General features: G+C 46.0%; 1 protein-coding gene across 1 annotated transcript; it reads right to left on the reverse strand.

Annotated features, from left to right (window-relative positions):
- Positions 1-3,482: 3,482 nt before the first annotated feature.
- Positions 3,483-26,834, reverse strand: slc2a12 (solute carrier family 2 member 12). The gene is made up of 5 exons (XM_078213662.1): positions 26,720-26,834; positions 17,137-18,471; positions 16,756-16,878; positions 9,982-10,114; positions 3,483-3,771 (listed from the first exon to the last, which is right to left on the reverse strand). The coding sequence occupies exons 1-5, from the start codon at positions 26,820-26,822 to the stop codon at positions 3,612-3,614; spliced, it is 1,854 nt and encodes a 617-aa protein (XP_078069788.1). The 5' UTR covers positions 26,823-26,834; the 3' UTR covers positions 3,483-3,611.
- Positions 26,835-72,089: the final 45,255 nt, after the last annotated feature.

Genomic DNA, 72,089 nt, shown 5'->3' on the forward strand with positions numbered 1-72,089 from the left:
CAGAGGATGGTGGGCAAGTGGAATCGGCTGTCGTCAGTGGTGGTGGAGGCAAACTCAATAGGGTCTTTTAAGAGACTCCTGGATGAGTACATGGGACTTAATAGGATGGAGAGTTATAGAAATTGCAAAGCAGATTATGGATACGTGTGGGGGTCACAGGGTAGTTGTCATGGGGGACTTTAACTTTCCAAATATTGATTGGAACCTTTGTAGGTCAAATAGTTTGGATGGGGCACTTTTTGTGCAGTGTGTGCAGGAGGGTTTCCTGACACAATATGTGGATAGGCCGACAAGGGGTGAGGCCACATTGGATTTGGTACTGGGAAATGAACCGGGCCAAGTGTTAGATTTGGTTGTGGGAGAGAACTTTGGAGATAGTGACCACAATTCGGTGTCTTTTGTTATTGCAATGGAGAGGGATAGGGCCGGACGGCAGGGCAAGGCTTACAATTGGGGGAGAGGTAATTATGATGCGATTAGGCAAGAATTAGGGGGCATAAGATGGGAACAGAAACTGTCAGGGAAAGGCACTGATGAAAAGTGGAACTTTTTCAAGGAACAAATACTGGGTGTCCTTGATAGGTATGTCCCTGTCAGGCAGGGAGGAAATGGCCGAGTGAGGGAACCGTGGTTCACAAAAGAGGTGGAATGTCTTGTGAAAAGGAAGAGGGAAGCTTATGTAGGGATGAGGAAACAAGGTTCAGATGGCTCGATTGAGGGTTACAAGTTAGCAAGGAATGAGCTGAAAAAGGGGCTGAGGAGAGCTAGGAGGGGACATGAGAAGTCCTTGGCGGGTCGGATCAAGGAAAACCCCAAGGCTTTTTACTCTTATGTGAGGAATAAAAGAATGACCAGGGTGAGGTTAGGGCCGGTCAAGGACAGTGGTGGGAACTTGTGTATGGAATCAGTAGAGATAGGCGAGGTGATGAATGAATACTTTTCTTCAGTGTTCACCAAGGAGAGGGGCCATGTTTTTCAGGAAGAGAAGGTGTTACAGGCTAATAGGCTGGAGGAAATAGATGTTCGGAGGGAGGATGTATTGGCAGTTTTGAATAAACTGAAGGTCGATAAGTCCCCTGGGCCTGATGAAATGTATCCTAGGATTCTTTGGGAGGCGAGGGATGAGATTGCAGAGCCTTTGGCTTTGATCTTTGGGTCCTCGCTGTCCACGGGGATGGTGCCAGAGGACTGGAGAGTGGCAAATGTTGTTCCTCTGTTTAAGAAAGGGAATAGAAATGACCCTGGTAATTATAGACCGGTTAGTCTGACTTCGGTGGTTGGTAAATTGATGGAAAAGGTCCTTAGGGATGAGATTTACAACCATTTAGAAAGATGCGGATTAATCCGGGATAGTCAGCACGGATTTGTGAAGGGCAAATCGTGCCTCACAAATTTGATAGAATTTTTTGAGGAGGTAACTAGGTGTGTTGATGAAGGTAGGGCGGTTGATGTCATATACATGGATTTTAGTAAGGCGTTTGATAAGGTCCCCCATGGTCGGCTTATGATGAAAGTAAGGAGGTGTGGGATAGAGGGAAAGTTGGCCGATTGGATAGGTAACTGGCTATCTGATCGAAGACAGAGGGTGGTGGTGGATGGAAAATTTTCGGACTGGAGGCAGGTTGCTAGCGGAGTGCCGCAGGGATCGGTGCTTGGTCCTTTGCTCTTTGTGATTTTTATTAATGACTTAGAGGAGGGGGCTGAAGGGTGGATCAGTAAATTTGCTGATGACACCAAGATTGGTGGAGTAGTGGATGAGGTGGAGGGCTGTTGTAGGCTGCAAAGAGACATAGATAGGATGCAAAGCTGGGCTGAAAAATGGCAAATGGAGTTTAACCCTGATAAATGTGAGGTGATTCATTTTGGTAGGACTAATTTAAATGTGGATTACAGGGTCAAAGGTAGGGTTCTGAAGACTGTGGAGGAACAGAGAGATCTTGGGGTCCATATCCACAGATCTCTAAAGGTTGCCACTCAAGTGGATAGAGCTGTGAAGAAGGCATATAGTGTGTTAGCTTTTATTAACAGGGGGTTGGAGTTTAAGAGCCGTGGGGTTATGCTGCAACTGTACAGGACCTTGGTGAGACCGCATTTGGAATATTGCGTGCAGTTCTGGTCACCTCACTATAAGAAGGATGTGGAAGCGCTGGAAAGAGTGCAGAGGAGATTTACCAGGATGCTGCCTGGTTTGGAGTGTCGGTCTTATGAGGAAAGGTTGAGGGAGCTGGGGCTGTTCTCTCTGGAGCGGAGGAGATTGAGGGGAGACTTAATAGAGGTTTATAAAATGATGAAGGGGATAGATCGAGTGAACGTTCAAAGACTATTTCCTCGGGTGGATGGAGCTATTACAAGGGGGCATAACTATAGGGTTCATGGTGGGAGATATAGGAAGGATATCAGAGGTAGGTTCTTCACGCAGAGAGTGGTTGGGGTGTGGAATGGACTGCCTGCAGTGATAGTGGAGTCAGACACTTTAGGAACATTTAAGCGGTTATTGGATAGGCACATGGAGCACACCAGGATGGTAGGGAGTGGGATAGCTTGATCTTGGTTTCAGATGAAGGTCGGCACAACATCGTGAGCCGAAGGGCCTGTTCTGAGCTGTAATGTTCTATGTTCTATGTTCTAGGTAGGCCTAGAAGGTAGGGATATGTTCGGCACAACTTGTGGGGCCGAAGGGCCTGTTTTGTGCTGTAGTTTTTCTATGTTTCTATGAAAGTGACTGCCTTTTACATTAAGGCAGCATTTGACCGATAATGGCATTAAAAAGCCCAAGCAAAACTGAAGTCAATGGGAATCAGGGGAAAACCTCCACTGATTGGAGTCATGCTTAGCACAAAAGAAGATGGTTGTGGTTTTTTTCAGGCCAATCATCTCATCACTGCAGGAGAACACCACTAGCTGGAAGTTCCCTTCCAAGCCACTCAGCATCCTGACTTGGAAATATATCACTGTTCCATCACTGTCACTAGTTCAATGTCACAGACAATGCTGTGTCCCTCCCTCACAGCACTGTGGGTGTACCTACACCACATGGACTGCATCACATGGATTGCAACTGTTCAAGAAGGCAATTCACCACCAACTTCTGAAAGGCATTTAGGGATGGGCAATAAATGCTGGCCTAGCCAGTGAAGCCCACATCCCTTGAATGAATTTGTAAAAATACTAGTATTAGTTGTCCACTTCAGGGCCTCAATTAACAGCAGGGTGGGAAGGTCATCCATGGGCCTTCCTTCCAACAGATTTTAGTGAGGTGGAGTTGGGGGTCCTACTCGCCACCCTCAGGCCCGATTAAATTAACACCCTACCACCAAACTCATTATGGGAATCAGGCATGAAATTCCATGGCAGAAACTTTGGCAATATGGATAATTTGGTTTGGAGATTGTTTAGCATGGTGATAGAGGCGCACAGTGCAGAAAGGCCCTTTGGCCCATTGGGTCTGCACCGATGGGTAACACGATACACAGAAACACAGTTACAAACAACCAAGCTACATTGGAAGACTATTGTATCCGAAGAATGAAGATCTAGTTTTAAATTAAAACAGAATTTGTAGAATGTCAGAACAATATCACTTCCAGTCAGTATTTTTTTTGGAATACAAGTTACAAAGTAGAATCACCAAATGAATCTTCCAAGCCATTGGTATGGTATTGGATGTCAGTAGCCCAGATGGAGCGCTCACCATCAATGCGTTTCCGAATCAATGTTGGAATCAGTCCCTTTATCCATTCAGTTGTACAGCAAACTTGAGTTGTATTAGATCTGGAAAAGTTTTAACATTTCAGGCTGGTTAGAATTCAGTTGGCTTTTCAACCACAAATCTTTTTCTTCAATTACATTAATGAACATATGCTGGGCATCAAGATAAGTCAACCAGTTTCCAAAAGATTGCCTTTGTTCAAAGCACAGTTAGAAGTCTCTCAACACCAGGTTAAAGTCCCTTGTAGCAAGGGGCTGTGCACTCTCTATCAGCTCAGCAGAAATTCTGGACATAGAGCTGGTCACCCCAATGGTTTCAGTTGTGTGGCAGAGCAAAACAAAAAAATATTACATTAACTAACATTTTTTGTAAGCAAGCTGGCAGCTTCAACAAGTATGCCAATGAAACACAAATCCATTTTAGCCATACATTCTAACTCCCTGGCCAGCATTAAGTCCTGGATGGTCTGTAGAGTAGGAATTGCTTAGGAGTTGCTCCTGCTCTGTTGCCGTGACTTTGTCCAAACTACACGGTGTATTTACCACTCTTCTGGCAAAGTTGCGGTTCGGTGAAAATTTGGGGCGATAGTAGCCATTAGCACAAAACTGGGAAAAGCAAAACCATCCCAGGACATCTTTGTAATAGAGAGGATCTGGGATTGGAAAGCCAGTTCAGGGTTAACTTCTCACTTCTATTCTTTGTGATTTCCTTGTCCTCACCCTTCAGAGACTTCAACTTTTCGAAAATGCTACCACCTTTATCCCCATGTGCATAAAATCTCATAGAACCATCATTCTTATCCTTCCTAAACTCTTTGGCTTCCTGTGTTCCTCATCTTGATTTTGAAATGTTGACCTTCAGCTTCAATCCCTTGTCTATCCTGAATGATCTCCCCATCTATTCCTGCACATCTGATTCTGAATTATTCCATGTTTCAATGTGCCTTTTGTTGCTGGGAAGGTCTCATTTATTGCCTATATCTAATTGTTCTTGGGCACATTTGGTGATGGGGAACAATTACTGGACAAAAAGGACAGGGGTGATACTTGAGTGGAACTCAGTGCACGAGGGCATACAGTCAGCAGAGTTGAAGCTTTTCAGAGGGATAGGTCAAAAGAGCATTGCAATATAGTCAAATCTGGACAAAGGAATGAATTAGATTTTGAGACATCAATCCTGACAATATTTCCTCTTCTATCCTGAAGGCGTCAAAGTATTTTTTATTTTTGTTTATTCATTCATGGGGCATTGGCATCACTGGCTGGTCACAATTTATTGCCCATCCCTAGTTGCCTTTGGATAGCAGTTGAGAGTCAACCACATTGCTGTGACTCTGGAGCCACATGTAGACCTGGTCAGGTAAGGACAGCAGATTTCCTTCCCAAAAGGACAGCAGATTTCCTTCCCAAAAGGACATTAGTGAACCAGATGGGTTTTTCTAATGGTTTTGAGATCATCAGTAGATTCCTAATTCCAGATTTTTTTTTATTGAATTCAAATTCCACCACTTGCCGTGGCAGGATTCAAACCCAGGTCTCCAGAACATTAGCTGAGTTTCTGGATTAATAATCTAGCAATAATACCACTAGGCCATCTTCTCTCCTCTCTAATGCCGTTCACCCCACCACCACTGCCAGCAAGAATGGAGAATTAGGCGCTCAGCCAAATAACCATTTGCTGCAGCGGGAATTCCAGCTGCAGGGGAGATTGGAGAATCCCGGCCAAGGTTTCATGAACACCCAGGAAGGATCAGGAGGTAGCAATCAAGAATTAAAAAGCTGGTTGAATTTAATTCTCTGTAACCAAAGGAAATTGAGGCCACTTGCATCACACATGTTCCAGCAGAGATCAAGTATCCAAGCACAAAGATCAAATGTGGGATCTCCCTCGGACCTATATAAAAATGCCCGATTTCCCCATTGTGATGATGGGTGTCCGTTATGCTGAAACATATTAGCCATGGAATATCCATTTTAGTGGTTTCAGAGTCCTTCAAACCAATTGATGGGCCCTGTGCTGCCCAATGTAAATCTGCAGACAAATGGTACATGAGGTTCAGTAGGCCCATGAAACGTTGTTCAAATTAATGAGCCAGCTCATAATGCAATAAATAGCCTCTACAACACTCTTTTCACTTAGTGACTATTGCTAATAGGTCTTGAAGTGGAGACTCCAATAAATACAAATCAAAAGTAACCTAGAATTAGGTCTTCCTGCATTTTCTGCCACCATTATATTTCCATTCATGATTAAACTGGGACTTACGCACGTAAAATTTAGATATCAATTTGCTGGTCTTCGAAAATGGGGTTTTAGGTGAGGAAAAAAATGAAACATAGTTTGACCCTGGCTGCAATTTTCCGGGCCCGTTCTCTGTGGACATAAATCCCATTATGGCCGCAAACTCTGACAAGAGGCCAAAAACAGCATTCGGACTGACGGGAACTCGGAACGCCATCTCCCCGGACCCTTCCCGTTAATGTAATCAGGTTCACACTCAGAAAGGGCAAGAACCTGATTTGAATGCATTTGAATGTTGTTAGTGAGGTTAAAGTCAGCTGTTCCGGCCTCACTGAATCTTCTCACCCACCAGCGTGAGGTCACATGAGCGCAAATTACTACTGCTCATTAAAAATATAGCGCCATGGACTCAGAGGATGGAGTTGAGTACTACTCACCACTTAGTGCCAGGGTACATAAAGGCAAAGTAACTGCTGACTACATGTAGGGGTGGGGGGGTTCCTTCAAAGGGGCTTTCGGTTGGAGGGGTGGGGGCTGGGGTTGAGGAGGCCAGGTCAGGGTCAGTCATGTTCGGGGGTTTGGGGAGAACATGGGGCATGCTTTAAGTCATAGATAATACAATGGCTGCTCAGGTGCCTTAAGTGTTAAGGCATGACAGTAATTAGGTTGCGAGTTGACCAAGCCTGAATATTAACGGTGCCTATTAGTGTTGCCTTTCCCTGCCTCAGAGAGCACTTGTGCCCTCTAACATTCCTGAGAGTCTCGCTTCTCCAACTAATTGGCCAACATAATTTAATCCTCAAAGGTCAAGCTGCCTACATTCTCCAAGTTAAAGTCAGAGGTTGAAGGTTGGGTGCAGATCATCAGGAGGTATAGGGTAATGCCTCACAGTAGCGACCACCCCACTGTCCTGGGAGATCCAAGAGACCTCAAGGTTCACATGGGCATCCATGTGCCACAACACATGATGTACCCCACTGCTGCTGCTGTGAACGGAGACGGGGACGATTATGAAGCAGCATGTGCAGTGACCGTGGGCATTGAAGCAATGGTGTGTGATGGATAGCAGATAATTGAGGCAGCACTGCCCACCAGAGACAGGGTAGAGTTGTCAGCCTCTAGCATCATGAGGATTAGGGGTGTTGGGAGGGATTGAGCGTCCATAACATGGATCACCTAATTGACTGCCTCTATATCTCTTTCTCCCAGATTATGGAGGTATGGAGCCAGTGGAACTGGTGGTAATTCTAACCACATCACTGGAGATGGACAGACAACACTGTTTCAAAGCTTGCAGAGGGATTTGGACCAACTAGAAAAATGGGCTGAAAAATGGCAAATGGAATTTAACGCAGACAAGTGTGAGATATTGCACTTTGGAAGGACAAATCAAAGTAGAACGTACAGGGTAAATGGTAGGACTCTGAAGAGTGCAGTTGAACAGAGGGATCTGGGAATACAGGTACAGAATTCCCTAAAAGTGACGTCACAGGTGGATAGAGTCGTAAAGAGTGCCTTTGGTACATTGGCCTTTATAAATCGGAGTATCGAGTATAAAAGTTGGAGTGTTATGGTAAGGTTATATAAGGCATTGGTGAGGCCGAATTTGGAGTATTGTGTACAGTTTTGGTCACCTAGTTACAGGAAGGATGTAAATAAGATTGAAAGAGTGCAGTGAAGGTTCACAAGGATGTTGCCGGGACTTGAGAAGCTGAGTTACAGAGAGAGATTGAATAGGTTGGGACTTTATTCCCTGGAGCGTAGAAGATTGAGGGGAGATTTGATAGAGGTGTATAAGATTTTGATGGGTATAGATAGAGTGAATGCAAGCAGGCTTTTTCCGCTGAGGCTAGGGGAGAAAAAAACCAGAGGGCATGGGTTATGGGTGAAAGGAGAAAAGTTTAAAGGGAATATTAGGGGGGGCTTCTTCACGCAGCGAGTGGTGGGAGTGTGGAATGAGCTGCCGGATAAAGTGGTAAATGCGGGGTCACTTTTAACATTTAAGAAAAACTTGGACGGGTTCATGGATGAGAGGGGTGTGGAGGGATATGGTCCAAGTGCAGGTCAGTGGGACTAGGCATAAAATGGTTCGGCACAGACAAGAAGGGCCAAAAGGCCTGTTTCTGAGCTGTAATTTTCAATGGTTCTATGTCTCCGAGAAGCCCAACTCATGGTGCAGCCTGTGCCAGGAGAACAGAAGGCCGTTGCTCAGGCTAAATACTTAACCACCCATGAGACCAGGAAGGAGACCTTGGGGTTTACAGGACCTGCATGTCCTTCACCGGGCTGTCGGGCACCATGTGCCACTGAAGACCCCATCTGAACAAGGAAACAGTGTGGCACCACAGCCACATCCTCCTAGACCTGGCGTCATGTGGAGGAGAAAGACACTCACTCCCTGTGGCCGTGAAGTCCATGGCAGCCCTAAACTTCTTTGCAACCAGGTCACTCGAAGGCTCGACTAGTGATGTACGTGGCATCTCTCAACCGTCAGCCCACAAGTGCAGCCAGGAGATGATGGATGCTTTGTATGCCCGGGCCTCCGATCTGGACCAGGCCCAGCGAGATGCCAGGGCTGCTGGATTCGCCACATTTGCTGGAATGAGTTAGGTTCAGGGGGCCATTGATGGGACACATGTCGCCCTGAGAGCACCGCCACGTCAGGGAGGGTCCGTCATCATCCGTAAGGGGGTGCATTCCCTGAATGTCCAAATTGTCTGTGACCATCGGCTGAACATCATGCACGTGTGATTTCCAGGAAGCGTACACGATAGCTTCATACTGGGGTACTCGCAAATCCCCGGGGTCTTCAAGGACCACCCCAGGCTGCCGGGACGGCTCATGTGGGAACAAGAGCTACCATTGAGGTTATGGCTGATGATGCCAGTGCGTAGGCCCAGTACCGAGGTGAAGTCTCGTTATAATGATGCTCACAGTGACACCCAGTCAGTAATTGAATAGTGCATAGGACTGCTGAAAATATGTTTCCGTTGCCTCTACCCTTTCAGTGGGGTACTTCAGAATAGCCTCCAGAGGGTGTCCCACATTGTTTTTGTTTCCTGTGCCCTCCAAAACCTGGCACAGCAGTGGAGTGACATATTGGGGGAGAGAAGGAGGAGGAGGAACGTGTCGCTTCCTCTAGGGAGGAGGAGGAGGACTAGGAGGGAGTGGAGGATGAGCTTGAGGAGGATCCTGAGGATGGAGGACAGGCAGCAGCCAGGATGTGCCAGGCCAGGAGGACCAGGGAGGCCTTCAGAGGCTCCAGGTTCACAGATTTGGGCCTGGGTTGGCAGTGTCAGTAAGTCGCTTGTCAATGCTCAGAGTGATGATGACTCACTGTGTAAAGCGGTGATGCTTCTCAAATTCTGCTTATGTCTGACTCCTGTCTGTGCTGACTGCACACTGACTCCTGGGCTCATGCCTGAGTCAGGGTTGGCGGGGGGGGATCATTCCTTAACCCCACTGCTCCAACGGTGGCCCATCTCTCCTCCACGGCATCAAGCAATCTTGTCAGGGCTCCCTGCGAGAGCCGTGGCACTGGTCTTCTCACAGCTTGACTGGGAGTGAGTGCTGAGCAACAATCCAAAAGCAGCTTCCTCTTGTGAACAACGCTTAGCTGAGGCCCGGGTCGGGTGAATCAGACATGCGGCAAGTCAGGCAAGGCATGAATCACGTGGGAGAGCAATAATTTATCGAAGTCGGGGAAGATTGCAATCCGGCACAGATGCGATGCGCACCGATTTTTGCAGCTGAAATTATATTTAGTCATTTTTTGGGAAAATTCAGTGCAGCAACCAGGACAAACGGTGAAGCCTTTTTGATGCTAATTTCCAATGCCCTGAAGTGGCCAGAGCAGCCAAGAGGATGAAATCTGTAGTGACAGAGGGAGCTAGAAAGTATCAAAATACATCTCCCAACTGATAGTACCCAAATCAGAGATTACATTTTATGCCCACTACATAATGCTGGCCATTAAATCTGGCTGGCTGGCACGCTCCACTTACCATGCGAATATATGGAATTCAACTTACCCATGGCTTAGCCTTTCAGATATCTCCTCTAGAGACTGACCTTTTGTCTCAGGCACAACGAAGAAGATAAAAATCAGTCCAACAAAACTCAGCATTGCATATATTAGAAGCACCCACATGAGGCCAATTGATTCTGGAATCAGTAAATAACAATACGTGTAAGCACATTTTCAAAGAGAAAATGACAACAGTTTATGTAATGTTCACACTCCACAAGTTTGCAAAATCAGAATCACCACAAAGACTAGACATAACGTGAATGTAAGGTCATGAGTTCAGTGCACATCCCAGCCAGCTGTATGATCTAATTTTAAAACTGCAGAAAGATTTAGATGGAAAGGGTTGTGCATACATTGAGCAAATATTTCATAAACCTAGACATACAAACATGTGTAGGCCAGGCAGTCATCATAGAATCCCTACAGTGCAGGAAAAGGTCATTCAGCCCATTGAGTCTGTACCGACCACAATCCCAGTCAGGCCCTATATCCGTAACCTCATGTATTTACACTGCCAATCCCTCTGACACTAAGGGACAATTTAGCAGGGCCAATCAACCTAACCGTGCCCACAGAGCTTGTTCCACCATCCAAATAGATTATGGCTGGTACGTATCTCAATTTTAATTACCTGCCAATGTAAGTTTTTACCTGAATACCTGAACCCAACAAAACATCTATTGATAAAAGCAAAATACTGCAGATGCTGGAATCTGAAACAAAAACAGAAAATGTTGCAGAAACTCAGCAGGTCTGACAGCATCTGTGGAGAGAGAATACAGCCAACATTTCGAGGAGCAGACTCGATGGGTCGAGTGGCCTAATTCTGCTCCGACGTCTTATGGTCTGGATGACCCTCCGTCAAATCTGTTAATCTTAGTCTTGAAAATTTTGATCGTTCCAGCATTCACAGAGTTCTGAAAGAGTTCATTTTAATCTTGATGAATGAATGGCACACGCTCACTGAACAGTTGCATTACCTAGACTCAGAATCCCATCAACTGCAACGGAGTTGATCTAGATTTGATCTTTGATTATAACCATGGTTCAATAGCACTTTATTATGGTGAAATTCCTCACAGCGTTTCAAATAATAAATTACTTTTTGAAATGCAGAAACAAACATTCTCCGGGTGAGAAGCCAATGCTCATGTTGCCGAGCCTCCAAAAATATTGTTGCCGAGCCTCCAAACACTATTGTCTTGACTTTTCAGTTCCTATCCATTTGGATTCATCTCCAGTCGGGGCAGGATTCTAACTCACCATAAAGATGCACTCCGAGGTCTTAGGGTCGCAAATACCATGACATGAAAAATTCATAAATAAAGACCCGTACTCATAGCAACTTTGACAATTTCCCAAAGCGTTTTACACCCAATAAAGTACCTTCAGAGTTTGGTCACTTAAGACCATAAGACATAGGAGCGGAAGTAAGGCCATTCGGCCCATCGAGTCCACTCCACCATTCAATCATGGTTGATTTCAACTCCATTTACCCGCTCTCTCCCCATAGCCCTTAATTCCTCGAGAAATCAAGAATTTATCAATTTCTGTCTTGAAGACGCTCAACGTCTTCAATGATGTAGAAGATGCAGCAGCCAATTTGCACACAGGAAGGTGCCATAAAGTGGGGTCTGCAATCTATTATGTTTGAGGTCTAATTATGGACTATAAAGAGACCATGAGGTAAGTAGGTGTAAAACAAACAGGAACAGTTTATTCAATGTTGTGAGACTAGCATAGTCAGTACAAGGCTGTCCTAGCAAGTTCCTTCCCGGGTGGAGCTTGTGCCCCGGGTCACCTGACCAGCTCTCTCACAGCCCAACCACATAGATAACACAGCCTCCACCAGGGAATACTGTCCAAGTATGGGTGAACCTCTGCTGCTCCAAGCTTTGGTAACTTGTCACAACATAGGGATGCAGACAACCTCTGAACTCCTGGTAAAATAATCAATTGCTCATTCCACTTTGGTGGTTGTGAGGATGAGTGAACAGGCCCTCATATAAATCATAGGATCATAGAATCCCTACAGTGCAGAAGCAGGCCATTTGGCCCATCGGGTTTGCACCGACCACAATCCCACCCAGGCCTTATTCCCGTAACCCCACATATTTACCCTGCTAATCCCCTGACATGAGGGTCAATTTAGCATGGCCAATCAACCTAACCCACACATCTTTGGACTGTGGGAGGAAACTGGAGCACCTGGAGGAAACCCACGCAGACACGGGGAGAATGTGCAAACTCCACACAGACAGTGACCCAAGCCGGGAATCGAACCCAGGTCCCTGGCGCTGTGAAGCAGCAGTGCTAACCACTGTGCTACCCCAATCTAAAAAAAGTTACAAATTGCACTGTAACTATCTTAATGTAACATGATGCAGCAGATTGAAGTCTGTAATTCTACACATATTTTTCATTTGTTGGTGTCAGAAAATGAAATTTAAAAGTAATACTTCAGATAACTAAAGGTAAAAACAATTTGCAATGCTTTACAGCTTAGTTAGAATTCCTGGTACATGTACAGTTTCCTCCCAAATAATATCAACAGATACAAAACTCACCTGAACTGACAAGTTCAGGCGGCACGGTGGGATTAGCAGGGACCCGGGTTCAATTCTGGCCTCAGGTCACTGTCGTGTGGAGTTTGCACGTTCTCCCTGTGTCTGCGTGGGTTTCCTTCGGGTGCTCCGGTTTCCTCCCACAATCCAAAGATGTGCGGGTTAGGTTGAGTGGCCATGCTAACTTACCCCTTAGTGTCAGGGGGATTAGCAGGGTAAATATGGGGATGGGCCCTGGGGGGTATTGTTGTTGGTGTGGGCTCAATGGGCCGAATGGCCTCCTTCTGCACTGTTGGGATTCTATGATTCTATGAGTGCAGGTTAGGAAAGTTTGAAAAGGCAGGACAACACACTATTAGGCTTCACTACGATTTAAAGGTACACAGCTAAAAAACAACAGGCAAAAAAATAACTAACAAGCAAGTCGATGTGCAGGCCTTTTGGCTAAGATTAAGTGTCGGATGGAGCCCAAAATGGGGTGCAATGCCTTTTCCTATAAGCTTGGATCTTGTTTGTCTCTCTTGTGGGCACCATGAATTGGATCCAATTTGAATTTGGTTTTTGGGGCAAGAAAGGAGATGGATTTGGGTTCACCTGATCCGCTCTGAGCATTGGCTTTGTAACTTTATGGGAAACATTTTTTTTTAAAAAAGCAAGTCAATGTGAGGCAGAGGGTGGGATTTTACAGCCTCACTCGACCCGAGACTGGAAAATCCCACCCGAGGTCAAAGGACATTTCCATTTGCCCGTTCCAATTCCGTGGTGGGCAGGGCGGTAGAATTCCGGCGAGAGTCTGCATGTAAGTGTTATTTGGATAGTAGGCCTGTCGGCCATTATATGGCATCATCCCCAGTTTTTGGCAGCAGCAAAAAAATAAGAAAAAGTGAAGAGGTAACAGCGTAGAAGTGGCCTTAAGCTGTTGATTTTCTTATCACGGTGAGTTCCACCTCACCACCCCCTCCCTCGATTCCTCCACTGATGCCAAACTATCAGGCTGCTTATCCGACATCCAGCACTGGATGAGCAGAAACTTCCCCCCAATTAAATATTGGGGAGACTGAAGACATTGCCATCAGTCCCTGCTCCAAACATCTGAGTATTGTGGCCCTGATTTTCTCACGGAATTGTTCTGGTCCTTTGCTGGAACTCCAGTTGGAGCTCAGCCGAATCTCCTCTCTTTTAACAAGGTTTCTGAGGCAGCTGCTGGCTAAAAGAAAGTGACTCACAATCCCACGTCTATTCACAACCAATTTGCCTGGGGATCGCTAGCAGGTGCCCGCAGCTCACTGCTCTCATGTAAATGGGTGTTCCTCAGGTCTAGGCATTCAGGTGCAGGGAACTTTGAGGCCAGTGCCTATTCAGATCAACCCCTGGGCCTTCAGTGAAGGAAAGGGTCTGCATCTGACCCATGTTCAACAGATTTCTGATCACAGGAATACCATGCTGAACGTCAGTGATTATTATAAGCTGAATTATTTGGGTTGCATGTTACCAGACAACTTGGGGAATGTGAGCCCAAATTCCACAAATGACTCAGAGTCATAGGCTGGAATCTACCCAAAAACACACAGAGTGTTGCCTCAGGTGAGAAAACCAGTGTGAAACTTGCAGGCTGCCATTCCTCGCCATATTGAACAGCACTCTGTGAAATTTCAAAGGGGAAGTGAGATTCACACAGTCAGCTGGAAGAACAGGGCTGAAGAAAGCCAGGAACACCAGGAATCCCAACTTGGAGGCGCCCTTTTTAAAGGGCGACCCAATCTCTGATTTACATAAAAAGGAACACCACCACCCCCCCCCCCCCCCCCCCAACCCATCTCCGCCACCACTCATCGAAACCCTCCACAGACCATGTGGAACCCCGTCCCCACTGACATCAACATCCCCCACAGACATGGAGAAACCCCTCCCCTCACAGACACAAGGAAACCCCATTCTCCCTCACAGACATAGAGACACCACACACTGGTGGATAACCACCGTGCACCCCACCCCCCCGCCCTCTCCCTACTCCCACCACCCCACCCCCCTCTCAACCCACAGATAAGGGGAACCTCTGCAATGGAGCTCCCATGAGAGCCCCCTGGAAGTGGCCCCAGTGCCAGGGGGCAATGCCCAAGCATAACTCTCACCCCTGGTAGCTATACTTACCTGTGCACCTCCATCGTGGTCACCTCAACTAGTTTTCGTTTTTGCAAACCAGTAGCGATCAGTGCTGGCGGGACATCACGCAGGCTGGGAGGGAAGTTAGGACGAGGGTGCAAGTCGTGGCATCAAGCCCATTAATGTAATGGTAATTTATGCAAACCAGGCTCATGCTCTTCCTGAGTGTGAACCTGATTACATCACTGGTGGGAGGGTGGGGCTATCTCATTCTGAGCTCTCGCCAGATTTAGCGGCCATTATGGTATTTGACCTGGTGGTCAATGGAACCGCTTGATCACAGCCATAGAGTTTCACAGCACAGCAAGAGGCCCTTCACTCCACTGTGTCTGAGCTGGCCATCAAGCATCTATCGATTCTAATCTCATTTTCCAGCACTTGGTCCATAGCCTTGTATGCTGTGGCGTTTTGAGCGCTCGTCTAAATGCTTCTTTAATGTGGTAAGGGTTCCTGCCTCCACCACCCGGTCAGGCAGAGAGTTCCAGATTCCAACCACCCTTCTGCGTGAAAACATTTTCCCTCGAAAACTCCTGCCCCTTACCTTAAGTTTGTGCCCCCCTGGTAATTGGCCCCTCTACTAAGAGGAACAGCTTCTTCTTATTTTGAGAATTTAGTTTGCCATATCATTTTGGCACCATGGAAAAAGTGAATGTAACAGAATAAATGTTTAAGTTTATTTATTAATGTCACAAGTAGGCTTACATTAACATTGCAATGAAGTTACTATGAAAATCCCCCAGTTCCAGACTCTGGCACCTGTTCGGGTACATTGAGGGAGAATTTGGTATGGCCAATGTACCTAACTAGCACGTCTTTTGGACAGTGGGAGGAAACCGGAGCACCCGGAGGAAACCCATGCAGACACGGGGAGAACGTGCAGACTCCATGTGGATAGTGAGCCAAGTTGGGAATCGAACCCAGGTCCCTGGTGTTGTGAGGCAGCAGTGCTAACCGCTGTGCCACCCTTGTTCTCTACAATGCTGGAAATGATACCGTCCAGAGGGTGTGGATGCTCCGAGAGATTGATTCCATGCTTGATCAAACCCCCAGGAATTGTGATTAACACAGAAGAGGACATGTGCCTGCTTTCTGATTGCAGCCATGTGATCTCAGTCGGTGAAGTTCTTTGATGCTACCTACACCTGTGCAATTATTTCAGCTCCAAATGGCCCTTCCCTTTTTGTGTACACCTCCTGCAGCACAACCTCCAACTCTCAAAAACAGCGAAGGGAGGAATGTTGTGCTTGTTCCACGCGGTTCCATTATTTCTCTTTTCAGTTCCTGCCAAAACTTTTCCATGTACAGATTGACTGCAGCACTTTGACAGTTATACCCCTGAGTGGAATTCCTGATCCTCAGACAAGTATGCTCCCTTGGGCAGGTTTTCCTGTGCCTATGGCCTACTAGGGAGGGGATGGGGATGGGGTAGGGAGGGGATGGGGTAGGGAGGGGATGGGGTAGGGTAGGGAGGGGATGGGGTAGGGTAGGGAGGGGATGGGGTAGGGTAGGGAGGGGATGGGGTAGGGTAGGGAGGGGATGGGGTTGGGTAGGGAGGGGATGGGGTTGGGTAGGGAGGGGATGGGGTTGGGTAGGGAGGGGATGGGGTTGGGTAGGGAGGGGATGGGGTTGGGTAGGGAGGGGATGGGGTTGGGTAGGGAGGGGATGGGGTTGGGTAGGGAGGGGATGGGGTTGGGTAGGGAGGGGATGGGGTTGGGTAGGGAGGGGATGGGGTTGGGTAGGGAGGGGATGGGGTTGGGTAGGGAGGGGATGGGGTTGGGTAGGGAGGGGATGGGGTTGGGTAGGGAGGGGATGCGGTTGGGTAGGGAGGGGATGCGGTTGGGTAGGGAGGGGATGCCTTCCATTGGAAAGCTGAACCTCTGCACTGCAAAGGCAAATAAGCCAACAAGTCGGGTCTGAACAACGTCTATTTTTTGTCAGACTTGGAAAATGTGGGTTTGCATATAAAATAATACAAATGAAGTTGTTTCAAACCATGTGCATTGTTATTCTCAATCCAGGCTTCATCCAACATTTCCCAAAAGCCTTACCTGCCACAGACAAAAAAGTTAAAGCAATGACCAGAGTCATGGTCCAGTTCAAGCATCCTATGAAAGCTACGGCTCTGCCTTTGATCCCTATCGGAAAGATTTCACTCAACAGCACCCAAATTACTGCAATCAAAAAACAGAAAATAAAGTTAGAGTTAGCACTTCCAAACTTAAATACTGCTCAGAAACTATCCTTAAACAATGCACATCTAACATTTGCACATCATTTTAAAAGCAAATAATCACCTTGGTGGATATGGAAAAGATCGCGTACAGTGTATATTCTATTACAATATATTTTGATAATTAATTCTGTAATAAGATTATAAAGTTTACCAATGGTCTGATCTGTGCAGGAGCAACTTCTGCATAAGAGCTTACCTGGTCCAAAGCTTATAGAAAAGGCAGCCACGTATACAAGCAGGCAACACAGACACAGCCACTTCAACACAGGAGAGACTTGTTCATTTGTGTGTCCATCTTTCTCAGGGCTTCCCGTAAATGGAGAAGAGGATGCATTTTGCAGCATTGTAATTCCCATACTGCCGTGATCTGTTACTGAGAGGTTTCTAGGTTTTGATGAACTAAAGTCTATACTTGAAGGTAAGGCAGTGGCAGCCGCTGAATTATATCCAGGCGTTGTAGATGTGACATTGTCTTGCCAGTGATTAGTGTAATTATGGTCATTGCAGATGTTTATGGATTCCATTGGAATTTTATGGATCACCAATGCCAATATAATCAATGATACAATTACAATAGTATTTCCCATGTAAAGAAATGTTTTACGTCCTATTTGGTCAATGAAGCTCATCGCTAGGACTGTGCCAAGCACTTTCACCAGCCCCACACTAACTGAAGCTAGTGTCGCTGCTGAATTACTTGCAAAACCAACGGACTTTAAGATAGTGGATGCATAAAATAAAACATTTGTTTGACCGGTAGTTTGCAGGAACAGGGCCAAACCAAATCCTATACAGAGTCGCATTCTCATGTTGTCCTTTGACCTAAACAAATCAAAAAATGTGTAATTGCTTTCAGTGGCCAAGGAAGATTTGATGTTTGTGAGTTCATTGTCAATGTTGGAATATGATCTAATCTTCTTCAGGATGAGGCTTGCCTTTTCGTCATGTCCTTTCTTAACCATATACCGAGGGCTTGGCGGGAGGAAGAAAAGGCCAATGATTTGCACTGCAGCTGGTGGCATAGCAATTATGAACATGTACCGCCATCCATTTGAAGTGCGAGTTAAGGCGTAATTAAAAATATAGGCGAACAGGACGCCAATAACAGTCATGAATTCAATCAGCGCTACCAGCAGGCCTCTTCTGTCTGGTGGTGCAATCTCCGATAGGTAAATGCAGGCTGCAAATACACCTGAAGTTGTAGCAATTCCCACAATGATGCGACCTGCAATGAGCATTGCGTAGGAGGTTGACGCGGACATAATGGCATTTCCCAATATAAAACAGCAAGATGTTACGATGATGCCGATCCGTCTTTCCCATCGATCTATGATGTAACCACCAGCAAGTGAACCTATTATGCCTCCAATTAAGATTGCACTGACGGCTAACTCTTGTTTCTGACAGGTAAGCTGGAAATCGGTGTTCAGCTGCAGAAGAGCTCCAGAAATGTTTGCAAGCTCATAGCCAAAGATAAGTCCACTGCCAGAAGCAATCACAGACGCAGCAACGAGAATCAGGCTAATAGGTCCTAGAAGAACAGTTAAATGATTAGACTTATGGTGATCAAATCATACATGGCAATTAAAATAAATCATGAGGATTCCTCTAAATGGACCTGAACATTCTACATCAAATTCAAACAACCTCGTATTGATTATCGGGGATATTCGTCCTTGTGATTGGAGAATATTTTTACAGATGCCACAGGATGCATCAAGTCCAATTTCACACAGCATTTCCAATAGACATTTAATCACCCATTGAACTAAATTTTTCTCCGCATGCGACGGAAAACCTGAGGTTTCTTTCAATTCTTGGGTTGCCAACAACCACCAGGCTGCAATCTGTGCTTCTTATTTAATTTACATGGTGCTTTGTAAAAAGTGGGACTGTAGTAGTTCAGGGGGAAATGTTGTTGTTATTGAGCTTATGCACCTTGAGTCATCTGTATGCAGCTTGGAAAATTGGACAGTAAGAATTGCACGCACATGTGACTAGTGGTGTTCCGCAGGGCTCTGTGTTGGGACCTCTGCTGTTTGTGATTTATATAAACGATCTGGAAGAAGGTGTAACTGGGGTGATCAGTAAGTTTGCGGATGACACAAAATTGGCAGGACTTGCAGATAGTGAGGAGCATTGTCAGAGGCTACAGAAGGATATAGATAGGCTGGAAATTTGGGCAAAGAAATGGCAGATGGAGTTCAATCCTGATAAATGCGAAGTGATGCATTTTGGTAGAAATAATGTAGGGAGGAGCTATACAATAAATGGCAGAACCATAAAGGGTGTAGATACGCAGAGGGACCTGGGTGTGCAAGTCCACAGATCCTTGAAGGTGACGTCACAGGTGGAGAAGGTGGTGAAGAAGGCATATGGCATGCTTGCCTTTATAGGACGGGGCATGGAGTATAAAAGTTGGGGTCTGATGTTGCAGATGTATAGAACGTTGGTTCGGCCATTTGGAATACTGCGTCCAGTTCTGGTCGCCACACTACCAGAAGGACGTGGAGGCTTTGGAGAGAGTACAGAGGAGGTTTGCCAGGATGTTGCCTGGTATGGAGGGGCTTAGTTATGAGGAGAGATTGGGTAAACTGGGGTTGTTCTCCCTGGAAAGATGGAGGATGAGGGGAGACTTAATAAAGGTGTATAAAATTATGAAAGGCATAGATAGGGTGAACGGTGTGAAGCTTTTCCCCAGGTCGGTGGTGACGTTCACGAGAGGTCATAGGTTCAAGGTGAAGCGGGGGGAGGTTTAACACAGATGTCAGAAGGACGTATTTTACACAGAGGGTGGTGGGGGCCTGGAATGCGCTGCCGGGCAAGGTGGTGGAGGCGGACACACTGGGAATGTTTAAGACTTATCTAGATAGCCACATGAACGAAGTGGGAATGGAGGGATACAAAAGAATGGTCTAGTTTGGACCAGGGAGCGGCACGGACTTGGAGGGCCGAAGGGCCTGTTCCTGTGCTGTATTGTTCTTTGTTCTTTGTTGAAAGACCCCAGCCAATTTTCCATTTATGGGATTTGGTGAAATGCAAACTTACACAGCAATCGGTATGGCAGCTGAGTTTTTTTTTGCCTCTGTGATACTACAGAACCACTTTCAACATGTAGTTCCATAAACAAGCCATGGTTATATTGAATGATGGGGCAGGCTCAAAGGATCTGCTCCAAGATTCTATGTTTCTTTGCAAATGCAACTTGGTGCCAAATCAGCCTCATTTTTACTGGAAGGCAGAACAATTGCATATCCGTAAAAATAAAAGTCGCATTTGCCATCAGAAGATTTATACATGACAGCAACAGCGGCAGTAAACTGTTGACCTATTTGGGTGAACTGAGAGTCCAGTGTGTCTGCAAGTAAAATTAAAATGGTAAGCAAATTGTAAAGACTGACAGCAAGCACAACTTACTTTTTTGCTGGCACGATCAACATTGTGTTTTAGAATTCCCCAGTGAAACGACCTTTCAAGAAAGCTTCAATGCCTCCAAGGATCCTGAACCTTAGTGATTTAGACTACAAGATGTTGCTGTCAATGGAGCACTTACATAATCAACTCTAGGGTGGCACGATGGCACAGTGGTTAGCACTGCTGCCTCACAGTGTCAGGGACCCAGGTTCGATTCCCAGCTTGGGTCACTGTCTGTGTGGAGTTACACATCCTCCCCGTGTCTGTGTGGGTTTCCTCCAGGCACTCCGGTTTTCTCCCACAGTCCAAATATTAGGTGAATTGGCCGTACTAAATTGCCACTTAGTGTCCGAGGGACTAGCTAGGGTAAATGCAGGGGGTTATGGGGATAGGGCCTGGGAGGGATTGTGGTCGGTGCAGACTCGAAGGGCCGAATGGTCTCCTTCTGCACGGTTGGACTCTATGAGTCTCTATCAGGCAAAATAACCAGAAAACAGCTTTTCCAGGGACAAATCCTATCCAGTGATTGAAATAGCAACACCTCCTAAAATAGACAAAGCAAACATCCTAATGCAAACTGATTTTTCTGATCGTAATTTATAAATTTGGAAGTGAATATTTTTGACATTCTGTAGCAGTTGTTGATAGATTTGGTATGATTGGCACAATAATCTTTTCTTTTTAAATTTGTGTGCAACTTAGATCCATGAACAACAAAAATACGCATTTGTATGGCATCCTTAGCTAAGAAAAACATTCCAAGATATTTCAAAAATACGAGAAAGAAAGACCAGCATGAAGCTAGGAAGGGAGAAATTAGAAGAGGTAATGAAATGCATGGCTCAAGAGATGGCTTAAAAGATTTGCAGAAGGAATTCCAATAATTAAGAATGACTTTTTTTTATTCATTCGTGGGATATTGGTGTCACTGGTTGGCCCAACATTTACTGCCCATCCCCAGTTGCCCTTGAGCTGAGTGGCTTGCTAAGTCATACCAGTTGAGAGTCAATCACATTATTGTGACTTTGGAGTCAAATGTAGGCCACACTAGGTAAAGATGGCAGATTTCCTTCCCTAAAGGACATGTCGACAATGGTTTCATGGTCATCAGTAGATTCTTAATTACAGATATTTTTTATTCAATGCAAATCTCACCATCTGTCAGGGCAGGATTCGAGCCCAGAACATTAGTCGAGTTTCGGGATTAATAGTCTAGTGATAATACCACCAGGCCATCGCCTGCCTTGAGTTGAAAGTTCTTCTATCAACAGTAAAGTGGTTGAGGTAGCAGCAGAAACCTGCAATCCTTGGTGGTCATGAGGGAACAGGCAAGGAACAGAGTGGAATCAGTCATGAGGAATGAAGCTAGCAAATACTGTTAGCTTTAGTGGCTTTAGTTTTCTCCGTGTTGAGCCAGATTTGTGACCAAATCTTGATAATGGACAAAAAGACTGAGAGCATGGAAGCAGTTAAAGGGTCAGAAGAAATGAGGGAGATGTGGGGCTAAATATCATTGACACGTATGTGAAAAGAGGGCAACTGTGACTGTATAAGGAACTGGTGAGACCACATCGGGAGTACTGTGAGCAGTTTTGGTCCCCTTTTTTAAAGAAAGATATTGGAGGCAGTTCAGAAACGGTTCACTAGGATGATCCCAGTTATGGAGAGATTTTCTTATGTGGAAAGGTTAAACAGGTTGGGACTCTACTCATTGGAATTTAGAAGAATGAGAGGTGATCTCATTAAAACATATAGGATTCTTAAAGGGCTTGACAGGGTAAATGCTGAGAGGATATTTCCCGTCATGGGAGAGTCGAGGACCAGAGGGCATAGTCTCAGAATAAAGGGGCGCTAATTTAAGAATCAGATGAGGAGGAGTTTCTTCCCACAGAGAGTTGAGAGTCTTTGGAACTCCTTGCCACAGAGAGTTCTGGAGCCAGAGGCCTTGTGTATATTTAAGGGTGAGATAGATTTTTGATCAGTAAGGGGATGAAGGATTATGGGGAAAGGGCAGGAAAGTGGATGAGAGGGATGTCGGATCAGCCATGATCCTATTGAATGGCGGAGCAGGCTCGAGAAGCCGAACGGCCCATCCCTGTTGCTATTTCTTATGGTCTTGTTATGTGCCAGCAAAAAGAAGGTCTTGCTAATTCATTACCTGTATGCCGGGCTGTCCGGTGTCCATGGCCAGACACCGGCAGTCTGCCAGGTGGGCACCGACTGATGTGCACCACACAGCCATGCCCCTGACCACCCAGGGGCTTCAGTGGCCTCCAAACCCCCGGCGTGACCATCGCGTCAGGTTTCCGATGGTGGAGACCAGTAATAATTCTCGCTGTTCTTGTGATGTGTCTGAAGGCCAGTGAATTCCATGCGATGGGGTTTCATAGGATCATAGAATCCCCCACAGTGCAGAAGGAGGCCATTCAGCCCATTGATTCTGCACTGACCACAATCCCACCCAGGCCCTATCCCCATAACCCCATGCATTTACCCTAGCTAGTCCCCCTGACACGAAGGGGCAATTTAGCATGGCCAATCAACCTAACCCGCACATCTTTGGACTGTGGGAGGAAATCAGAGCACCCGGAGGAAACCCACACAGACACGGGGAGAACACAGCCGGTGACCCAAGCCGGAAATCGAACCCGGGTCCCTGACGCTGTGAGGTAGCAATGCTAACCACTGTGCCACCATGCCGTTTGAACGGGCTATGCATATTTAAATGCTACTTTAAATATGTAATAGGTCTCAGAACAAAGGAGCATTGAGTTGTCTTTCCAGGATGATTGTTCAAGCTCAGGGAGGCAAAATATGGTGGCGCCTGACATGGTCAAGCCAGGTTTGATAATTGTTGACAAAGCCAGTAATGCAGCAAGTATCTTTGAGCTTGCACTCCTCTGATCAGAGACTAAAAATGAGGATATCTGGCATGTGGGAGTCTTTTAAGGAACAGTTGTTAGGGCTGCAGGATAGGCATGTGCCTGTAAAAAAGGATAGGAAGGGTAGGATTCTAGAACCGTGGATAACCAGGGAAATTGAGGGATTGGTCAAAAATAAAAGAGAGGCGTACGTTAGGTCCAGGCAGCTAAAAACGGAGGGAGATCTGGAGGAATACAAAGAAAGTAGGAATGAACTCAAACGAGGAATTAGAAGGGCAAAAAGGGGTCACGAAATGTCCTTGGCAGACAGGTTTAAGGAGAATCCCAAGGCATTTTATTCATATGTTAGGGACAAAAGGGTTGTCAGGGAAAAAATCGGACCTCTCAGGGACAAAAGTGGGGAATTATGCTTAGAGCCCAAAGTGGGGAATTATGCTCAGAGCCCAAAGAAGGGGCTGAAGGGTGGATCAGTAAATTTGCTGATGACACCAAGATTGGTGGAGTAGTGGATGAGGTGGAGGGCTGTTGTAGGCTGCAAAGAGATATAGATAGGATGCAGAGCTGGGCTGAAAAATGGCAAATGGAGTTTAACCCTGACAAATGCGAGGTGATTCATTTTGGTAGATCAAATTTGAATGTGGATTACAGGGTCAAAGGTAGGGTTCTGAAGAATGTGGAGGAACAGAGAGATCTTGGGGTTCATATCCATAGATCTCTGAAGGTTGCCACTCAAGTGGATAGAGCCGTGAAGAAGGCCTAAAGTGTGTTGGCGTTCATTAACAGGGGCTTTGAGTTTAAGAGCCGTGGGGTTATGCTGCAACTGTACAGGACCTTGGTGAGACCACATTTGGAATATTATGTGCAGTTCTGGTCACCTCACTACAAGAAGGATGTGGAGACACTGGAAAGAGTGCAAAGGAGATTTACCAGGATGCTGCCTGGTTTGGAGGGTAGGTCTTATGAGGAAAGGTTGAGGGAACTTGGGCTTTTCTCTTTGGAGCGGAGGAGGTTGAGAGGAGACTTGATAGAGGTTTATAAGATGATGAGGGGGATAGATAGAGTGAACGTTCAAAGACTATTTCCTCGGGTGAATGGAGCGGTAACTTGGGGGCATAACTATAGGGTTCATGGTGGGAGATATAGGAAGGATGTCTGAGGTAGGTTTTTTACTCAGAGAGTGGTTGGGGTGTGGAATGGACTGCCTGCAGGGATAGTGGAGTCAGAAACTTTAGGAACATTTAAGAAGCTATTGGATAGGCACATGGAGTACTTCGGGATGATAGGGAGGAAATAGCTTGATCTGGGTTTCAGACAAAGCTCGGCACAACATCGTGGGCCGAAGGGCCTGTTCTGTGCTGTACTGTTCTATGTTCTATGTTCTAAGTAGGGGAGATCCTAAATGAATACTTTGCGTCGGTATTCACAAAGGAGAGGGATGTGTTGACTGGGAGTGTCTCGGAGGGGAGTGTTGACCCGTTAGAGAAAATCTCCATTACAAGGGAGGAAGTGTTAGGTTTTTTAGGGAATATAAAGACTGACAAATCCCCAGGGCCTGATGGAATCTATCCAAGGCTGCTCAGTGAGACGAGAGATGAAATCGCTGGGCCTCTGATGCAAATCTTTGTCTCGTCACTGGACACAGGTGAGGTCCCAGAGGATTGGAGGATAGCTAATGTGGTCCCGTTATTTAAGAAGGGTTGGAAGGATAACCCGGGAAATTATAGGTCGGTGAGCTTGACGTCCGTGGTAGGGAAGCTGTTGAAGAGGATTCTTAGAGATAGGATGTATGCGCATTTAGGAAGGAATAAACTCATTAACGATAGTCAGCATGGTTTTGTGAGAGGGAGGTCATGCCTCACTAACCTGGTGGAGTTTTTTGAAGAAGTGACTAGAATGGTTGACGAGGGAAGGGCCGTGGATGTCGTCTATATGGACTTTAGTAAAGCGTTTGACAAAGTCCCTCATGGTAGGTTGGTGCAAAAGGTTGGATCTCATGGGATAAAGGGGGAGGTGGCTAGATGGGTGGAGAACTGGCTTGGTCACAGAAGACAGAGGGTGGTAGTGGAAGGGTCTTTTTCCGGCTGGATGCCTGTGACTAGTGGTGATCCGCAGGGCTCTGTATTGGGACCTCTGCTGTTTGTGATTTATATAAACGATCTGGAAGAAGGTGTAACTGGGGTGATCAGTAAGTTTGCGGACGACACGAAAATGGCTGGACTTGCAGATTGTGAGGAACATTGTCAGAGGCTACAGAAGGATATAGATAGGCTGGAAATTTGGACAAAGAAATGGCAGATGGAGTTCAATCCAAATAAATGTGAAGTGATGCATTTTGGTAGAACTAACGTAGGGGGAGCTATACGATAAATGGCAGAACCGTAAAGGGTGTAGATACGCAGAGGGACCTGGGTGTGCAAGTCCACAGATCCTTGAAGGTGACGTCACAGGTGGAGAAGGTAGTGAATAAGGCATATGGCATGCTTGCCTTTATAGGACGGGGCATAGAGTATAAAAGTTGGGGTCTGATGTTGCAGTTGTATAGAACGTTGGTTCGGCCGCATTTGGAATACTGCGCCCAGTTCTGGTTGCCACGCTACCAGAAGGACGTGGAGGCTTTAGAGAGAGTGCAGAGGAGGTTTAGCAGGATGTTGCCTGGTATGGAAGGGCTTAGTTATGAGGAGAGATTGGGTAAACTGGGGTTGTTCTCACTGGAAAGATGGAGGATCTGGGGTGACCTAATAGAGGTGTATAAAATTATGAAAGGCATAGATAGGGTGAACGGTGTGAAGCTTTTTCCCAGGTCGGTTGTGACATTCACGAGGGGTCATAGGTTCAAGGTGAGGTGGAGGGAGGTTTAACACGGATATCAGAAGGATGTATTTTACACAGAGGGTGGTGGGGGCCTGGAATGCGCTGCCGGGCAAGGTGGTGGAGGCGGACACACTGGGAACGTTTAAGACTTATCTCGATAGCCACATGAATGGAGTGGGAATGGAGGGATACAAAAGAATGGTCTAGTTTGGACCAGGGAGCGGCGCGGGCTTGGAGGGCCGAAAGGCCTGTTCCTGTGTTGTATTGTTCTTTGTTGTTTGTTTGATATACCAAAAGGGACAACACGACTGGAGAATAGGTAACAGCTTTGCAAGGGGACAAGAACGCCAAGGTCAGAGGTGAGAAAGCGATTAGATTGGTCCATAGTCATACCGTGTTCTGGTTGATCAAAGCTGAAAGCAGGGATTTTGTGAAGGAGTTGGACAAAGAGTTTCTTTCATGAGCAGATGGTGGGACCAGTAGATTGGAGCACGGTAGGAGATGTGAGAGATAAGGAAGAACAGAGGTCAGAGGTTGCCTTGACAGTGATCAAGATCTCAGGTTTATTGTAGAGGAGTTGGGAGAGCAGTGAAGTGAGAAAAGAAGGAGCTAGCAGATTGAAGTGAGTAACTCTGTAGCTTTGAGGAGTGCACCAGCATGTAACGCTTCTACCTTTTTCAACAGTCGGCTGGTTCAGGATAGAATATGAAAAATCATTTTGAACCTCAGTTGACTTGGATTCATTTTCTTGTTCAAGTTCTGTCTCCGTATTCATTGTTGCGTCTTGCTATAGAAAAGAATAGAGTAAAATGTAATCTTTTCTTGTCTGCATGGAGCTAACTTCTTGACTCAGGCACGGCATAAAAATATGAAATAAACTTTTCTATTCAGCCATAAATTAAAATTCCATCTTACGTTAAAATAAACTCAGATATTTCAGTAAAAATGCATATTGTATAAAGACAATGAATGGTACTCATTTTGATTTCAAAGAAGTGCCCTAGAGGAGATAAAGTCCTCAAAGTTGGTAGCATGATTCTGGACAGGAATGTTTAGGAACACAGCTTGGTTTGAATGTAGAACTGGATCATCCTGGATGCAATTTGTGGGATGCCTCAGGGATCAATGCTGGGTCCATTAGCTGCCCTAACAAACACAAAAATAATCTAAACACAAATTAATTTCCAAGTTTATAGATGGTATCAAATTGGAATTGACAGGAGGGAGGTAAAGTGGGAAGAAGGGAAGGATGGGCAGGAAGGAAAGAAAGACAGATATTGAGGAAATAGGACCTTGGGCTGGATGATCAAGGAAATAGAACACTTATCTCAGGAAGTAAGTCTAATTTCTGCAGAAAGTTGGTCTGGCAAAACATGAAATACTGTCTACAAACTGATCATGATGTTGAGAAAGACATAAGAACATAAGAACTAGGAGCAGGAGTAGGCCATCTGGCCCCTCGAGCCTGCTCCGCCATTCAATAAGATCATGGCTGATCTTTTTGTGGACTCAGCTCCACTTACCCGCCCGCTCACCATAACCCTTAATTCCTTTACTGTTCAAAAATTTATCTATCCTTGCCTTAAAAACATTCAATGAGGTAGCCTCTACTGCTTCTCTGGGCAGGGAATTCCACAGATTCACAACGCTTTGTGTGAAGAAGTTCCTCCTCAACTCAGTCCTAAATCTGCTTCCCCTTATTTTGAGGATTTGCCCCTAGTTCTAGTTTCACCGGCCAGTGGAAACAACTTCCCTGCTTCTATCTTATCTATTCCCTTCATAATCTTATATGTTTCTATAAGATCTCCCCTCATTCTTCTGAATTCCAATGAGTATAGCCCCAGTCTACTCAGTCTCTCCTCATAAGCCAACCCTCTCAACTCCGGAATCAACCGAGTGAATCTCCTCTGCACCCTCTCCAGTGCCAGTTTCTCCTTTCTCAAGTAAGGAGACCAAAACTGTACACAGTACTCCAGTACTCCACAGTACTCCAGCTGCAACATAATCTCGCTGTTTTTAAACTCCATCCCTCTAGCAATGAAGGACAAAATTCCATTTGCCTTCTTAATTACCTGCTGCACTTGCAAACCAACTCCTTGAGAGTCCTGCACAAGGACACCCAGGTCCCTCTGCACAGCAGCATGCTGCAATTTTTTACCATTTAAATAATAGTCTATTTTGCTGTTATTCCTACCAAAATAGATGACCTCACATTTACCAACATTGTACTCCATCTGCCAGACCCTCGCCCACTCACTTAGTGTCATCTGCGAATTGGTCCCCAACTCCAAATTACGGGAATAGGGCCTGGGTGAGATTGTGGTCGGTGCAGACTTGATGGGCCGAATGACATCCTTCTGCACTGTAGGGATTATATGCTTATATATGTATGTTCTCCCCCTGTCTGCGTGGGTTTCCTCCAGGTGCTCCACTTTCCTCCCACGGTCCAAAGATGTGCAGGTTAGATGGATTGGCCATACTAAATTGTCCCTTCATGTCAGGGGCATTAGCAGGGTAAATACATGGGGTTACGGGGATAGGGCAGGGGGTGTGTATGGGTACGATGATCTGTCGGAGAGTTGGTGCAGATTCGATGGGCCGAATGGCCACCTTCCAGATTGTAGGGATTCTATGAAAAGATGTGGTGACCAGTTGAATTTCCCCTGTGTTTTCTGTTCAATCATTTGATCCAGGAGGGCATGCCAGCGCCTCAGAATTCCCTTGACTGAAAAGACTTCTCCCACTACTCACCCTAAATATCATCTGCTTAACTTTATGTCTATACCCTTTTGTTCTAGACTCCTCAGCCAGCCAAGCAAACAATTAAACTCACAATCCGATATGACAAACAACTGAAATTAAAAGCTACAACCAGTTGCTAAAAATGAATTATTAAAGAAAAGTTTAAAGTTTGTTTATTAGTCACAAGTAAGGCTTACATTAACACTGCAATGAAGTTACTGTGAAATTCCCCTAGTCGCCACATTGTGGTGCCTGTTCGGGTACACTGAGGGAGAATTTAGCACGGCCAATGCACCTAACCAGCACGTCGTTCAGACTGTGGGAGGGGGCCAGAGCACCCGGAGGAAACCCAGGCAGACACAGGGAGAACATGCCAATTCCACACAGACAGTGACCCAAACTGTGAATCAAACCCAGGTCCCTGGCGATGTGAGGCAGCAGTGCTAAGCACTGTGCCACCATGCCGTCTTTACCTTTAACTCAACATAAATCTGTTCTATTCTTCAATTTGAAAGTAAAACGTTTTCTGCTGAGGTCGACTTCTGGCCATAATTACAATTTGAATTTCTGGATTTAGGATTCAAATGGGGAGGCGATGGCCTAGTGGTATTATCGCTCGACTATTAATCCAGAAACTCAGCTAATGTTCTGGCGATCTGGGTTCGAATCCCGCCACAACAGATGGTGAAATTTCAATTCATTAAAACCAACTGGAATTAAGAATCTACTGATGACCATGAAACTATTGTCAATTGTTGGAAAAACCCATCTGGTTCACTAATGTCCTTTAGGGAAGGAAATCTGCCGTCCTTACCTGGCCTGGCCTACATGCGACTCCAGAGCCACAGCAATGTGGTTGACTCTCAACTGCCCTCTGAACAAGGGCAACTAGGGAGGGACAATAAATGCTGGCCAGCCAGCGACGCCCATGTCCCACAGATGAATTTTTAAAAATGAGCTGGTTGGAATTTAACAGTATCTCAGTTTCAATGGGGAGATTTTGAACTCACTTCCTGCATCTATGATACCTTGTACACAGATTACGACTGACTCAGTGCCGTATGGTTGCTACGGTTACCTTGCACTGAACTGTACAAAGAGAGAGAGAGAGCAAAGGGGAGATAAACAGATCTACGCAAGCTTGACAGTAGCATCAAACTGTGAGGTAACTTCTCTCTACCCAGGCAATTCGATGGAATGTCGAGGGTCAAATACAGGAAAACAGCACCAGTACAGAAGAAGAAGAGAATTGAGAAGTAGGATGGATTTTCAATTTGCTAAGTTACAAACTGCTTGGCAACTTTACGACCACCCTGTTCTGGATTGCTTTGTGGAGGAGAGATAGAGAGAAGTTGCTCTCGTGATTTGTCTGTAATAAAATGCTGATTGATTGGTGAGCTTGTTGCAACTTTACAAGTATCATAAAATTCAGCCCGGCTGCATTACAGGAGCGGCTAGCAGTGTGAGCAGAGGAAATCAAAGGCAAGTTGAGTATGAGCCAGCAATTTGTGTGCCCTTGAGATAGTGTGGTGAACCATCGTTGGTTACCACTGTGGGGTTATTCTAATGTTGCTGTTGGGCTAGGGTGTTCACACTGTGGGGTTGTTATAATGTTGTTGTTGGGCTAGGGTGTTTACACTGTGGGATTAATATACCTGTGGTGGATGCTGTTGTGGCACATCCCGGTCGGGCCCCGCCTCCTGGGAGAGGTATAAGACCCTCTGCTCGGGCGGGACCCCTCCAGTCTGGAATGGTGTACTCGTGTTTAAATAGTTCCATTGTTAGACAATAAAAGCCTTCAATCACTGAAGCCTTGTGTCTCGTGCTCAATTGTCGCGCATCAATTTTATTGTCTAACACGAAACTCTCGACAGAAAGGAGAGTATGGAACAAATGCTAAAGCCAGAGCGTCTGACGCTGGATCCACGTGCGGTCGGCGCCTCTAACACCTTCGACCACTGGCTGAAGTGTTTCGAGGACTACCTGGCAGCCTCTGCAGCAGTCACTACGGATAACGACAGACTCCAGGTCCTCCATGTGAGGGTAAGCGACACTGTCTACCTCGCGATTCGTGCGGCCACCACTTACCCGAGGGCCCTCGAGCTTTTGAAAAAGCGATACACGAGACCTCCCAACGAGATCCACGCTCGTTACCTCCTCGCTACACGATGTCGGCAGTCGGGCGAAACCATGGAGGACTACGCCAATGAGCTCTTGCAGCTTGCCAGGGGCTGCGACTGCAAAGCTGTGTCGGCTGAGCAGTACATGTACGACCTCGCCCGAGATGCGTTTGTGGCAGGGGTAGGGTCTTCGTACATCCGGCTCAAGCTGTTGGAGAAGGGGAATCTCAACCTGACCCAAGCTATGGAGATGGCTGAAATGCTGGAGGCGGCGTCGAAAAGCTTGGCCCTGTATCCGGAGGACCACGTGGAGACAACGTGGCAGGAGCAGTCACAAATCCCTCCTCGCCCCACGGGCTCGCGCTCCCATATCGACCCGACGACGGCGGCAGCCCCAGGCGGCCCGCGGTGCTATTTCTGCGGAGGAGCCAAGCATCCACGGCAACAGTGTCCTGCTAAAACGGTGGTCTGCAATCAATGCGGTAAAAAGGGGCACTACGCGAAATTCTGCAGATCGAAGCCCAAGAACGGCAGTGCAGCCTGTGACCCTCCAGAACGGGGATCATCTCCATCGGCGTCGCAGTACCCACGAGGTCCGTCCACGTGCGAGCCCAGGACGACGCCATTGTGGCTGGCGGAGGAGGAGGATGACCACCAGGAGTCGCTACGCTTGGCGCCCTCAACCATGTGCGATTCATGGGGGCGGCCATCTTGGTCAACGACGACCAGGAGCGACCAGCAGGGGTCCTCAGCATCAACCTCGGATGCCTGCAGTGACGTCCAAGGGCCAACGGTGGCGTCGATCACCCTGAACCAGGCTAAGCACCACAGGCTTGACTGTTCAATGATGAACATTAAGGTAAATGGTCGTACTGTTTATTGTCTGTTTGACAGCGGGAGCACTGAGAGTTTTATTCACCCTGACACTGCAAAGAGGTGTGGACTCCGGGTTCTACCTGCCAAACAGACAATTTCTATGGCATCACGGTCCCGGTCTGTACCGATCCAAGGACGTTGTGTGGTAACTCTGGAAGTGCAGGGCACAATTTACGAGCGATACAGGCTCCTTGTGTTGCCGCATCTTTGCGCGCCAATTCTCCTCGGACTAGACTTTATGGTCCACATGAAGAGTGTGATCCTACAGTACGGTGGGCCACTCCCTTCGCTGACAGTAGGGGATCAGCCGCAGCCTCCAAATCGTCCAAAGCGCCCCGCATGCAATCTTTCCACACTAAAGATCACCACACCCTCTTTATTTAAGAATCGGGTACCAGGCTGCAAGCCCATCGCTACTAAAAGTAGGCGTTACAGTGCTGAAGACCGGATCTTCATCAGATCTGAGGTTCAGCGGCTCCTCAAAGAAGGGATCATACAGTCCAGCGTTAGTCCGTGGAGAGCACAGGTCGTGGTGGTTAAGAGCGGGAACAAACCCCGGATGGTCATCGACTACAGTCAGACCATTAATCGATATACGCAGCTGGATGCGTATCCTCTCCCGCGCATATCTGATATGGTCAATCAGATTGCGCAGTACCGGGTGTTCTCCACCATAGACCTTAAGTCCGCCTACCACCAACTCCCCATCCGCCCAGAGGACCGATATTACACGGCTTTTGAGGCGGATGGTCGTCTGTATCAGTTTCTTAGGGTTCCATTTGGTGTCACCAATGGGGTCTCGGTCTTCCAGCGTGCTATGGACCGAATGGTGGACCAGAACGGGTTGCGGGCTACCTTCCCGTACCTGGATAATGTCACCATCTGCGGCCATGATCAGCAGAACCATGACACAAATCTCCAGAACTTTTTGCGCACTGCATCTTGCCTGAATCTGACCTACAACAGGGAGAAGTGTGTATTCCGTACGCGCAGGTTAGCCATCCTGGGATACGTGGTGGAAAACGGGGTCATTGGCCCTGATCCAGACCGTATGCGCCCCCTTACTGAACTTCCCTTGCCCGCTAGCGCAAAAGCACTGAGGAGATGCCTCGGCTTCTTCTCCTATTATGCGCAGTGGGTCCCCAACTACGCGGACAAAGCCCGTCCGCTTATTAAGTCCATGACTTTTCCACTCACGCCAGAGGCCCAATTGGCCTTCAAGGCATTGAAAAGCGACATTGCAAAAGCCACGATGCACGCGGTGGATGAATCCATTCCTTTTCAGGTGGAAAGTGATGCATCTGATTTCGCCCTGGCCGCCACACTAAACCAGGCAGGCAGGCCCGTCGCGTTTTTTCCCGCACCCTTCAAGGTCCCGAAATTCGGCATTCAGCGGTGGAGAAGGAGGCCCAGGCTATTGTGGAGGCCATCAGACACTGGCGCCATTACCTGGCGGGGAAGCGGTTCACCCTGATCACGGACCAGCGATCCGTGGCGTTTATGTTCAATAATACGCAGAGGGGCAAGATCAAGAATGACAAGATCTTGCGGTGGAGAATTGAGCTCTCCACCTATAATTACGATATTATGTATCGTCCAGGGAAACTCAATGAGCCCTCGGATGCCCTCTCGCGCGGAACATGCGCTACTATGCAGGAGGACCGCTTGAACGCCCTCCATAATGACCTGTGCCATCCTGGGGCACTTCATCAAAGCCCGCAACCTGCCCTACTCGGTGGAGGATGTCAGGTCAGTAACTAGGAGCTGTCGGATTTGCGCGGAATGCAAACCGCACTTTTACCGACCTGACCGGGCACAATTGGTCAAGGCCACTCGCCCCTTCGAGAGGCTGAGTGTGGATTTTAAGGGCCCCCTTCCCTCAACAGACCGGAACGTGTACTTTCTTAACATCATAGATGAGTACTCCCGGTTCCCGTTTGTTGTCCCCTGTGCGGACACGTCGACTGCCACGGTGATCAAGGCATTCCGTGACCTTTTTACCCTGTTCGGGTACCCCAGCTATATACATAGCGACAGGGGCTCGTCGTTCATGAGTAACGACTTGAGGCAATTCCTGCTCTCATACGGGATTGCCTCTAGTAGAACCACGAGTTACAACCCTAGGGGCAACGGACAGGTGGAGAGAGAGAATGCTACAGTCTGGAAGGCTGTCCTATTGGCGCTGAAGTCCAAAGGCCTTCCAGTCTCCCATTGGCAGGAGGTCCTCCCAAATGCGCTTCACTCCATTCGCTCCCTCCTGTGTACGGCAACCAATGCTACTCCCCACAAGAGGATGTTCTCATTCCCTCGGAAGTCGTCCTCGGGGATATCTTTACCAGCCTGGTTGACGTACCCAGGACCCGTCCTTCTGCGGCGACATGTGAGGGCCCGCAAGTCCGACCCCTTGGTCGAACCGGTCCACCTCCTCCACGCCAACCCTTAGTATGCCTATGTGGCATATCCTGACGGGCGAGAGGACACAGTCTCGATCCGAGACCTGGCGCCCGCAGGGGACGTAGCAACTCCTGTCGCTCCCATACCCCCAGTCACGAATCCCCTATCGCTTATTTCTCCCCCGGACGTGGCGCGGTCAGCACCGGGACCAGTGCATAACAGTTATACTCCCATGTACAGCTTGCCTGAGACTCGGAGATCGGCGCCACCACAGAAGGTACCGGGATCCCCTGCACTACCGCTTCACCAGGGTCAACCGGCCCGTGAGTCCTCGAGGGGACAGCCGGACGCTGTTTTGGAGAGAACGCCACCGCAAGCACCTGCTCCGGTGTCACAGCCGGTATTGAGGAGGTCACAACGACGGTGCGGTCCTCCAGACCGTCTGGACTTGTAGATTTTTTTGTATATATGTAGTCTGTTTTCGCACCCCGCCGGCCTTTGTTTTCAAAGGAGGGGTGAATGTGGTGAACCATCGTTGGTTACCACTGTGGGGTTATTCCAATGTTACTGTTGGGTTAGGGTGTTTACACTGTGGGATTAATATGCCTGTGGTGGATGCTGTTGTGGCACATCCCGGTCGGGCCCCGCCTCCTGGGAGAGGTATAAGACCCTCTGCTCAGGCGGGACCCCTCCAGTCTGGAATGGTGTACTCGTGTTTAAATAGTTCCATTGTTTGTCAATAAAAGCCTTCAATCACTGAAGCCTTGTGTCTCGTGCTCGATTGTCGTGCATCAGATAGGAGGCGGAAGCCAGCAAAATAGTGACTAACCACATTGAAACAGCTGCCTGCGGGCTGGGATATTGTCCTAGAAGCTGGATGAGATATGGCATGGCTGCCCACTCCAAGGAGACAGGTTTTTGACACTCCCTGAGTGTCAAATGCCTGAGTCCCACCTCCTGTCGCCCAACCCCTATTCACTTTTGTCCAGATCAACTCCACACCTCTCCTTCTTCTCTATCTCTCTATTTCTCTCTCCTCCACAAAGCAATCCAGGACAAGGTGGTTGTAGAGTTGTCAAGCAGTTTGTAACTTAGCATTTTGAAAATCCTACTCCTCAATTCTCTTCTTCTATTTTACTGGGTCAGATACAGGAAAACAGAAGGCCACAGACATGTCAACGTGGGAATGAAAAGCAGGCCCTGAACTCGCATTTGCTGACAGCAGAATAGTCTCATGATATTAGAATCCCGACAGTGCAGAAGGAGGCCATTTGGCCCATTAAGCCTTCTGTTTTCCTGTATTTGATCCTGGACATTCCATCTAATTGCCTGGGTAAAGAGAAGTTATCTCACAGTTTGATGGTTCTGTCAAGCTTGTATACATCTGTTTATCTCCCCTTTGCTCTCTCTCTCTCTTTGTACAGTTCAGTGCAAGGTAACTGTAGCGACCAGATGGCACTGAGCCAATTGTAACCTGTGTACAAGATAAGCAGGAAGGAAGTGAGTTTAAAATCTTCCCATTAAAACTATGAGGTACTGTTAAATTCCAATCAGCTCATTTTTAAAAATTCATTTGTGGGACATTGGCATCGCTGGCTGGCCAACATTTATTGCACATCCTCAGTTGCCTTTGATTGAGCCAACTGCGTGGCTCGCTAGGCCATTTCAGAGGACAGTTGAGAGTTAACCACTTTGCTGTGACCTAAAGGCCCCTTTTTGAGCCATTTTAAGGAGCTGTCAGTAGTTTGCCCATGGTGGGGCGACACCTCATTATTTGGGAAGGCTGGCTGCCAGTTTAATGAAGATCATCCTGCTGCAGGAACCAGAGGGATCTGGGGCATTGCATATGGTGGCTCCTTGGCCAAAAGGAGGGATCTACAGGCAGGGAGGGCAGCTGACCCTGCTGCCCCAAGGATCACCCTCAAGAGATTTCTCCTCTGATCCTCAGTCCCCTGAATTCTTCACTTGGTATTTAATTTACCTGTTGGAGGCTTGCAGTCTCTAACCTTCAGTAGCTTCCACCCAGCTCTCTCAGTGGTGGCACAGTGGTTAGCACTGCTGCCTCACGGTGCCAGGGACCCGGGTTCAATTCCGGCCTTGGGTGAAGGACTAGCAGGGTAAATACGTGGGGTTACAGGGATAGGGCCTGGTTGGTATTGTTGTCGGTGCAGACTTGATGGACCGAATGGCCTCCTTCTGCACTGTCGGGATTCTACTGTCCTGCTTTCAGCAAATGCGGGTTCAGGGTTTGCTTTTCATTCCCACGTTGACATGTCTTGGCATTTTCATCAGAGCTTGTAAAGTTAAAATAGACTTGAAGTGAAAGTAAAAGATGGAAGATCAAAAACAGAAGGTCTGTGATCTCACGGGGGAACAAAGACATTTTCAAAGGGAATTCAATACTGTGCCACACAACGGACTTGTGAGAAAAGTTATAACGCATGGAATAAAAAGGACTGTAGCAACGTGGATACAAAATTGTCTGAGTAATAAAACAAAGAACAAAGAACAGTACAACACAGGAACAGGCCCTTCGGCTTACCAAGTCTGCCCAGCACATAACGACTTTCAAAACTGAAGACTTTTTGCCTCTACATGGTCTGCATCCCTCTATTCCCTGCCTAGTCATGTATTTGTCACGATGCCTCTTAAACTTTGGGCAAAGCATATTTCTCGCGCTAGAGGAATGTTTGTATTGCTGTATCCAGGATTCTTGCTTTTCCTGGTAATATATTAATACCTCCTACTTCTCTTAAAGGGTCATAGAATCATAGAGTCATAGAGGTTTACAGCACGGAAATAGGCCCTTCGGCCCAACTTGTCCATGCCGCTTTTTTTAAATCCCCTAAGCTAGCCCCGCATTTGGCCCATATCCCTCTATACCCATCTTACCCATGTAACTGTCTAAATGCTTTTTAAAAGACAAAATTGTACCCGCTTCTACTACTACCTCTGGCAGCTTGTTCCATAGAACAGTACAGCACAGAACAGGCCCTTTGGCCCATGATGTTGTGCCGAGCTTTATCTGAAACCAAGATCAAGCTATCCCACTCCCTATCATCCTGGTGTGCTCCATGTGCCTATCCAATAACTGCTTATTGGCTTAAATGTTGGCTTATTCCAGACACTCACCACCCTCTGTGAAAAAATTGTCCCTCTGGACACTTTTGAATCTCCCCTCTCACCTTAAACCTATGCCATCTGGTTTTCGACTTCCCTACCTTTGCGAAAAGATATTGACTATCTCGCTGATCTGTGACCCTCATTATTTTATAGACCTCTATAAGATCGCCCCTCAGCCTTCTACGCTCCAGAGAAAAAAGTCCCAGTCTGTCCAGCCTCTCCTTATAACTCAAACCATCAAGTCCCGGTAGCATCCTAGTAAATCTTTTCTGCAGTCTTTTTAGTTTAATAATAGCCTTTCTATAATAGGGTGACCAGAACTGTACACAGTACTCCAAGTGTGGCCTTACCAATGTCTTGTTCAACATCAACAAGATGTCCCAACTCCTGTATTCAATGTTCTGACCAAGGGTGGTGAATCTGTGGAACTCACAGCCCCAGAGTGCAGTGGATGCCAGGACATTGAGGAAATTTAAGGAGGAAACAGGCGGATTTTTAATTGGTAATGGTTTGAAAGGTTATAGAGAATGGACAAGAAAGTGGGGGCTGAGATGAAATCAGCCACGTATTGAATGGTTATGCAGGCTCGAGGAACTGAATTGCCTACTCTGACCCCGAGTTCTTATGTTCTTATGTTAATAGTCTAGATTTTGGTGTGCTGGGATAATTTCAAAGTTGCAGATGATGCAAGTATTGTAAACTGTGAGGAGGAGGGTGTAGAACTACAAAAGGACATCGACAAGTTGTGAGGTGGTTCACTTTAGTGAACATGGAGAACATGGAGAGAAAATATAAAATAAGGGGTACAGCTCTAAGGGGTGTGCAGGAGCAGAGGGATCTGGGTATATTTGTGCACACATCAGTAAAGCTTGAAAGACGGGCAGAGAGCAGTTAATAAAGCATATGGTATCCTAGACTTTATTAATAGTGGGATAGAGATTTGATTTAATTTGATTTATTATTGTCACCATGTATTAGTATACAGTGAGAAGTATTGTTTCTTGCGCGCTATACAGACAAAGCATACCGTTCATAGAGAAGGAAACAAGAGAGTGCAGAATGTAGTGTTACAGTCATGGCCAGGGTGTAGAGAAAGATCAATTTAGTGCGAGATAGGTCCATTCAAAAGTCTGATGGCAGCAGGGTAGAAGCTGTTCTTGAGTCGGTTGGTACGTGACTTCAGACTTTTGTATCTTTTCCCCAATGGAAGAAGGTGGAAGAGAGAATGTCCGGGGTACGTGGGGTCCTTAATTATGTTGGCTGCTTTGCCGAGGCAGCGGGAAGTGTAGACAGAGTCAGTGGATGGGAGGCTGATTTGCGTGATGGATTGAGCCACATTCATTACCTTTTGTAGTTCCTTACAGTCTTGGGCAGAGCAGGAGCTGTGCCAAGCTGTGATACAACCAGAAAGAATGCTTTCTATGGTGCATCTGTAAACGTTGGTGAGAGTCATAGCTGACATGCCAAATTTCCTTAGTCTTCTGAGAAAGTAGAGGCGTTGGTGAGCTTTCTTAACTATAGTGTCGGCATGGGGGAACAAGACAGGTTGTTGGTGATCTGGACACTTAAAATCTTGAAGCTCTCGACCCTTTCTACTTCATCCCCATTGATGCAAACAGGGGCATGTTGTCCTCTACGCTTTCTGAAGTTGATGACAATCTCCCTCGTTTTGTTGACACTGAGGGAGAGATTATTGTTGCCAAACCACTTCACCAGATCCTTTATCTTATTTCTGTACTCTTTCTCGTCATTGTTTAAGATCCGACCCACTACGGTGGTGTCGTCAGCAAACATGAAAATCGAGTTGGAGGGGAATTTGGCCACACAGTCATAGGCATTCAAGGGTGGTTAGACTTCAGCTGGAATATGGTGTACAGTTCTGGGTTCCGCACAATAAGAAGGATGTGAACGTATTGTAGAGGGTACAGAACAGTTTTACAAGAATATTTCCAGGGATGAGAAACTTCAGTTATGTGGATAGATTTGAGAGTTTGGAACTGTTGTAGAGGGGAAGGCTAAGAGCAGTGACCTGTGACCGGAATTGAACCCAGGTCCCTGGTGTTGTAAGGCAGCAGTGCAAACCACTGTGCCACTGTGCCGTCCAAGAAGAGGAACCCTATTGTTTTTTGGCGGGGTGGGGTGCAGGATGAAGGAAGTGTGGGAAGTCGAATAGACACGATCAAGGGCTCTGGTCAACTACATATAACCGGAATAGCTCTGGCAAAAACTGATCCATGATGTGGAGATGCCGGCGTTGGACTGGGGTAAACACAGAAGGCTTTTGCTACCAAATAAACCTGTTGGACTTTAACCTGGTGTTGTTAGACTTCAAAACAGATCCAACCAGACCAACCACTTTCATAACACAAAATTGCTTTGTAAATGCACACAGCTCATTCTTCTATAATTAAAATAAATCCAAAACATCATCTGAAAGACCTGAAATGTTAACTCTGTTTCTCTCTGCAGCCAGGCTTGCTGAGTATTTTCAACATTTTCTGTTAGTATTTCAGATCCTCCATTAAAGAAATTGAAGTATCAGTTCACACGAATCGCAAAAACATATGGTAGCCAATTAAAGTTAAAGTTTATTTGTTAGTCACAAGTAAGGCTTACATTAACACTGCAATGAAGTTACTGTGAAATTCCCCTTTCTCCAATTTGAAATAATTAAAGCAGGGACTAGATTTTAAATGTTCATAAAGAAATATAGAAGCCTAGAAATTCTCTTTGGATCAACAGTAAACTCCTGCCGGGAGTGTAAATGATGTGGAGAAGTGAATGGTAAAGCACTCCCCGATGTTCTGTTACACCTGGCTGGCACTGTGTTCACTAAACAGGCTGCGTCATCATTCTGTAGTAGAATGACTCTTTTACAGCCGAATGCATGGTGTTGTTCTGCCCATTTCCATCGAGATTCCATGCATGTCATAGGATTTACGTAAGATCTTGAAGCTATGGGTTGCCTACCTTCCAGGTTTGACCTGGAAGCTCCAGGATTTGAAGATTAATCTCCAGCTCACTGCTGAGAATAATTCCAGGGGGAAAACAAACATTTGGAAGTAAAATATAAAAATGTGTTTATTTAAATTTTTTATTTTGGGAATAGGGCAACAAGGCTGTTTGACTGAGAATCAAGAACCATACTCTTGGGTAAGAAAGGAACTGCTTCCCAATCTGTCTTGGGAAGCTGGTGCATTGTGAGGGTGGACATGTTAAGCGACTAATGGTGCGAGTGTGTGGGGCAGGGCAATTGGAGGCTGATCATGTGATGAAACCTCCAGAAATATGTGCAACTGAGGAAATTAGGGAAGTGGACACGTGGCTAAAGGAGTGGTGGGGAAAGAGGGGTTCCATTTCATGGGGCATTGGCATCAGTATTGGAACAGAAGGGATCTGTACCGTTGGAACTGTCTTGACCTGAACCGATACACCCAAAGGGCTGTGAATCTGTGGAATTCCCTGCCCAGTGAAGCAGTTGAGGCTACCTCACTGAATGTTTTTAAGGCAAAGATAGATAGATTTTTAAGGGTGATGGTGAGCGGGTGGGTAAGTGGAGCTGAGTCCACTAAAAGATCAGCCATGATCTTATTGAATGGTGGAGCAGGCTCAAGGGGCCAGATGGTCTACTCCTGCTCCTAGTTATGTTCTTAAGCTCAAACAAATCCAAAACTCCAAAACTGATGAAAGAAATAGAGATTATGTCAAAGCTGAAAAAGTGCATTTAGGACAGGTGTCAGATGAATAATACAATTTTGAAACAGGGGAAAAAGGAGGTTCAGATAGGAATTGAAAAGCAAACATGAGGAGCAAAGGGAGAAAATAGGAAGAATCTGGCAGCAAACATTCAGTTTGCTTCAGAGCAGAGGGATCTGGGTGTCCTTGTGCATGAATCGCACAAAACTAGTATGTAGGTACTGCAGGTGATAAGGAAGGCAAATAGAACTTTAGCATTTATTGCTAAAGTAATAGAATATAAAAGTAGTGAAGTGTTGCAGCTACTGAACAAAACATTAGTGAGACCTGCACTTAGAATATTGTGTACAGTTCTAGAAACATAGAAACATAGAAAAACTACAGCACAAAACAGGCCCTTTGGCCCCACAAGTTGTGCCGAACATATCCCTACCTTTTAGGCCTACCTATAATCCTCCATCCTATTAAGTCCCATGTACTCATCCAGGAGTCTCTTAAAAGACCCTATTGAGTTCGCCTCCACCACCACTGACGGCAGCCGATTCCACTCGCCCACCACCCTCTGTGTGAAAAAATTCCCCCTAACATTTCCCCTGTACCTACCCCCCTGCACCTTAAACCTGTGTCCTCTCGTAGCAGACATTTCCACCCTGGGAAAAAGCCTCTGAGAGTCCACCCGATCTATGCCTCTCAACATCTTATATACCTCTATTAGGTCTCCTCTCATCCTACGTCTCTCCAAGGAGAAAAGACCGAGCTCCCTCAGCCTATCCTCATAAGGCATGCCACTCAATCCAGGCAACATCCTTGTAAATCGCCTCTGCACCCTTTCAATCTTTTCCACCACCTTCCTGTAATGAGGCAACCAGAACTGAGCACAGTACTCCAAGTGGGGTCTGACGAGGGTCTTATATAGCTGCATCATTATCCCCGGACTCCTAAACTCAATCCGGGCCCCAAGGTCCTTCTGATCCTCTACGGTACTAAGAGTCTTTCCCTTTGTATTGTACTCCTTCATCCCATTTGACCTGCCAAAATGGACCACTACGCATTTATCTGGGTTGAAGTCCATCTGCCAGTTCTCCGCCCAGTCTTGCATCCTATCTATGTCCCTCTGTAACTTCTGACGTCCCTCCAGACAATCCACAACCCCACCAACCTTCGTGTCGTCGGCAAACTTACCAACCCATCCCTCCATGTGGCCAAACCATGGCTTACGAGGGAAATTAGAGATCGTCTCAGATTCAAGGAAGAAGCATACAAATTGGCAAGAGAAAGCAATAGGCCTGAGGATTGAGAGCAGTTTAAAATTCAGCAAAGGAGGACCAAGGTCCCTTAAAGAAGGGAAAAATAGAGTATAAGAATAAGCTAGCGGGGAACATAAAAACTGACTGTAAAACTTTCTATAGATATGTAACGAGAGAAAGATTGACAAAAATGAATGTAGGCCTCTTACAGTTAGAAACGGGAGAATTCATTACAGGGAGTAAAGAAATGGCTGAGGAATTAAAATTTGTACTTCTCTTCAGTCTTCACAAAGGAAGATATGAATAATATATCAGAAGTGCTGAGAGAAAGATGTTTCAGTGAGGAACTGAAGGAAATCAGCGTTAGTAGAGAAATGGTTTTGGGGAAATTGATGGGATTGAAGGTGGATAAATCTCCAGGTCCTGATAATCTTCTTTCCAGAGGACTTAAGGAAGTGGCCCTGGAAATAGCAGATCCATTGGTGGTTATTTTCCAAAGTTCTTTGGACTCCGGAATAGTTCCTACAGGTTGGCGGGTAGCTAATGTAAGCCCGCTATTCAAAAAGGGAGGTAGAAAGAAAACAGGGAACGATAGACAAGTGAACCTAACATCAGTACTGGATAAGTTGCTAGAGTCTATTATCAAGGATTTCAGAACTTGGCATTTGGAAGGCAGTGGCATTATCAGACAAAGTCAGCATGGATTTACAAAAGGGAAGTCATGCTTGACGAATCTATTGGAATTTTTTGAGAACGTAACTAGTAGAGTTGACCGAGGAGAACCAATGGATGTGGTTTATTTAGACTTTCAGAAGGCTTTTGACAAGGTCTCACATAACAGACTACTATAAGTTAAAGCACATGGGATTGCAGATAATGTTGCGAGATGGATAGAAAGTTGGTTAGCAGATCAGAAGGAAAAATGGGTCTTTCTATGATTGGCAGTCAGTGACGAGTGGGGTTCCGCAGGGGTCTGTTCTAGGACCCCAACTGTTCACATTATATATTAATGATTTGGAAACCTGGGGATGATTCTACCAAAAGTGCTGAATTGGTGGGAAAACTGTTCTGATCACGACTGTTTTCTCAGTTCAGCTCCACACTCGAATCTCTGCACTCTGTGCACTGCAGGGGTCACAATCGGGAATCTCATTAAAAACCCAGGGTGGGGGGCGCTATTCACGCCGGAGTCTGACAGTTCTGGAACTCTGCACATGCGCAGTGGTCCCGATCTGTCAGTGACCCTGTTTGCTAGCCAGCCCGATCACTGACCAACCCGGGACCCCTGCAGTGCTGACCCTCCACCCCCCCCCACTGCCCGATCGCAGCCCCCACAACAATTCCCGGGCCAGCCCTGACTCCTCCCCACCCCGGAGCACCCCGATGTCCAGCCCACCCCCCCCACAGTGGCGATCCCCCAACCCGGTAGACCGCCCCCCCCCCACTGACCCCCCCCTCCCAGGGTCAGAACCCCCCCCCCACCCCAAGGAAAGCAAGCCCCCCACCCCGGCAGGCCAACCTCCCCCCCCACCCACCCCAATCGCTGGCCTCCCTCCAGCCCAGACCGATCGCCATGCAGAGTGGCAGCGGGAACCCCCAACCCCACCAATCGCCCCTAGGTCCCACCCACATTAGGCCCCACCTCCCGAGCAGTGCCCAATGCCCAGTGGGCAGTGCCAAGGTGCCCCCTGGGCATAGGCCCCAATTGCCCTCCTTCATTCCGGCGGGGTCTCCCGCTAGTTTCCCAAACGTGGGGAGCTACTCTAAACCCCGCCAGCATGAAGTGCTCCTGCGGGGTGGGAAATGCTATCAGGCCCGGCAGGTTTTGTGCCGGCCCCGATAATCACATGCAAAATATATTTAAACTACATTAAAAAAAGATTCAAATGACTTACCTGTCTTCCCGCCGGTTTCCAGCGCAGTCTCGACTGTGACTGTTCTCCGGCTCTGGGAGATGCGCATGTGTTCCCGGCACATGCGCAAATCCCAGAAGAAGGCCGAGACGCGATTCTCCCGACCAGACCCGCCAGAAAAGCTGCGGGTCACGATAGGAGAATCAGGCCCTCGTGTCAGGGGGATTAGCAGGGTAAATATACGGGGTTATGGGAATAGGGCCTGCGTGGGATTGTGGTCAGTGCAGACTCGATGGGCCGAATGGACTCCTTCTGCACTGTAGGATTCTATGGACTCGGTCCTCTAACAGCAGGTCAAATGCTTAGGATTGAGTTGGAAGTGGCCATGACCAGTTGGCAGTAGTACACAGTAATGCCCTGAACAACAACTGAACAGCTATATGGTAGCCTCGACAGTGTCCACGATGTACACAATCACTATCACCTTCTGCAAGTGCAGAACCAGCACCAGCATATAACACTAATTCCGTCATCTGGACTATGGTATCAGCCTCCTGCACCAATAGACATACAGACTCCTACTGAGGCCAATGCAGTGAATGCTGCACCTGACCAACACACAGGTGAAGTGTCCTGTGCTGCTAACATTGAGGACACTGTTCACAGAAAGAAAGACTACAACACCACCAACGGGTGTAATCACATGCTCAGCGCACCTGAACAAGTTAAACACATGATGCCAGGACTTTGTTACCACTTAGCTTTTAACTGACTTTTGAAGTTCAGCTTTCTTTTCAACAGAAAAACAGGAGGGAAGGGGAGGGGTCACGATATGCACCGAATATGCTATAACCTAATCCTTGCCTCTATATATGTGTGTAAATAGTCAGTTTTGTTTAATTGCATATCTCACATGCGGCACGGTGGCACAGTGGTTAGCACTGCTGCCTCACAGTGCCAGCGACCCGGGTTTGATTCCCAGCTCGGTTCACTGTCTATGTGGCGTCTGCACGTTCTATGCGGGTTTCCTCCGGGCGCTCCGGATTCCTCCCACAGTCTGAAAGACGTGCTGGTTAGGTGCATTGGCCATGCTAAATTTTCCCTCAGAGTACCTGAACAGGTGCCAGAGTGTGGCGACTAGGGGATTTTCACAGTAATTTCATTGCACTGTTAATGTAAGCCTACTTGTGACACTAATAAATGAAATGAACTAAACTAAATGGTCTTTACATAGTTGCCTATTGCGCACAGTTACATCTCACTGGGTGTTCCAACAAAACGGGGAAGATGTAGACCAAGTGATCAAGTGTGGCTACATAAGAGGTCATGTGGCAGTGTGTGAGAATCAACCCCGTGATCTCTGGCAGAGCACAAGTGCTTTATATAGCCGTTGAGTTTAGGAATAAACTACCTTCGTTGGAAGTCCTTGAAGTCCATGACTTAAGGAACCCACACTGTTCTACAATTCTTATACTCTTTTTTGAACACGTATCAGTAGGCAGTTTATTTTTAGCTTGATCATTTCTAAACTATTCTCATTATATTTACTGGAGTAAGCTAACAAGATCAAGATACCATTTTGTACTAACATTGGACTAAAATAAGCCATTTTTTATTCTGTAATTCATAATGTGTATTAATCAAAGATTACAACATAATTAGTAACCAGCTAGGGACAGTTTGTTGACTAAGTTGCCGATCTTAGCTAAGCTATAATTTAAAAATTAATAATTAATCAGGTAGATATATTATTGAGGCAGGGTTATAGTCAGAAATCTGGAAGGTTGCTTTAAAAGTATTAATTAGCTACTCAATAAAAAGTAAATAAATCAATGACTATGATGTGCATTCCCTGGGAAAAATATAATAAGTTTAACACTTCTGTTGACTCTTGCAATGGAAAATGGTTGCCTACTTAAGCAGAGTTGACTGTGAATTGCTGACATGTTAATCTATGCAACTAAACTCTAATATAAACAGTGAGGAACAAAAGAAAACTGGGTTAAGACAGTTTATTGTAAGGTTCTGCTTGTGGGAAAGAACAGGTGATCAGGTAAGTTGGAAGCTCCATGTCCCTGATGCAGTTGAGATGAGGACCGGGTAGTTTAAAGTTTAAAGTTCATTTTATTAGCGTCATAAGTAGGCTTACATTAACACTGCAATGAAGTTACTGTGAAAATCCCCTAGTCGCCACACTCCGGCACCTGTTTGGATACACCTGAGGGAGAATTTAGCATGGCCAATGAACCTAACCAGCAGGTCAACTGGACTGTGGGAGGAAACTGGAGCACCCGGAGGAAACCCACACAGACAGGGGGAGAACGTGCAGACTCCGCACAGACAGTGACACAAGCTGGGAATTAAACCCGGGTCCCCGGTGCTGCGAGGCAGCAGTGCTAACCACTGTGCCACTGATGAATGGAGACTTGTACAATATCAGATGGAAGAGTTTCTCTGTATCCTGTAATGGGACAATGTATTCAGGTGGCTAAACCCAATGAAAATAATTCAGTAATGGAATTGACCAATTGCTAAATTATAGCAGGTTCAAGTCGAGATGAGGTCATGGTAATTCAGGGGTTCAAAGTAAAGATTCTGAGGGACATCTTTGCTCGTTGGGCATGTATTGAATTGAAAATCTCCGAGGCAGAAATCTAAAATAATTACTGTCAACAAAGGAAATTGAGGGAATTGATTCTCCAGCCTGATCAAATGTGTGACGCTAGAAAAGGCTGTCTTAAAGTTGTCAAGTAAACCTTTTTCTTTCAAATAAACTTCTGTAAAACTTCATTATCCAGAGTTCTGTTTTTTGCCTTAATTGGTTAAAGTCTTGTCCAAAAGAAAGTGAATCTATTTAATGGCAAGTTGAGTTGGCTAAAATCAATTAAATTACGGAGAACAAGATCAGATAACATAGATCTTATGCAAAAACTTTACGGAAGTGTATAATGCTTGCAATCCTCTAGCCCTCTGGTACCATCCCCACATGGAAGATATGTTATAAGATTGTGACGGTACCTCTGTAATTTCCATCCCTGCTTGCCTCATTATCCTTGAAGCATCCGATTCAATCCTTATTAACCTTATGTACAGCCAGCCTTTCGAATAGATCCTCTTTGACAAATTTTAGCCCATCAAGCATGTCACCTACCTTCTCTTTCATTGTGACTTTCCCATTATTTTCTTCTTTAACTGGTAAAGACAGATGTTAGTATTCATTCAGTGCCACAGCCATATCCTTTGCTTCACTGTGCAAATTCCCTTCTGCTTCTCACTTATGTTATGAGACTGACATCACACCTTTATTATGCTTCATCGCTCTCTTGTCGTCCAGGGAGCTCTGCTCTGTTTTCCCTATTGTTATAGCCTGTGGGACTATAGCTCAACTGTGCCCAAACCAAACCTTCTTCAAAGGCAGCCCCCTGTCGCATTAAACTTTTGCTTGTCAATCTTTGATAGATCTGTTCTCATTCCATTGAAATTGACCTATCACCAATTTAGCATTTTCATGATAAATTGCTCATTGTTCTTTTTCCACGCTAACCTAAATCTTATAGTACTGTGATCCCTGTCCCCTGAAAGTTCCCTGACTGCCACTCCAATAGACCGAGGGTGACTTGAAGTGGCTTGAATCAACAAAGACTTTATTGCCAAAAATAAGAGTAATACATATAACAAGGGCAGACTGAATTACCATGTAGCTGCTCCACTCGACTCCCTGGCTTCAACTCGAGTCCTTCCTCAACCTGTGGTTTGCGTCCTCGACCCGTGGTGTCCTTGACCCGTGGTCCGTGTGCTCCTGCCAATTGTCTCAGCTTCCCATTGGAGTGATCTATAAGGTCCTCACCAATCACATGACCTTGGGGAAACACCCTCACAACCCCCCTTCAAACGGCCATACTACTCCTCCCCCCATAAATCTGCAATTCAGCTATGGAAAAATGAAGGGAGGTGATGGCCTAATGGTATTATTGCTGGACTACTAATCCAGAAACTCAGCTAATGTTTGAGGGGCCCAAGTTCGAATCCCCCCCACTGCAGATGGTGAAATTTGAATTCAATGAAAAACATCTGGAATTAAGAATCTACTGATGATCATGAAACAATTGTCGATTGTCAGAAAAATACATCTGGTTCACTAATGTCCTTTAGGGAAGGAAATCTGCCATCATTACCTGGTCTGGCCTATTTTTGACCCCAGAGCCACAGCAATGTGGTTGACTCTCGACTGCCCTCTGAACAAGGGCAACTAGGGATGGGCAATAAATGCTGGCCAGCCCGCGATGCCCATGTCCCACAAATGAATAAATTAGTGAGGCACACAATTGGCTTTAGATAAAAAGGCACAGAATGAACCACTGGAAAACTCATCAAAGGTTTAATCAGTCTGGAGGCTTCTGGAGCGCCTCAGTTCAATGGTAGGCTTTTCTAAAGTTAAAGGGCCAGACTGAAAAGATGAAAAAGGCAGATTCATTAATCCAGAGTGTAGTGGCTCCATGGCAACTTCTGGTTCCTCAGTCTCCACAACCACCGATTGCTCCGGTCCCACATTCTCCACCAATATTTCCCGTAACCAGACGTGGTATCCTCAAACCATCTGCAGGGGTTACCTGTGGATCCCCTGTGTCCATTACTGTTCTCTTTCTTAGGTGGGCCACATGTTTTCTGAACGTCCATGACGTAGCAGACCAATCCTGCTCTCTCCACAATTTTGCCAGCCACCCGTGCCAGGCCTGTTGCAAAATTTCTGACTATGACTGCAACCTCCAAACAGTCAATGCTGGCACCCACCCCCACCTTGCCCCCGAACATGGCTGGCATCGGACCCCTTCCCCCCCAACCCCCTACATGATGGCGTGAAACACACCCACCTGTTTTATTTTTGACAGTGTCATAAGGAAAACCAAATTGTTTCTCTGGAGAGTAATACGCCGTTTTCTCGCCGGAACCAACACTTTGCCAAATTATGCTAATTTCGCCCCCTCTGTTTTTGCTTCCTGATGTTCCTTCTGAGAGGTTTGACTAGACTTTGTCCTCCCAGCCAAATTTGAGAATATAATGTCCAATTGTGATCGTAAACGGCGTCCCATCAGTAACTTCGCTGGCGTAACCCCTCTGGTCATGTTTGGGCTGGTGTTATATGATAATAGAAAACTGGCTATCCATAAAGGAAGGGGCCTGTTCACCTGTTTTTTTTATTGACAACTTAAATGGTTTCCAGCATGCTCTGCCAGCCCATTTGACGCCAGGAGATAAGGTGCTGACTTCACCTGGTATTGGACTTGAGAAAATTTTGGAACTCTTCTGCTGTGAATTATATGCCGTTGACTGACACCACCTTCTGGAATGTCATGGAGGCAAATATCTTAACTTGTCAATGGTGACCATGGCTGCTGGGGCCTTCATCAACTGCACAGTAGGAAATCTGTCTCTCAGCAGAATGATTCAGGGACAGAGTTCAGATGATTTTTCAGCAGCTCCACAATCTGGTCAAATGACCTTTGTCTAAAGCGGCTAGTGATGTTAATGTTCTCACTGAACTGTAAGTCTGTGGGCCACAGACTTTAAGCAAAATAACCTTTTGCTTTTCTTCAGCGGTTATTTCACTCGCCATGAAGTAGTAACATCGCCTTTCTGGGGTCAAATGCCTCGATTTTTCCGATCACAGGTATTGCTAAGTGAATATACTTTATTTCATCTTATTCTCAATGTTCAAGTCTCCTCCCCCTCTAGCTGGACACTGCGATCCCCGATGACTTTGAGGATTTGCCTCGTCACCAATGTAATAGATCGAGGGCGACTCAGTGGTGTTTGAATCAACAAATGTGATTGCTCTACCCTACTGCCCGACTCCAACTGTGGGTCCCTTTTTGACATGTGGTCCACATCCTCCTGCTGATTGGCTCAGCTTCCCGCAGGGGTGATCCATACGGAACGCGCCACTCACATGGCTGTCCAGAAATACCCCCACACCTTAAAAGGCCACAGTACTACAAACACCTGATCAACTTGGCCCAGTTCATTAACCAGAACTAGATCCAGCAATACCTTCTTCATTGCACCGACTGGAAAAATACTGACCAAGAAATTTTCCTAAGCAGGGGAACTCTTCCCCCTCTCTTCCATTGCACTATTCCAGAGTATTTTGGGATAATTGAAGTTCCCCATTTTCATTACTTTACAGATTTTGCACAGATCTGTAGATTCCTTGCAAATTTGTTCCTCTACCTCTTTATAATTGGTGGTCTATGGAATATAACCAGCAATATTCCTTTAAGAGATGTGGGTGCCACTAGCAAGGCCAGCAACTGCTGCCCATCCCAAATTGCCCTTCACCTGAGTGACAACTTGAGAGTCAACCACATGACTCTGGAGTCACATATAGGCACTTACCCATTTCTAAAGGACATGAGTGAACCAGAGGAGTTCTCTTTATATATTAACAGCTGTTCTCTTTATATATTAACGATCTAGATGACGGGACTGGGAGCATTCTGGCCAAGTTTGCCGATGATACAAAGATAGGTGGAGGGGCAGGTAGTATTGAGGAGGTGGGGAGGCTGCAGAAAGATTTAGACAGTTTAGGAGAGTGGTCCAAGAAGTGGCTGATGAAATTCAACGTGGGCAAGTGCGAGGTCGTACACTTTGGAAAAAAGAATAGAGGCATGGACTATTTTCTAAACGGTGACAAAATTCATAATGCTAAAGTGCAAAGGGACTTGGGAGTCCTAGTCCAGGATTCTCTAAAGGTAAACTTGCAGGTTGAGTCCGTAATTAAGAAAGCAAATGTAATGTTGTCATTTATCTCAAGAGGCTTGGAATACAAAAGCAGGGATGTACTTCTGAGGCTTTATAAAGCACTGGTTAGGCCCCATTTGGAGTACTGTGAGCAATTTTGGGCCCCACACCTCAGGAAGGACATACTGGCACTGGAGCGGGTCCAGCGGAGATTCACACGGATGATCCCAGGAATGGTAGGCCTGACATACGATGAACGTCTGAGGATCGTGGGATTATATTCATTGGAGTTTAGGAGGTTGAGGGGAGATCTAATAGAAACTTACAAGATAATGAACGGCTTAGATAGGATGGACGTAGGGAAGTTGTTTCCATTAACAGGGGAGACTAGGACGCGGGGGCACAGCCTTAGAATAAAAGGGAGTCACTTTAGAACAGAGATGAGGAGAAATTTCTTCAGCCAGAGAGTGGTGGGTCTGTGGAATTCATTGCCACAGAGGGCTGTGGAGGCCGAGACGTTGAGCGTCTTCAAGACAGAAATTGATAAATTCTTGATTTCTCGAGGAATTAAGGGCTATGGGGAGAGAGCGGGTAAATGGAGTTGAAATCAACCATGATTGAATGGTGGAGTGGACTCGATGGGCCGAATGGCCTTACTTCCGCTCCTATGTCTTATGGTCTTATGGAGTCAAGACAGAGGATTTTATACAACTATCGACCTGTTCATCATGAGACTTATTTCCAGATTTTTATTGAATTCAAATTTCATCGTCTGCTGTAGTGGGATTTGAACCCAGATCCCCAGAGCAGTAATCTGGGTCTCTGGATTTATAGTCCAGTGAAATTCCCACAATGCCACCACCTTTATTGCTTCTTAATACTAATCAAATAGAACCACTCTTTGAGCCTCCCAGGACATCTCTCTCCAGCACTCTAATACTTTCCTTAATCATTACATCCACCTTTCTTTTTTATTTGGTGCCCAGTCCTTTTATGAGCCAGGTTTCTGTTATTGCCACAACATCGAATTCTATGTGAATATTTGCACTGCAACTCACCGACTGCATTACCTCCAAATCCCTAAAAGCGCATGATGACACAATGATTAGCACTGCTGCTTCACAGCGCCAGCAACCCGGGTTCGATTCCCGCTTGTGTCACTGTCTGTGCAGAGTCTGCACGTTCTCCCCATGTCTGTGTGGGTTTCCTCCGGGTGCTCCAGTTTCCTCCCACAGTCTGAAAGGCGTGCTGGTTCGGTGCATTGGCCATGCTAAATTCTCCCTCAGTGTACCCGAACAGGCGCCGGCGTGTCGCGACTAGGGGATTTTCACAGTAACTTCATTGTCGTGTTAATGTAAGCCTATTTGTGACAATAAATAAACTTAAACTATAGCATGACTTGGGTTCGATTCCCAGCTTGGGTCACTGTCTGTGTGGAATTTGCACGTTCTCCCCGTGTCTGCGTGGGTTTCCTCCTGGTGCTCCGGTTTCCTCCCATAATCTGAAAATTGTGCTGGTGAGGTGCATTGGCCATGCTAAATTCTCCCTCAGTGTACCCGAACAGGAGCCAGAGTGTAGCAACGAGGGCATTTTCACAGTAACTTCAATGCAGTAAGCCTACTTGTGACTAATAAATAAATTTTACTTTTTACATGCGCAGGCTAACACCCACGCAACCCCCCCAACCGCTCCCCCCGACCCCCCGCTCAATAATTCAGATGATACTGAGATTTCACAGTAAACCCGCATTAAACTATTACCACTCTGCACCTTGTTTATCCTTCCGTTAGCTACAGCCTGGTGCCCATCCTCCTGTCAAATTAGCTTAAACTCCCCCAGTTGGAGGACAATGAAACAAGAGAGGTTCGGATCTCAATGTTCTGGCATAGGGTCTTACCCTTCACAGCCCCACAGCCCAAGAATGTGTGCTCCTGAATTGCCTGAATAAAGTCCTCTCTCATATATGCTGACTCTCTGTCTGCCCAGAACACAGTGGCCTCTCGTTGGCGGTTCTGCATTACTGAAATGATGAAACAGTGCATTTCTCCATTGAGAATTCTGATAAACAGCTTGGCATTTCACATTTCGTGTTAATTATTGACCACGGATATCCGCCTGAAATTCCATGCCTGATTGCCCATTCCGATGCAGTGCAACCAGTCAACCAAAACTTTATGTCCTTCATCTTAACTAGGTTTGGTACAATGATTGTACTCAGATTGTAGTAATCCAAACAAACAGCAGAGAAGTTACATGGCTCTATACATGCACCTTTGTTCTGTATGCAGAGCTTTATCAGAAATTATTCTTTCTATTGAACACTGGAGGCTTGGGAGACAATTTTTGCCCAATATCTTTGATGCTAAAGAACCAAAGAGGTGACTAAGATGAAAAGCTGGTTGAGCTGAAGTGCGGTTTAGTCCATATTTAGCACAAGACGCCATTTTGGTAAAGTAGTTAGACCATAAGACCATAAGACATAGGAGCGGAAGTAAGGCCATTCGGCCCATCGAGTCCACTCCACCATTCAATCATGGTTGATTTCAACTCCATTTACCCGCTCTCTCCCCATAGCCCTTAATTCCTCGAGAAATCAAGAATTTATCAATTTCTGTCTTGAAGACGCTCAACGTCTCGGCCTCCACAGCCCTCTGTGGCAATGAATTCCACAGACCTACCACTCTCTGGCTGAAGAAATTTCTCCTCATCTCTGTTCTAAAGTGACTCCCTTTTATTCTAAGGCTGTGCCCCCGCGTCCTAGTCTCCCCTGCTAATGGAAACAACTTCCCTACGTCCATCCTATCTAAGCCGTTCATTATCTTGTAAGTTTCTATTAGATCTCCCCTCAACCTCCTAAACTCCAATGAATATAATCCCACGATCCTCAGACGTTCATCGTATGTCAGGCCTACCATTCCTGGGATCATCCGTGTGAATCTCCGCTGGACCCGCTCCAGTGCCAGTATGTCCTTCCTGAGGTGTGGGGCCCAAAATTGCTCACAGTACTCCAAATGGGGCCTAACCAGTGCTTTATAAAGCCTCAGAAGTACATCCCTGCTTTTGTATTCCAAGCCTCTTGAGATAAATGACAACATTACATTTGCTTTCTTAATTACGGACTCAACCTGCAAGTTTACCTTTAGAGAATCCTGGACTAGGACTCCCAAGTCCCTTTGCACTTTAGCATTATGAATTTTGTCACCGTTTAGAAAATAGTCCATGCCTCTATTCTTTTTTCCAAAGTGCAAGACCTCGCACTTGCCCACGTTGAATTTCATCAGCCACTTCTTGGACCACTCTCCTAAACTGTCTAAATCTTTCTGCAGCCTCCCCACCTCCTCAATACTACCTGCCCCTCCACCTATCTTTGTATCATCGGCAAACTTGGCCAGAATGCCCCCAGTCCCGTCATCTAGATCGTTAATATATAAAGAGAACAGCTGTGGCCCCAACACTGAACCCTGCGGGACACCACTTGTCACCGGTTGCCATTCTGAGAAAGAACCTTTTATCCCAACTCTCTGCCTTCTGTCTGACAGCCAATCGTCAATCCATGTTAGTACCTTGCCTCGAATACCATGGGCCCTTATTTTACTCAGCAGTCTCCCGTGAGGCACCTTGTCAAAGGCCTTTTGGAAGTCAAGATAGATAACATCCATTGGCTCTCCTTGGTCTAACCTATTTGTTATCTCTTCAAAGAACTCTAACAGGTTTGTCAGGCACGACCTCCCCTTACTAAATCCATGCTGACTTGTCCTAATCCGACCCTGCACTTCCAAGAATTTAGAAATCTCATCCTTAACAATGGATTCTAGAATTTTGCCAACAACTGAGGTTAGGCTAATTGGCCTATAATTTTCCATCTTTTTTCTTGTTCCCTTCTTGAACAGTGGGGTTACAACAGCGATTTTCCAATCCTCTGGGACTTTCCCTGACTCCAGTGACTTTTGAAAGATCATAACTAACGCCTCCACTATTTCTTCAGCTATCTCCTTTAGAACTCTAGGATGTAGCCCATCTGGGCCCGGAGATTTATCAATTTTCAGACCTTTTAGTTTCTCTAGCACTTTCTCCTTTGTGATGGCAACCATATTCAACTCTGCCCCCTGACTTTCCTGAATTGTTGGGGTATTACTCATGCCTTCTACTGTGAAGACTGACGCAAAGTACTTATTAAGTTCCTCAGCTATTTCCTTGTCTCCCATCACTAGATTACCAGCGTCATTTTGGAGCGGCCCAATGTCTACTTTTGCCTCCCGTTTGTTTTTAATGTATTTAAAGAAACTTTTACTATCATTCCTAATGTTACTGGCTAGCCTACCTTCATAGTTACACTAGGAAAGGGTGGCCAGAGGCTTGTTTAATAGCTGATTGTCACTTAAAATCCCTGCTCGCACTCTTTCTGAAGGCTGGCTTTGGTGGCTAGGACTTCAATTAGTCCAACCCCTTCTCTCAGAACAGCAATCAACTGTTCGGCATCGATATCAATTTCTAGAGTTACTTAAGGGGATGCACACCACTGAAAGGGATAATGACAATTTCCTGTTCATTGCTATTGGAGCAGTGAAGAGGACCCGTGTAACACAGCACAATGTTTTCTGGGACATTTTGGGTCAGGTTCTCTGAGCTCCCCCGCAGCTGGGATTCTCCGGTCCTGCTGCAGTGAGCGGAGATTTGGCTAAGCACCAAATGATCCATTCTCGCTGGCAGTGGTGGGGCACAAACAGTGGGAGAATTCTAGCTCATATTAACACTTTGCCAACACTTGAGCAACTTTTATTAAACAACTTTTCTGAGGATGTCATCTACAAAATGCTGTGCTACTGCACGTTAAAGGTGTAGGGTTAGAATTTTCCAGCCCTGACTGCCAGCAGGATCTTCCAGTCCTGCTGATATGAACAGAGATTTCTGAGGTCCGAGAACATAAGAACATAAGAACTGGGAGCAGGAGTAGGCCATTTGGCCCCTCGAGCCTGCTCTGCCATTCAATAAGATCATGGTGGGTCTGAGGTGGATCTGAAGCGGGTCTAAGGTGGATCTGAGGCAGGTCTGAGGCTTTCAAGTCAGGCAACCCTGACCTATACAGGAAATCCAGGTATGAGCGACAGAAATCCATCAAAGATGCCAAAAGACAGTAACAGACCAAGCTAGAGCCCCAGGCTAGCCACACAGACCCCTGCCAACTATGGCAATCTCTGCAAGACGTACAAGGCCAGAAGATGAAGCCATGTAAAATCGCCAGCAACAATATACCCCTCCCTAATGAGCTCAGTGCATTCTGAGCCCATTTTGAACAAGAGGTCAACGAGAGCAAGTCCTCCACCCTGGGAGCCTTGGACGAACCTATATCCGAGGTCGCCATCGCAGACATCAGGGCAGCCTTCTCGAAAGACAATTCAGAGAAAGCAACTGGCTGGGTTGGGGGATCCGGACGAGCACTCAGATCCTGCGTGGACCAGCTGGCGGGGGTATTCGCAGACATCTTTAACCTCTCTTTACACCAATCTGAGGTCCCTATCTGCTTCAAAGAAGATGACCATCATCGCTATACCAAAGGAAAACCAGGCTGCGTGCCTTAATGATTATAGCCGGTGGCTCTGACATCCATCATTATAATGTGCTTCAAAAGGTTAGTCATGGCACGAATCAATTCCAGCCTCTCAGATTGCCTGGATCCACTACACTATTGCCGCAACAGGTCCACAGCAGATGCCATCCTCTTGGCCCTACACTCAACCCTGGAACACCTAGATAACAAGGACATCTATGTAAGACAGCTATTTATTGAAAACAGCTCAGCCTTCGACACCATTATTCCTACAAAACTCACCTCCAAACTCCATGGCCTGGGGCTTGGCTCCTCCCTCTGCAACTGGATCCTAGACTTCCTAACTCACAGACCACAATCAGTAAGGATAGGCAACAACACCTCCTCCACGATCATCCTCAACACCGGTGCCCCACAAGGCGATGTTCTCAGTCCCTTACTATGCTTCTTATACACCTATGACTCTGTGGCCAAATTCCTCTCTAACATGATTTTCAAGTTTGCTGATGACACCACCATAGTCAAACAATGATGAGACAGAGCATAGGAAAGAGATAGAGAATCCGGTGGACTGGTGCGGTAACAATAATCTCTCCATCGATGTCAACAAAATGAAGGAGATTGTCATTGAATTCAGAAAATGTAAAGGAGAACATGCCCCTGTCTACATCAATGGGGGCAAAGTAGAAAGAGTCGAGAGCTTCATGTTTTTAGGTGTCCAGATCATCAACAACATGTCCTGGACCCCCGTGCCAACACTACAGTTAAGAAAGCCCACCAACGCCTCTACTTTCTCAGAAGACTAAGGAAATTTGGCATGTCAGCTATGACTCTCACAAACCTTTACAGATGCACCATAGAAAGCATTATTTCTGGTTGTATCACAGCTTGGTATGGCTCCTGCTCTGCCTGAGACCACAAGGAGCTACAAAAGGTCGTGAATGTAGCCCAATCCATCACGCAAACCAGTCTCCCATCCACTGACTCTATCTACACTTCCCGCTGTCTCGACAAAGTAGCCAGCATAATTAAGGACCCCACGCACCCCAGACATTCTCTCTTCCACCTTCTTCTGTCGGGAAAAAGATACAAAAGTCTGAGGACACGTACCAATTGACTCAAGAACAGCTTCTTCTCTGCTGCCATCAGACCTTTGAATGGACCTACCTCATATTAAGCTGATCTTTCTCTACACCCTAGCTATGACTGTAACATTATATTCTGCACTCCTTTCCTTCTCTATGTACGGTATGCTTTGTCTGCCTAGCGCGCAAGAAACAATGCTTTTCACTGTATACTAATACATGTGACAATAATAAATGAAATCAAATCAAAGATTTCAATGACTCACCAGCCCCTCCGCAGAGAAATCTGCTGCAGGGGAGGTGGGGAGACTGGAAAATTCCTGCCAGTAATCACCAAGTGTCACCAGCATCTTAAAGGATTCTTTGAATTGACTTGGAGGAGAACGTGAGGCCATGGCAGAGCACAACAAGAAACTGTAGGGGAGAAGGATGGGAGGGCGAGGTGGTGTCCATTCACCCTCCATGTAGGGCATTCCTTCTCCACCAGAAACTCCTGTGCCGCGACAGAGAAACTATACACTGGTCCTGTTAGTCCATGAGCCATTCTGAAACATGCTGTTGTATGCCAGGTAATGGACGGCGCACTTTCAGTGGGGTGAGAAGCCCATATCTATTGCTGCACAAAAATTACACCTACTTACTACATGAATGCTCAACCTGCAGGTGTCTGTTTAGCATCTCCAGGCAAATTCAAATTGGCATAGTCAGTAGTTAGGAACAAGATAGCGTGCTAGACCTGGGCTTTCAAACAGGCATGTTCTCTTGACACCATATCCACTTCGTGCTTTTTTTTAACCCTTTAGCCAAAATAACTGTCTGGATATTTAATTGGGAGAAATCCTCATGGAACGAGCTGGAAGCACCATCCTGGAATACATTGCTGGCTCCCTATTGTAGGTCAAAGTTACAGAGTCAAACTTAAATAGAATCTTCACCATTGTCTGAAAAGTGTTCCTGCTGTTCTTTAAATCTCTCCTGCCTTCTATCCTATCATGGATCTTTCAGTAGAACTATACCTGTTTAATACAGAACAGCAATCAAAGTAACTGTGCTACTCCACCTTAAAGTATAGGGCCATAAAGTTTTCTTAATAGAACATCGACAATTTCAATTGAAGCACATTACACTGAAGACTGAAGGAAAGAAATGGTGTATATTTTTGCCTTATGCAGATTTACTCCCCCTCCCCTCCCCCACTCTCCTGAGCATGGTGAGGAGTTCTCGAAATGCAAGCTGGTGTAGAAATTTTAACAGTAAACATGGCTAATCAGAGTATCAATCAACAAAGTCCAAAAGCCATTTAACTTTAGAAATAGAAAATAAATCAGAGCAAATGGTAGTCAGAAATGAGCAGGACTTTGATCTGCCTGTACCTTGAATACAATGTCCAATTCTGATCAGCAAGAAGCAAAAGAGACAGTCAAACACGGTGACAATGCAGAAAGGGGGGCCACGTGGATGATTCCAATCCAGTATCTGGTTTCTGAGCTCTGAGGCAAGACCTGAGAAACTGGTTTTTCACCCAGAATGGGAGGGGATGGAGAGCTGATTTTATAGAGATATGTATGCAAGATTGTTGAAGGTAATGTTACAGACAGGAGCGGAGAGATAAACCGAAACCCCCAATTTCCTTCCCTTCCGTCCATAATCAATGTGGCTCATTTTTGAAAAGGTAGATGTGTGTGCAGGCCTGGCTTAAGGTAAGTATGATGTGGAGATGCCGGCGTTGGACTGGGGTAAACACAGTAAGAAGTCTAACAACACCAGGTTAAAGTCCAACAGGTTTATTTGGTAGCAAATGCCATTAGCTTTCGGAACAGGTTGTCCCTTCATCAGGTAGGTGGGAACTCCCACCCACCTGATGAAGGGACAGCCTGTTTCGAAAGCTAGTGGCTTTTGTTACCAAATAAACCTGTTGGACTTTAACCTGGTGTTGTTAGACTTCTTACTGTATTAAGGTAAGTACCCAGGGCAGATTGAATTTCAGCATCCTGAAGACTTTTCGCCATTTTCATAATTACTTCATAATGACAAAAAAACTACAAATATAGCAATAAATAATTCATTACAAAAAAATAAAAACATCAAATGCAACAAACATTCTCAGCTGACACAAAGATAGTCAGAGGGACAGGTAGTATTGAGGAGGCGGGGAGGCTGCAGAAGGGCTTGGACAGTTTAAGAGAGTGGGCAAAGAAGTGGCAGATAGAATACAACGTGGGAAAGAGTGAGGTCATGAACTTTGGTAGGAAGAATAGAGGCATAGACCATTTTCTAAAAGGGGAGAGAATTCAGAAATCGGAAGCGCCAAGGAACTTGGAGTGCTAGTTCAGGATTCCCTTAAGGTTAACTTGCATGTTGAGTTGGTGGGAAAGCAAAAGCAATGTTAACATTCATTTTGCGAGGACTAGGATACAAAAGCAGGGATGTACTGCTGAGGCTTTCTAAGGCTCTGGTCAAACCACTTTGGAATAATGTTAGCAACTTTGGGCCCTGTATCTAAGGAAGGATGTGCTGGTCTTGGAGAGGGTCCAGAGGAAGTTCACGAGAATGATCCTGGGAATGAAGAGCTTGTCATATGAGGATCATTTGAGGACTCTGAGACTGTACTCGATGGAGTTTAGAAGGATGAGGGGCGATCGCTTGATTGGTAAGGGGATCAAAGGTTATGGGGAAAAGGCAGGAGGTTGAAAAACTTATCAGCCATAATTGAATGGCGGAGCAGTCTCTATGTGCTGAATGGCCTAATTCTGCTCCTATATTTTATGGTCTTATGGTCTATTCAAATATACACATTATCGTAACTCAAACTTTAAGACCATTACAATTTTAAGAATATTTTTCATGATAGTAACTAGAAGAAAGGAAAAAGAGGACTTAAGTTATTACCCTGTACAAATAGGTAAAAGAAAAAAACAAACTTAACTTAAATACAACGACATACAAATCCTTACATTATCCTGACTTTTTTTTCCTTCAACTTTGGATTTCCAAATTTTTATATCACTTTCCATATTTACATTTCCAACAAAGTAATTTTCCTTTGACAAAATAGGTAGAGAATTTAGTTTGTCTTGGCTCCTGGAAGACTTGATGGTTGGGATTCACTGGCCTCCCCGCGGCATCTTTCTCGCAGCGGAGGGTGGCGGGGGCAGTTGGCCGGTGGCAGGATCTTCTGGTCTCATCGCTGTCAATGGGATTCCCCACTTATTCCACCCCATGCTGCCGGGGAACCCATGGCAAGGGTGCACCATCGGTGAAACCAGAAAATCCCGCCAGTGTGAACAGCTGGAAAGTTCCGGCCTATGTCTTCAACAGTTTCAGCTTACTAAAGCTTCTTTCTTCCGCGGCCATAGTTAGTGGAATTGTAAGCGTTATCCTTAAGGCGACCCACAGATTTGGCATAGCATCCTGCAACTCGTTAGCGTTGATAAAGCTAACTGCTTGGATTGGGGATTTTACACCATTGACAAATATTGCATTTGCAGTTTTTAATCCACTCACTAAGTTGCCACCACTAATCTCACTGCTTTCTTGATACCTTAATTCATCCTCCAACATTTGACATGCACCAGTTAAATTTTACCTGGCAAATCTTTGAAATTACTTAAAAATCCCCTGAGCTGTTTGTGGAGGTTGAAGAGGTGCTCAGTCAATGGAAATGTGAGTGTACCTGATTTCAGCCAGCCAAACTTTGTTGTGACAGTGACACTGACAGTCGCGGACAACAGGCTCAGCCTGTGTTTCCCCACGCCAAGACACAGGACAGACTTAGGTACTATCGATTGATATGGCGTTCAATAACACTAACTAAGACTGTAATCCAGTATCATATACCTTACATAGGGCAACGCAGTGGCACAGTGGTTAGCACTGCTGCCTTGCAGCATCTGGGACCCGGGTTCAATTCTGGCCTCGGGTCACTGTCTGTGTGGAGTTTGTACATTCTCCCCGCATCTGCATGGATTTCCTCCGGGTGTTCCGGTTTCCTCCCACACTTCAAAGATGTGTGGGTTAGATTGATTGGCCATGCTAAATTGACCTTAGTGTCAGGGGGATTAGCAGGGTAAATGTGTGGGGTTACAGGGCCTGGGTGGGATTGTGGTCGGTGCAGACTCAATGGGCCGAATGGCTTCCTTCTGCATAATAGGGCTTATATGATGACATGATTCTCTCCATTTTTTTGGCACCTATCAAGCACATTGCTCCCCCTGTTAGCCGGGCCTTAAGCCTGCCCTGTATGTGTGTGTGTGTGTTTTTAAACCTCTGTTCATGTATGGACAATTTTTTCAAGTACCAACAGCAAACTTTTGTGCGTCTAAACAGAGGATTATTTATTCACACATGCAAGACAAAAGATCTAAGCACTACATCAGTCACACACCACACACTTCAGAAAGATGATAGTGCATTTCTACAAGTGTAAGACAAAAGAATAGATAGCAGTTCATGTGTCTTTGTGAAGACGGACGCCTATTCCCACTCTTGAATCATAGTTTGGATGAGTTCAGAAAGCTGGGGGAGATATCCAGATTACTGCAGGGCTCCATCATAGCAAAGGATGTGCAGTAGGTCATGAAGTCAGGCACTAATGGCTTTGTACCAGTGGCCCCAATTCTTTACAGCTGAACCCAGAGCTTTGGGATCATGCTGGGAGTCTTTTAAAAGGCTTCTAAGCCTATTGGTTCTTCGGAGGTAGGATGGCACAGCTTTTCTCTGCCTTTGGGTCATTGGTGTTATTCTGCAGACTGTCCCAGGTCTCTTCTGAGTTTTGGGATGAAAAAATATCAGCATCAGAGAAGCAGTTTCACTCACAGTGGCTGATTCTGCTCTCGAGCCTGCTCCGCTATTCATTATAATCATTAGTGATTTCATCTCAGCCTCATCTCCACCTTCCTGCCCGTTTCCCATAACCCTTCAATCTGTTACTAATTAAAAAACTATCTATCTCCTCCTTAAATTTGTTTATTGTAGAGGACTTCACAGATTCACGACCCTTTGAGTGAAGTAATTCCTCCTCATTTCTGTTTTAAATCTGCCGCCCCTTAGCCTAAAACTATGGCCACTTGTTCTAGAATGCCCAACAAGAGGAAACATCCGCTCTATGTCTATCCTGGCATAGTGGACAGTGAAGAAGGTTATCTTGAATTGCAACGGGATCTTGATCAATTGGGCCAGTGGGCTGATGAATGGCTGATGGAGTTTAATTTAGATAAATGCGAGGTGATACATTTTGGTGGATCGAACCAGGACAGAATTACACAGTTAATGGTAGGGCGTCTGGGAGAATTACAGAACAAAGAGATCTAGGGGTACATGTTCATAGCTTCTTGAAAGTGAAGACACAGGTGGACAGGGTGATGAAGGAGGCATTCGGCATGCTTTGTTTCATTGGTCAGAACATTGAATACAGGAGTTGGGACACCTTGTTGAAGTTGTACAATGATGTGGAGATGCCGGTGTTGGACTGGGGTAAACGCAGTAAGAGTTTTAACAACACCAGGTTAAAGTCCAACAGGTTCATTTGGTAGCAAATGCCATTAGCTTTCAGAGCGCTGCTCCTTCGTCAGATGGAGTGGAAATCTGCTCACAAATAAGGCATACAGAGACACAAACTCAAGTTACAGAATACTGATTAGAATGTGAAAGCTACGACAACGGATAAATGAACACCGCTCGACAATCACCAGGCAAGACTGTTCTCTTCCTGTGGGGGAGCACTTCAGCAGTCATGGGCATTCGGCCTCTGATCTTCCGGTAAGCGTTCTCCAAGGCGGCCTTCACGACACACGACGGCGCAGAGTCACTGAGCAGAGACTGATTGCCAAGTTCCGCACATATGAGGACGGCCTCAACCGGGATTTTGGGTTCATGTCACACTATCGGTAACCCCCACAGCTTGCCTGGACCTACAGAATCTCACTGGCTGTCCTGTCTGGAGACAATACACATTTCTTTAACCTGTGCCTAATGCTCTCTCCACTCACATTGTCTGTATCTTTAAAACTTGATTAGTTGTAAGGATTCGCATCCTAATTATTATTCTGTAACTTGATTTTGTGTCTCTGTGTGCCTTGTTTGAGAGCAGATATCCACTCCATCTGACGAAGGAGCAGCGCTCCGAAAGCTAACGGCATTTGCTACCAAATAAACCTGGTGGACTTTAACCTGGTGTTGTTAAAACTCTTACGAAGTTGTACAAGACATTGGTAAGGCGATACTTGGAATACTGTGTACAGTTCTGGTCACCCTATTATAGAAAAGATATTATTAAATTAGAAAGAATGCAGACAAAATTTACTAGGATGCTACCAGGACTTGATGGTTTGAGTTATAAGGAGAGGTTGGATAAACTGGGACTTTTTTCCCTGGAGCGTAGGAGGCTTGGGGTGATCTTATGGAGGTCTATAAAATAATGAGGGGCATAGATAAGGTAGATAGTCAATATCTTTTCCCAAAGGTAGGTGAGTCTGAAACTAGCGGGCATAGGTTTAAGGTGAGAGGGGAGAGATACAAAAGGGTCCAGAGGAGTAATTTTTTCACACAGAGTGGTGAGTGTCTGGAACAAGCTGCCAGAGGTAGTAGTAGAGGCAGGTACAATTTTGCCTTTTAAAAAGCATTTAGACAGTTACATGGGTAAGATGGGTATAGAGGGATATGGGCTAAATGCAGGCAACTGAGACAAGCTGAATGGTTAAAAACTGGGCGGCATGGACAAGTTGGGCCAAAGGGCCTATTTCCATGCTGTAAATCTTTATGACTCTGTCAACGCCCTTTACCATCTGATATACCTCAATCCAGATCTCCTCTCTCATTCTTCTAAACTCCAGCGGGAATAGGCCTAAACTGCTCAATTTCACTTCAAAAGACAATTCCTCATCCCTGGAATCTTCTAGTAATGTGGTTGACTCTCGATTGTCCTCTGAAATGACCTAGCAAGCCACGCAGTTGTATAAATCGCTACAAAGTCTCAACAAAGAAATGAAACCGGATGGACCACGTGGCATCGACCTAGGCACCGGGAAAGACAACAGCAAAACAAACAGCCCTGTCAGCCCTGCAAAGTCCTCCTTACACTAACATCTGGGGACTAGTGCCAAAATTGGGAGAGCTGTCTCATAGAATAGTCAAGCAATAGCCTGACATAGATATTCTCATGGATTCATACTTTATAGATAACACCCCAGACACTACCATTATCATCCCTGGATATGTTCTGTCCCAATGGCAGGATGGACCCAGCAGAGGTGGTGGCACAGTGGTATACAGTCGGGAAGGAGTTGCCCTGGGATTCCTGCTCAGCAATAACCTGCACAGTGATGCCCAGTTTGGGTTTTGCCAGGGTCACTCAGCTCCTGACCTCATTACAGCCTTGGTTCAAACATGGACAAAAGAGCTGAATTCCAGAGATGAGGTGAGAGTGACAGCCCTTGACATCAAGGCCGTATTCAACCGAGTGCGGCATCAAGGAGTCCTGGCGAAACTGGAATCAATGGGTCTCAGGAGACAACTCTCTGCTGGTTAGAGTCATACCTGGTACATAGGAAGATGGTTGTGGTTGTGGAGGGTCAGTCATCACAGCTCTAGGACATCGCTGCAGGAGTTCCTCAGAGTAGTGTCCTAGGCCCAACCATCTTCAGCTGCTTCATCAATGACCTTCCTTCCATCATAAAGTCAGAAGTGGGGATGTTTGCTGATGATTGCACAATATTCAGCACCATCTGCGACTCCTGAGATATTGCAGCAGCCCATGTTCAAATGCAACAAGATCTGGACAATATCCAGGTTTGGGTTGACAAGTGACAAGTAACATTCGTGCCACAGAAATGCCAGGCAATGACCATCACCAATAAGAGACATCCTTATTGGGGCAGCATGGAAACACAGTGGTTAGCACTGCTGCCTCACAGCGCTAGGGACCTGGGTTCGATTCCCAGCTTGGGTCACTGTCTGTGTGGAGTTTGCACATCCTCCCGTGTCTGCGTGGGTTTCCTCCGGGTGCTCCAATTTCTTTCCACAGTCCAAAGATGTGCGGGTTAGGTGGATTGGCTACACTAAATTGCCATTTAGTGTGAGGGGGATTAGAAGGGTAAATTTATGGGGTTATGGGAATAGGGCCTGCATGGGATTGTTGTCGGTGCAAGTTCAATGGGCCGAATGGCCTCTTTCTGCACTCGGGATTCCATGATTTGATGACAACCAGTGCCCCTTGACATTCAATGGTGTTACCATCATTGAATCCCCCACTGTCAACATCCTTGGGGTTACCATTGGCCAGAAACTCAACTGGACTCACCACATAAACATAGTGGCTACGAGAGCAGGTCAGAGGCAAGGAATACTGCGGCAAGTAACTCACCTTCTGACTTCCCAAAGCCTGTCCACAAGGCACAAGTCAGGAGTGTGATGGAATACTCCCCACTTGCCTGGATGGATGCAGGTCCAACAACACTCAAGAAGCTTGACACCATCCAGGACAAAGCAGCCCACTTGATTGACACCACATCTACAAACAGCTACTCCCTCCAGCACCGATGCTCAGTAACAGCGGTGTGTACTATCTACAAAATGCACTGCAGCAATTCGCCAAAGATCCTTAGACAGCACCTTCGAAACCCATGACCACCTTCCATCTAGAAGGGTAAACGGCAGCAGATACATGGGAACACCATCACCTGCAAGTTCCCCTTCAAGCCATCCTGACTTGGAAATATATTGCCATTCCTTTGCAGTCGTTGGGTCAAAATTCTGGAATACCCTCCCTAACGGCATTGTGGGTCAACCCACAGCACGTGGACTGCAGTGGTTCAAGAAGGCAGCTCACCACTACCCTCTCAAGGGCAACTATGGATGGGCAATAAATGCTGGCCAACCAGTAACGCCAGGCCAACGAATGAATAAAAAAAACCTTCTCTGAACCACGTCCAATGCATTTACATTCTTCCTCAAGTAAGGGGACCAAAACTGCACAGTACTCCAGATGTGGTTTCACCAATGTGGCTGCAATAGCACTAGCCTCCTTTTATACTCGATTCCATTAGCAATGAATGCCAAAATTCCATTTGTTTTCCTTATTTCCTGCTGCATACTAATATTTTGTGATTCATGCACAAGGACACCCAGATCCCTTTGCACTGAAACGTTTTGAAGTTTCTCTCCTTTCAGATAATAAGTTGCCTTTTTATTCCTCTGACTAAAATGTGTAACCTCACACTTATCTACATTAAATTCCATCTACCAAACTTTGGCCCACTCGCCTAACCTATCCATATTTATTTGTAAATTTCTTATTCCCTCGTTGCAACTTGCTTTACCACGTATTTCAGTGCCATCTGCAAATTTGGCTATGTACTTTTTATCCCTGCATCCAAGTCATTAATATAGATTGGAAATAGTTGGGAACCAAGGACCAAACGCTGTGATACACCACTAGTTACATCTTGCCAACTGAAAAAGGCCTATTTATCGCAACTCTCTGCTTTCTGTTGGTTAGCCAATCCTCTATCCAATCTAATATATTACCCCCAACCCCCATGGGAACTTACCTTTAGTGTGGCTTCTTACCAAATGCTTCTGGAAGTCCAGATAGACTGGGGCGATCTTGGGCTCGCGCTTGCCATCCACAGTAATGGCAGTGGGGGCTCAAGATCTGGAAAACTGGATTTTAATACATTTCCATATTATTAACCACACCCTTCGCCATATATTGAGCCTGTGTGTGCTTGCAAATATCACTGGCATGACATCAGGACGGCCAGGTTTTCAACCGGCTTATCCAGACGTGAACCTGTCATGGGGAAATCCCCCACCCCCTCGGGGGCATAAAGATGAGTATAGCCCCTGGGGGAGAGGGATATGACCTGGCAGTGCCCTGGCAATGCCCCCTGACACTCCTCCGGCATAGATTGGCAGTGTTGGGTTGGCACCATGCCCATGTCAACCTGTGCTGGACATGATGTGGAGATGCCGGCATTGGACTGGGGTAAACACAGTAAGAAGTTTAACAACACCAGGTTAAAGTCCAACAGGTTTATTTGGTAACAAAAGCCACACAACCTGTGCTGGAAGCAGTGACGGGGTGGACTCGAGTGGGAGCCTGATGGAGGAGCTGGGGGGTGGGGTGGAATTCATTTATTTGTGGTGGTGGGCAGGAGCAGACATGGGAGCTGGGATGTCAGCAATGGCTGTTTGGGTGGGGGTTAGATGGAAGGGGTCTGAAGTTTGGGGGCAAAGCGGCAAAGGGGGGGTGGCGGGGTGATGGCATTGACTGTTGGGGGGGGAACTGATGGCGGCCCTGATGGTTGTGGGGGGGAAGTGAATGATGGCTCTGATTGCAGGGAGGGGAACTTCTGGGACTTCCATGGTGGGATGGGGGAAGGTTACTTTTCCCTGTGATCAGGGCATCCTTTAAACATAGTGCCCCGATCTCAGTGCTGCCAGGCTTTGCCAACATGTTGAGACCTCGCCCCTCTACATGACGGCTTAACACACACCCACCTGCTTATTTGTGACAGTGTCATAAAGAACTGGAGAAAAAAACAGGGTGCTTCTCTTGCCTTTTTTTCACCGGAACCAACACTCTGCCATATTTGGTAAGATTTCACCCAATACGCCTGCAAGACATCCATTATCCACTTTGCTCATTAAATCTACGAAGAATTCCAGCTGGTTCGTCAAACACGACTTACCCTTCATAAAACCATGCTGACCGATGGATTGTGTTTTGACTTTCCAAATGTTCCGTTACTACTTGCTTGAGAATAGATTCCAACAGTTTCCAACAACAGAAGTTCAACAAACTGGTCCCTGGTTTCCTACTTTCTGCTTTTCTCCCTTTTTGAACAGGGGTGTTACATTCGCCTTATTCCAATCCATTGGAACTTTTCCATAATCCAGCAAGTTTTGGAATATTATAACCAATGCTTGCACCATCTCTGCTGCCACTTCCTTTCAGGCACCAGGATGTTGGCCATCAGGCCCTGGTGACTTGTCTGCCTTTAATCCCAATAGCTTGCTCAGTACGTTTCCCCAGTGATTGTGATTGTTTTAAGCTGCTCCTTTCCAACCTCTGCATTACCTGTTACTATTGGGATGGTTATAATATCCTCCACCATGAATACTGAGGCAAAATATTGATTTAGTGTCTCTGCCATTTCTGTGTTCCCCGTTATTAACTCTCCTGTCTCGTCTTCTCAGAGACCAATGTTGACTTTAGCTACTATCTTCCTTTTTATATCTTATAGTATCTTTTGCTATCCATTTTTATATATTTGCACTAGATTTTGTTCATAATTTACCTTTGCTCTTTTTATTACTTTTCTTCGTAACCTTATCTTGGTCTTCAGAAGTTTCCAAATCCTCCAGCCTGCCATTGACCTTTGTAATATGGTATGCCTTCGTTTTTGCTTTTATCGAATAGAATCACTACTGTATAGATGGAGGCCATTTGGCCCATCGAGCTTGCACCGACAACAATCCCACCCAGACCCCATCCCCGTAACCCCACATATTTACCCTACTAATCCCTCTTGACACTAAGGAGGAATTTATCATGGCCAATCAGCAGCAAGGTCATACAAACTGACAATCAACGACATATTTTGCATTTGAGGGATAAAATGCTTGCCAAGACATTGGGTGAACTCCTCTGCTTGTCTTCAAATACTGTCAGGGAATCTTCTATCTATGTACAACAAAGTCCCCAAAATAACAATGGAGTAGATAGAAAGATCCCTACAGTGCAGAAGGAGGCCATTTAGCCCATCAAGTCTGCGCTGACTATCTGACAGAGCATCCAACCCCCGCCCTATCCCCGTAACCCCACGTGTTTACCCCACTAATTCCCCTAACCTATACATCTTGGGACATTAAGGAGGCCATTTGGCCCATCGAGTCTGTACCAATGGCAATCCCACCCACGTCCTATTCCCATAACCCCACACATTTACCCTGCTAATTCTCCTGACACTAAGGGTCAGTTTAGCATGGCCAATCAACCTAACCTGCACATCTTTTGACTGTGGGAGGAAACCGGAGCACCCGGAGGAAAGCCACGCAGACACGGGGAGAAAGATGAGGAGATAGTGGGCAGGACTTTCCAGCTGCACTCACCCCAAAATGGGAAAGTCCCGCCTGAGGTCAACGGACCTTTGCATGGTCCCCCCTCCCCCACCCCCTGCCATGATTCCTGTAGCGGATAGGATGGGAAAATTCTCCCCAGTCTGTTTTTCCAGGTGATGGTTGTATAAATACAGGTGAGGACACGGGAAGAACGTTCCTGCTTTTCTTTCAAATTGTGCTCTATTGTTGTCTACATCTAGTTGCTTCAGCCGCAATGGATTGAAGCAGAAACAGATACAGATCTGTGTGATATTATGGAGTCTTGGTGGGCCGTCTTGGTCATATAGGAAGCTTTAGCCAACTATATCCCATTGGGAGTATCACAGCTGAGTTCAACCTCAATAGAATCTAATATCATGCAATCATACTTTCCAGTCAAGGTCACTGTAAAGTGATGAGGATTGGAAACCCTTGGATTGATTACTTTCCTTTTCCTTACCTGGAAACAATAATTCTTCTGAATTCATGCAACCATAGGAGCAATAGCAGATATTGTCCCAAGACTGAACATTTTCTTGTAAGTGCAAATCAATTATCTCATTATAATCAATTACCAAATATTTAGAACTCAATGTTAACTATCCAGCTAGTGCCAGGACATCAAATCAGTCACGATACGTCAAATGCACTTAATGGTACACTGTAATCAAGAAAAACACAATGTCAGGCACATTCTTGAATCACAAACCTGACCTTGGAAACTTTACCTTTCCTTAGAAACTGCTACTCGCCAGAACAGTTACTGCATATTGACAGATCAGAGCAAACCACTGAAACCTATCATTGAAAATCAATACCTAAGAAGGAGGGAATACATGCAGAAGGGAAGCGAGAATGAAGGTTTGCACAATGTCAAAAGGAATCTTAATGGCCTGTAGTATGCATACAATGAAAGGTCCTAACCCCTGGTTCTCAAAGCAGAGGCGGCCTTAAGACATAAATGCTGGGATCTTCTGTCCAGTGGCAGGCAGGAAGAGTGGGGTGATTTCTGCAGGATGGCCTTATTATTAATTATGCGACCGTGACGAGCTCGATGAAATTCATGTCAGGGTGAGTAGCAATTTTCCTGCCCTGCAATCACCTAATATTTAAATAGCACCAAGGCAGTCTTTCACCCTGGCCCTCTGCTCCTGCTTCCATCTCAACTCTATCCTTTGGTTGTGCCTCTCACGCCCAGCCTTGGCACCACTCTGTGCTGGAGGTACCCAATATGTGGCAGAGATGGTTTAAAAGGAAGGTGGAAGCAGTGTCTACTGACCTCAAAGTCATGGATGAAGTAAAGCTCACCAGGTGCCCGTCACCTATATACAGTCGTAAAACAGAACATTCTTGATGGTTTGAGTTATAAGAAGAGGCTGAATAGACTGGGACTGTTTTCCCTGGAGCGTAGGAAACTTAGGGATGAACTTATAGCGGTCTATAAAATAATGAGGGGCATAGTTCAGCTAGATAGTCAATATCTTTTCCCAAAGGTAGGGGTGTCTAAAACTAGAGGGCATAGGTTTAAGGTGAGAGGAGAGAGATACAAAAGGGTCCAGAGGGGTAATTTTTTCACACAGAGGGTGGTGAGTGTCTGGAACAAGCTGCCAGAGGTAGTAGTAGAGGAGGTACAATTTTGTCTTTTAAAAAGCATTTAGACAGTTACATGGGTGAAATATAGGGATATGGGCCAAACTGGGACTAGCTTCATGGCAAAAACTGGGTGGCATGGACAAGTTGGGCCGAAGGGCCTGTTTCCATGCTGTAAACTTCTATTACTCTATGACTCTATAATTATCCATCGGTGGGGAATTAGATTTGGAAGGGGGAGCTTGAATTCAGTAAGTGGCCTAATCATGAGGATTCATCAGATTTGAATGAATGCAAATTTGAGTTCCCAACATTGCTCATCGGGAAACTCAACCCATCTTTAACCCACCTCGGAGGAACAAAATTCCAAACTATTTTTCCACAATTAGAAAACTGATTTTTTTGACTCACGCCAAATATTTTGGCCAACAACACCTATATCCTGTAAATTAATTTTTTTTAAAAACAGAAAACTCCAGTCTAGCCAATAACCGTTTTGATTATTAATGTGATGACAGGTTTCATTGACAATGCTATCATGTGGCATTAACTCTGCAATAACTGCTCACCAATGCTCAGTTTGGATTTTGCAAGGACCACTCAGTTGCTGACCTCATTGCTGTCTTGTTCCAAACATGGACAGGGGAGGCGATGGCCTAGTGGTAATATTGCTAGACTATTAATCCAGAAACTCAGCTAATGTTCTGGGGACCCGGGTTCAAATCCAGCCATGGCAGCTGGTGGAATTTGAGTTCCATAAAAAATATCTGGAATTAAGAATCTACTGATGACCATGAGACCATTGTCGATTGTCAGAAAAATCCATCTGGTTTACTAATGCCCTTTAGGGAAGTAAATTTGCTGTCCTTACCTGGTCTAACGTACATGTGATTCCAGAACCATAGCAATGTGATTGACTCTCAGCTGCCCT

The sequence above is a fragment of the Mustelus asterias genome, chromosome 5, assembly GCF_964213995.1.
Source record: "Mustelus asterias chromosome 5, sMusAst1.hap1.1, whole genome shotgun sequence".
In the NCBI taxonomy this organism is placed as follows: domain Eukaryota; kingdom Metazoa; phylum Chordata; class Chondrichthyes; order Carcharhiniformes; family Triakidae; genus Mustelus; species Mustelus asterias.

Bases quoted from the DNA above. Each gene is read 5' to 3' on its own strand.
- slc2a12 (XM_078213662.1), bottom strand. From the start codon at position 26,822: ATGAATACGGAGACAGAACTTGAACAAGAAAATGAATCCAAGTCAACT. The intron at 16,879-17,136 runs GTAAGCTCTTAT...TTTTGATTGCAG, and splicing joins TTCTATAAGCTTTGGACCAG to TAATTTGGGTGCTGTTGAGT. The intron at 10,115-16,755 runs GTAAGGCTTTTG...TACTGATTCCAG, and splicing joins AACTTTTTTGTCTGTGGCAG to AATCAATTGGCCTCATGTGG.